The 72,089-nt window shown below is 36.7% G+C and overlaps 1 protein-coding gene and 1 non-coding gene across 2 annotated transcripts; both read left to right on the plus strand.

The window, feature by feature from the left end:
• Positions 1-35,194: 35,194 nt before the first annotated feature.
• LOC141675614 (small nucleolar RNA R71) lies at positions 35,195-35,301 on the plus strand. The gene has a single exon (XR_012556257.1). It is a non-coding gene; the product is annotated as a small nucleolar RNA R71 (small nucleolar RNA).
• An 8,955-nt stretch (positions 35,302-44,256) lies between these two features.
• Positions 44,257-47,351, plus strand: LOC141671491 (SUN domain-containing protein 2-like). The gene is made up of 2 exons (XM_074477767.1): positions 44,257-45,414; positions 46,689-47,351. Exons 1-2 carry the CDS (start codon positions 44,386-44,388, stop codon positions 46,995-46,997), a joined length of 1,338 nt encoding a protein of 445 aa, XP_074333868.1. The 5' UTR covers positions 44,257-44,385; the 3' UTR covers positions 46,998-47,351.
• Positions 47,352-72,089: the final 24,738 nt, after the last annotated feature.

Here is a 72,089-nt window from a genome sequence, read left to right on the forward strand (position 1 = left end):
CCTCCTGAGCTCTCGAAGAACCAACCTCATCACGCCTAGGCCTAGCCATAGTAGCACCTCTTGCTGGACGCCCTCCTGGAAGACGATAACCCAGCCCATGCTCCTTGGGCTCACCACCGGTCCACTCCTGCATCCCATTCAGAGTCCCAGAATCAATCGGAGCGGCCGACAACTGCAACTGCTCATGAGCCGGCCAGTTCACTCCCACTGCTCGGCAAAGCTTCGTAACCGTGGATGCATAAGGAATGTTCATATGCTTAGCTCCCCTCAAAAACTTCAGAATTCCTTGGTAGATAAACTCACCAAGGTCCACATAGTACTCCTCATTAAGAATTCCCCACAACAACTGTGCTCTCTCATCTGTGACCTCGTGTGCATGCGAAGAAGGCAAAATATTAGCACAAATAAATGCATTCCATGCACGGGCATACCTGTTCATAGTGATCGCCGGGAAGTGACGATACCCATTAGTGCCGGTCTTGAAGGTCCAAACTGTGCCCGGCCTACAGAGAGTAGCACAAATCAAATCCAAGTCCAAATTCTCAGCAGTCTTCTCATTCCAGTTCTCCTCCTCGGGCTTCCTCTCTCGCTGTCCAATCACACGGCGAATCGCCGCTGGGTGATAATCAACCGTCAGCCCTCGGACCACAGAAAACCCATTATTTTCGGCCTTTGCGTTCGCATAAAACTCGCGAACCACGCTCATCGGCACTGCTTCGGGCGACTCACAAAAAGCTATCCACCCCTTCTCTGCAATCATGGGTAGCAACTCACCATCCCTCCCCAATGGTAAAAACCCTCTCTCCTTCAGAATCGGCTTCCCCAAAAGCCTAGTGTACTCCTCCTCCGCAGCTCTGTCATTCAACCGAGGCCTTGCAGCAGTACCCCTCGATGAATCAGCAGTAGGGACTGTGCTGCTGCTATCAATAGTTCGTGCTCTCTTGGGTGCCATTGAATCTTGAATAAAAGTGTTTAAGAACTGAGTTTTTGTGTTTGGGAGAGAGTTTGAGTGTAGAAAGTTTGTGGGAGATATGTAGGATAGGTGTATGTATATATAGGGTGTGGATTAGGTTAAATTAGATTAGGAGTAGGGTTGAGGGATAAAATCATGGGGTAATAGGAAAAGAATTCGTGGGTTTATGGGCTGTGTTGGGTTTTGTAATTTTCTGATTTTATTTTTTTTTGTATTTTTATGAACTGTAAAAAAAATTCTGGCAGCCGACCCCTGAGCGGTCGCTCAGCTTGCTGAGCGGGCGCTCAGGGGGTCACTGGAAAAAAAAAATTCAGTCCCGTTTTTCTGATTTTTTTTGTGTTTTTGGATAGGTTATTAACTTCTAAGGGTTCCTGTAACGACAAATCATGGGTTGCCTCCCACGCAGCGCTTCTTTTTCGTCATTAGCTTGACGTTGCGTACCTTTCTCAAGTAGTCAATAAAATGGCACTAACCACTTCTCGATTTGCCATGTCCCTATAGTAGTGCTTCAAACCCTGACCATTAACCTTGAATGCTTGGTCCGGATCATTCTCAAAAAATTCCACCGCTCCATGTGGAAACACAGTTTTGACAATAAAAGGTCCAGACCACCTTGATTTCAACTTCCCAGGAAAAAGTCGGAGACGAGAGTTGAATAAGAGAACTTGTTGCCCCGGCACGAATAACTTAAGATGTAGCTTCCTATCGTGCCACCTCTTCACCTTTTTCTTGTACATTTTGTTATTCTCGTATGCTTGAAGTCGGAATTCATCAAGTTCATTAAGCTGAAGCATTCTTTTCTTACCAGCTGCATCTAAATCCAAGTTCAACTTTTTCAACGCCCAGTAGGCCTTATGCTCAAGCTCCGCAGGTAAATGACATCCCTTACCGTACACCAACTGAAACGGGGACATACCAAGTGGAGTTTTGTATGCTGTTCTGTAAGCCCAAACAGCTTCATCGAGCTTTAAAGACCAATCCTTCCTTGACGGACAAACAACCTTCTCTAGAATGCGCTTGATCTCTCTGTTAGACACTTTCGCTTGACCATTTGTTTGCGGATGATAGGCAGTAGCAACTAGATGATTCACATTATAATGCTGCATCATAGAAGTGAACTTATGGTTGCAGAAATGCGACCCTTCATCACTTATGATTACCCGAGGTGTTCCAAACCTTGTGAAAATCTGCTTATGAAGAAAATTCAGCACTGCCTTTGCATCATTTGTCGGTAGAGCTTTGACTTCTACCCATTTTGAGACATAATCGACTGCTAGCAAGATGTACTGATTATTGCAGGATGAGACAAAAGGCCCCATGAAATCGATTCCCCAAACATCAAAGACCTCGACTTCAAGCATCACATTTAACGGCATCTCATCCTTTCTCGTCAAATTTCCCACTCTTTGGCAACGATCACACCTTAAAACAAACTGATGAGCATCCTTAAACAAAGTAGGCCAGAAAAAACCTGCTTGCAGAATACGAGCTGCCGTCTTCTCACCACCATAATGTCCACCATAAACTGTGGAGTGGCAGTCTCGTAATATCCCCTCCGTCTCACAGAATGGGATACATCTCCTGATGATCTGGTCAGCTTCCTGTCTAAACAAATATGGTTCATCCCACATATACCACTTCACCTCATGCAGAAACTTTTTATTTTGAGCGGAGGTCAAATTAGGAGGCATTATATTGCTGACAAGATAGTTTACAATATCTGCAAACCATGGCTCTTCCTCCTGAACTGCGAACAACTGCTCATCCGGAAAAGATTCATTGATTAATGTCCTATCTTGTGAAGTAGACTCGGGATTCTCCAACCTAGAGAGATGGTCAGCTACTTGATTCTCAGTACCTTTTCGATCCTTGATCTCTAACTCAAATTCCTGAAGTAAGAGCACCCAACGAATGAGTCTCGGCTTCGAATCCTTCTTGGAAACCAAATAGCGAATGGCCGCATGATCAGTGAATACTGTCACTTTAGTACCAAGCAGATAAGATCGAAATTTCTCGAAACCAAAGACTATAGCCAAGAGCTCCTTCTCCGTAGTGGTGTAGTTCATTTGGGCCCCATTTAAGGTCTTACTCGCATAGTAGACCACATGAAAGAGATTATTCTTGCGCTGCCCCAGAACTGCACCTACCGCATAATCACTCGCATCACACATCATCTCAAACGGCTCTGTCCAATCTGGTGCTGTAATAACTGGTGCAGTGATCAAACTTTTCTTGAGAGTCTCGAATGCCGCCAAACATTCATCATCAAAATTGAAAGGCACATCTTTCTCAAACAAATTGCACAACGGCTTAGATATCTTTGAAAAGTCCTTGATGAATCGCCGATAAAAACCCGCATGACCAAGAAAACTACGGATTCCTTTCACAGAAATAGGTGGTGGAAGATTTTCAATGACTCCCACCTTGGCCTTGTCCACCTCCAGACCCTTGCTAGAGACCTTATGCCCAAGAATAATGCCTTCACGCACCATAAAATGACATTTCTCCCAATTGAGCACCAAATTAATTTCCACACACCTTTTGAGTACGGCACGAAGATTATTCAAACATTCATCATACGAATGTCCAAAGACGGAGAAGTCGTCCATGAACACCTCGACATTATTTCCAATCATGTCAGAGAATATAGCCATCATACATCTCTGAAAAGTGGCCGGGGCGCCACATAACCCAAACGAAACTCTGCGAAAAGCAAACGTGCCAAATGGACAAGTGAAGGTAGTCTTTTCTTGATCCTCTGGTGCAATACAAATCTGATTATATCCTGAATAGCCATCCAGAAGACAATAATACTCATGACCAGCCAACCTGTCAAGCATCTGATCAATGAATAGAAGAGGGAAGTGATCCTTCCTCGTGGCTTTGTTCAACTTTCGATAATCCATGCATACTCTCCATCTTGTAACTGTTCGAGTGGGGATGAGCTCATTCTTCTCATTTGCTACCACAGTGATACCTCCTTTCTTAGGTACACAGTGTACGGGGTTCACCCAAGAACTGTCAGAAATAGGATAAATGATGCCTGCATCTAGCCATTTCAGAATTTCTTTCTTCACCACCTCCTTCATGATAGGATTAAGTCTGCGCTGCTGTTCAACAGTCGGCTTACTACCTTCCTCTAGCAGAATTTTATGCATACAATATGAAGGGTTGATCCCCTTGATGTCTTCTATGGTCCATCCAATAGCCGATTTGAATTCTCTCAAAATCCTTAAGAGCTTGTCTTCCTCACTACCTGAAAGGTCAGATGCAATAATAACAGGTAAAGTAGATGCATCACCTAAAAAAGCATACCTCAAGTGTTCGGGTAATGGCTTGAGCTCTAAGGTAGGTGATTCCTCTATTGATGGTTTGAGCTTTCCTTCAGCATTCTTGAGGTTAGAAGTACCAAGAGATTCAAACGGCATGTCCAGCTTTCGCTTCCAGGGAGAAGCATTCAGATATTGTAATTGCTCATTGCCATCTTCATCATCACTGTCAAAATCCCCCACTAAGGCCTTTTCCAATGCATCAGACATTAGCATGCGATCGAGTTCCGAAGTAATCGCAGAATCAATCACATCCACTTTTAAGCACTACTCATCTTCTGTAGGGAATTTCATTGCCTTGAATACGTTGAAGGTCACATCCTGATCTTGTACCCGCATAGTAAGTTCACCTTTCTGCACATCTATCAAGGTACGGCCAGTAGCCAAGAAAGGTCTTCCCAAGATTATGGGAATCTTCTTATCTTCCTCAAAATCCAGAATAACAAAATCTGCAGGAAAGAAGAGCTTATCCACCTTGACTAGCACATCCTCCACTATGCCCCTTGGGTAAGTAATAGAACGATCAGCCAATTGTAGAGACATGTATGTGGGTTTTGGATCAGGCAAATCCAACTTTTTAAAGATCGACAACGGCATCAGATTGATGCTTGCTCCCAAATCACAAAGGCACTTGTCAAAAGTCAACTTGCCAATGGTGCAAGGAATGGTGAAGCTACCTGGATCTTTCAGTTTTGGAGGTAACTTTTGCTGCAGAACAGCGCTGCATTCTTCAGTGAGAGCAACGGTCTCAAGGTCATCCAGTTTCACCTTCCTTGAAAGAATATTCTTCATAAACTTCGCATAACTAGGCATTTGCTCCAGAGCCTCAGCGAAAGGTATATTGATGTGAAGTTTCTTGAACACCTCCAGAAACTTACCGAACTGTCTATCCAGCTTTTGTTGCTGCAATCTCTTAGGAAAAGGTGGTGGAGGATAGAGTTGTTTCTCCCCTGTATTACCCTCAGGCAGAGTGTGTTCAACAGTAGTCTTCCTTGGTTCCACCGCTTTCTCCTTTTGCTTAGCTTCTTCATCTCTAACTTCAGCTTCTCCTTCTTTTGCCTTTTCAACATCAGCAACTTTCCCAGACCTTAAGGTAATAGCCTTGACTTGCTCTTTAGCTTCCTTCCTGCCTGGTACTTCCGTATCACTGGGAAGTGTGCCAGGTTGACGATTGAGCACTGCATTGGCTATTTGACCGATTTGATTTTCCAAGGTCTTGATAGAAACCGCCTGACTCTTGCATAACAGCTTAAGTTCCTCAAAATCAGCACTAGTAGGTGCAGCTGCACTTCCCTGTTGAGGATATGATTGCCTTTGAGCATACTGCTGTGGTTGCTAGAATCCAGGTGGATTAAACTGTTTACTCACACCTTGCTGATATGGTGGTTGAATAACATTCTGATTATTACCCCAGCTGAAATTTGGATGATTTCTGTTATTAGGATGATAAGTAGCTGGCACAGGCTGCTGTTGTTGCTGATAATTATTCACATACTGAACAGATTCGTTGACAAGAGAACACTGATCCGTAGCATGAGAACCTGCACAAAGCTCACAAACCATAGCTATTTGATTAACTCCATATGTAGCCAGAGAATCAACCTTCATTGACAGCGCTTGAAGCTGCGCTGCAATAGCGGTGACTGTATCGACTTCCAGAATACCTGCTACCTTCCCAGGCATCATCCTCTGAGTTGGGTTGTGATACTCATTTGCAGCCATAGTCTCGATAAGATTATAAGCCTCAGTATAGAAACCAGTGATCACCATCCAATCGGGCATTCCATGATGTGGACACTTCCTCAACATTTCCTTGTAGCGTTCCCAAGCTTCGCACATAGATTTTGTAGGTTGCTGCGCAAACTGAGTAAGAGTACTCCTCATAGCAGCAGTCTTTTCCATCGGATAAAACTTCACCAGAAACTTTTGCGCAAGATCTTGCCAAGTAGTGATGGACCCAGCTGGTTCAGAATGTAACCAGTCCTTAGCTTTGTCCCTCAGTGAGAATGGGAAAAGCCTCAGCTTGATAGCCTCATCAGTCACGCCATTATACTTGAAAGTGCTGCAGATCTCGACAAAATTCCTTATGTGTATGTTGGGGTCTTCAGTCGCAGCTCCTCCAAAAGAAACAGAATTCTGCACCATCTGAATAGTGCCCGGCTTGATTTCAAAGGTGTTAGCTTGAATATCCGGATGAAGAATGATTGACTGAATGTCATCAATTTTTGGCCGAGAAAAGTCCATAAGAGCTGGATCAGCCTGAACAATACGATCACCCATGATTACTGGTTCTTTCTCCTCAGTTCCTGAATCCGAATCTTCAAAATCTATCTTCTCCGGAATATCAAGAACTTCGTCTGTCTCCTCAGCTATATCTAAAGTCCTCTTGCGAGTACGAGAACGAGTTTGCATAAACGTTCGCTAAAGTACCTGAAACACAACCGGAAACAATAAGTAACAACTATGTCCTAATCACTGAGTCCTAATGATCAATGATGGTAAGTACATAAACTAAACAAATACGCTGAGTCCCCGGCAGCGGCGCCAAAAACTTGTTAGGGCGAAAACACGTGCTAATATTCACGCAAGTATACGCGTTCGCAAGTAATATAGAATACTTTCTAGTTCATTCCCACAGAGACTCAGACTAATTATTGTTTAATTAAACTCATGCACCAATGTATGATTACTTCTCAATGTTAAGACACTAACACTTAGAATTGTTGACTAAATATTAACTACAATTAATTACTTAATTAATCACTTAATTAACACTTCAAATTAACAATATTAAAACACTCATGAGATCACAACTTCATTACTACTTACTCCAATAGTTATTGTTATTACCTTTAGCATGTGACAGTGAGGATATTAATCGAATAACACGAAACTGATAAAAGCCAACTTTCATTGTACTAATACCATTCTACCAAGCATCCACAATTAAGATAGAAGTTGAATAGGCATCAATTATGTTGAGTTCCTATATGTCTACAGAAATTGACAACACAACGATTTAAGCACAAGTTATTCCTTTTGATTACACAGGGCGAATAAAACTGTTAGAGTTACCCACTAATCATGCACATCATACATGAACCTATGCTAGCATGGCAAGTTCTAAATCTCAAGATCCACCGTCGCTTCACAAGAGATTAACACCCTATCTTATATGTTCGCGACGCACATAAGACGAATACGCACAACCAATACTAGATATCATACAATCGTCACACACTAAAGTATTAAACAATTAACTAAAGAATTCCATAGTAAATCCGTTGCGACCCCATAATCACGATTAGCCCATAATAGCACTTATCGTCATCATGGGTTCATATGAAATCATGATAAACAAACATAAGAAAATAATAACTAAACTAATTATATTAAATCAGAGTACGTCACAAGAGTAAATAGGTTCGAAGTAAGAAAACTAGCATCCAACATTACAACGAAACAAGAATCACAAGAAAATATGCTTCCTCTTCGTTGCTGTGTGCTAAAACGGTCTTCTTCCTTATCTCCTTCGCTCCTTGCTTAATACCACAATCATCTCCCGTGAAAACGTCTCCAAATCTACTTATATAATAGTCCCATAAAACTCAAATTACATAGAAGTTGAAAGCCAAACAGAAGTAGAAGTCTAAAAATAATTATTTAATTTCCCGACCCTGCGCGGCCGCTCAGCATAGCTGAGCAGGCGCTCAGGACCCTACTGGAAAATTCCTGAGTTTGCTCCGTTTCTTCGCCGTAATCTGCCCCTTTCTTTCCTCTCTCAATGGTGAACACATGCCAAGGCTTATTCTTGATGATTACTCCTCCAAAATGCAACTAATACCCTGAAATGCATAAACACTGGAAAAACGCATCAAATACACAAAATACTTGATTTCATGGCACCAATTTAAGCCATTTTAAGATGTTCTAAGTGATATAAAATGCCACTTATCATGCACACACTGTGCAAACTGTAGTCAAAGATTCAGTTATAGCACCCTCTCAAATTCAGTTTGTTGTGGCTCCTGTAAATATGGAGTCACAACCAAAATCTCTCACAATAGAAGCACTCACACACAAAACTCACCCATAAATTCTTTGGATGTAGATATGATTCACACATCAATTCCTGATTCTCCATCTATAACTCTCATGGAGAAGCCAAAATCTCAAGCAAGTGAGCATCATCTTTTGGATGATTTGTTGGCTCACTTACCATTTCTTTCTTATTTTTATTTAGAAATCCGTGCAAAATCTCATATCAATCAGCACAGATTCTACAGTAGTTTCCACTCCAAACTCTGTCATTTCTACTATCTCGAAGGATATTCTTCATCCGTTGACTAGTAATTGTATCTCGACGGATGTGCTTAACAGCAGTCATCCGTTGAAACTCTCAACTACTACCTCGACGGATGTTTCTCATCCATTGACTGTCACTGCACCACTTGAAATCTCAACTATTGTTACAAGTGCAGATGATTTAGTAGTTGTACAATCACTCCTATGATTGAGGGAAGGGAGTGAACAGAGTGAGAGGTTGAGTTGCTCTCAGACAAAAGGAGAGGAAATGAGTGAACAACTACAAGCTAATTAATCTAGCTTGGCAAAAGTAAGTGAGAGGAGTCTCATCTTAGAAGGTGAAGGTGAAGGTGTAAGGGTGGGAAGCCAAGGGAAGCCCTTGATGCAAGAAAAGAGAGAAAATGAGAGAAAGGCAAGTACTGAAGAATGGGAAAAGCCCATTGTTAGTGAGTTAAGGGATGTCAATGAGGCTGAAAAGAAGCAGCTATTTCAGCGAGAATATCAAGCTGTCTTAGATTCTGTTTCTTATGAAACTGAGGCATTTACTCACCCTGTTCCAGCTTATCAAACTTTGGCTGAACAGGACAATGAGGCTGTAACACCCCCAAATCCGGGGTCGGGGATCCGGGTTGTCACGAGTTCCATTTCCCTTAATAATACTTAATCTTAATAATCAACCAACTACTGCGTACTGTGACCCCACAATATATACACATACACCACAAGTTATAGTCTTAGAGATGAATACCAAAAATAACACAAGTCATTTTATTCCACAATTATAAACCATTACACATTAAAAGGGTTTCTGAATAATTTACATATTCCTTGCCATTATTACAATTCATAATATACATAAGTCTGGTACATCAAAAGTTGAAAGCCTGGCCTATTGGTAGTTTCTACCTCAGCTACAGCGTCATCATCGCCTACAGGAAACTGCGGAACGTTTCCTATCCGCTTGCGAATTGGGAGCTTAGTCCTGTTCATTTTGTCTATTTGTTGTGGTGTGATGAAAGAAGAAAGCAAGGGTGAGCAACAAGCCCACCAAAATAATATGTATAATGATTAACAATATATGAGCATTCTCATCATAATACTCATGAAAGTCTTGGTCAAGTAAAAATGAACCAAGTTTGATATCTTAACACGACCAAGTCGCAAAATATTAAGTATATATGTATATATATACTTTTCAAAATCTTGGAAGTCCTCTTCCATGCATAATATACACAGAGTTCCAGTTTATAGCTGTATAAAAATATCGTTGCAAGGTGATCTCATATATCTAACCTCGTCTCAACGTTTTTGTGAAAATCTTTGTCATGCATAAGATAATCATTAACCAGATATAAGTTGAAAAGATGAAGTTACAAGATACTTCAATATACTTATATCTTTTCCGAATACTACTTGAACTACCACCGTTCAAGGTATAATCAGTTTCAAAAGTTCATCACATAGCTGAGACTACAAGATAAGATTTGAATAGATTCAATCTTTGAAATATCATTTAAAAGAAATGAAGTTACGAGATACTTCATTAAGTCCCGATATATATATACACCTATATATATCTCATACTTTCCTTGGAAACCTCTGTTATGAAAAGTATAAACAGAGTTATAATATCCAATGAATTTGGAAAGAAAAGAATTTTGGCATAAACCCGATATCTTGCTGATCAGGCAAAGATACCAATAAGTAACCTTTTCTACTAGTAGATGGATGAATCCCCCACCGGTCATCACCCTGGCCTCATTAGGACCTTGTGCTGGACCGCCACCCGGCCTCTTACGCATTGATGGGCTGCCACCCAGCCACTTACACTTTGATAGACCGTACCCCGGTCTGTCGCTTATGCCGACTCAATTAGATGGACTTACTTCTCGAATGTTGGGTAAGTAATCAATTCATTTATCAAAATAGCAACCTTGTTGCGAATATAAAATACACCACAGAGCCGGATCCCTCAGGTTTTGAGCGAGTATTTAAATCCCCTTCGAAAGGAGGATCTTAAATATAAAAATGAGTTTTGGGATCCGCCCTAACTTTTAAAAATCATTTTCGAAGACTCGAAAACATTTTTAAGAATGTTTGGAGTAATGCTGATTTAATAAAATAAATCACTCCCAATATATTAGAAAATATCTGAATATTATTATTTAAATAATATTCCCATAAAGAATAATCTTTATAAAAATAATTGAAGTAGAAGTTTTAAAACTCATACTTGAAATGAATATTAAATAACCAAAGATATACTTATTTAATAAAATAAGCGGAGTCATAAGTCCTCGAATGAATATTCAAAATAATATTCATTAAGTAAAATAAGCGGAGTCATAAGTCCTCGAATGAATATTCAAAATAATATTCATTAAGTAAAATAAAGTTATCGAATAAACCTTATTTGATTAATAGTTTTGAAAACTATATCTATATAAATATAAATATATATATATAATACACTCGGGAACATCGACTCCCGGTTTAGAAAATGTTCATCTTTGGGTCCCCTATACTAAGGGTATACGCAACTACTGCTTATCTCTAGCATAGGTATTATGCAACTTATAAGCATTTGAATTAACAATTAGATATCAAAATTACGAATCAGGCATGCATATAAACCATATCAGCATGCTCCAATATATCGCAAGATTTGCTAATAACCATCATGCATCTATCACAAGATAATGCATATACATATATACATCACAACAACAGTATAACGGGTAGAAAACTTGCCTGAGCGTTCCCGGATAGACTTAAGCTTAGAGTGGGTCCGATAACCTATGAACAACAACATAAGTCGGAATTAAACCCCGGTCGCTTAAGAAACTAGACTTTAACCAATTGAACCCTAATGTTTGCTTATGGTCACTTCTACGCTTAAGGAATCACATAAGTCGTTCGAGTACCCTCGGCTCCACCATTTTTAATAAATTAACCATTAAGAATTTTCAGCCGATTCTTTCGCGAGTACTCTACCAACTGCCTAATCCACTTTACATAATTGTTTCATACTCCAATTAGTCATTTAAGGGCCTTAACCAAGGTTTCAAAGTAAGGCAAGGGGTAATGGTTCGTCCGCGAAACGCCGTTACTTAATATGGTCGTTTCTCCTAAACCGTACATCGGATTCAAGTGAACCACATATCAAAACGAAGCTCGTAACATGAAATATCTAATCATGGCAATGGTCAAAACCTAACAGTGAGTTCACGGGTCCTGAAGTTAAGAACAAAAACAGCTAAGGTAAATCGGGCATTTTGACGGCTATGTTTACGCGATTACCAAATTTGTACCACTCCAAATCAATCCACAATCAACCCACAATCACTACTACAACCAAACTCCATCCATACTTTACTACAACAGCCCCAACATCTCAAGATTTCCAATTTATACTACTCTCAATCATGAACTAAAAGCTATACTTAAGTTCATTAACCAATAATCAAGATTTACAACTTCAAACTTATTACAAATCCAACCATACTCTAAGTATACAAGAATCATGCTTCTCATGAACCATATCAATCATAAAAACTCTAAATATACATAAGTAGGGCTAGGGTATGAGATTATTCCTTGGTGAGTAAAAGTAACTAAGGAGCTTGGAATCACCCTTGAAAATCCTTACCAAAGCTATATCTAAACAAAAACACAAGATCAAAATTTTTAAGATCTTGAAAACACTATTCACCCTCTTTTTCCATGAATTATTGGAAGAGATTGTGAAGGAAATGGAAGCTTAGATTCATAGGATAGCTATATCTATGCTTAAGGAACCTTGGATAATTACCTCACAAATTATCAAAGCTTGGAACTTGAATTTGGATTTTTTTCTTCTTGGAAAAAAGAAGAAGCCGAGAGCTTCTTGTTTGGAAAATAAAAAGTCAACTAGTGTTTTTGTGTTATGAATTGTTTTTGGCTTGGTTGCTTCCTTTTGTTGTTAATTAAATTGTTACCATGGTAAAAATTGTATGGCTTACAATCAACCAACAAATCCTTCCCATTTTGTCATGCTTATGTCATCTTCCCACACTTGTCTTCTTCTTGTTGGTGTGATGACATCATCATCCACTAACCTCTTTGATTAATTCCTAATTACTTGGCTAATGATCGTTGATCTGTTATACGGTTAGCTTAACTTTCGTTCTCGTTTATCGTTTGAGGGATCATACCCGGGATCTCATTACTTAGGTTCCCTTAAACCTTTCTCAATATTTTATATTCCTTTTATGATCCTCTCTTATAGTCCTTGAATTAAAATCCTTTTAATCATGTTACCTTATACTTAATTCTTTCTATATCTAGTGGATTTTCGAGAAAAATCAAAGTGTTCGAATTTGGATTCTGACGATCTTTACATACATTTATATACCATATATAGTACTAATAAGATCTCAGAATATCAATAAAAGAACCCCTACATAGTGTGGCATGAAAGGTTTTTCTTATTCAGCATAATCAGCAAAATCACTATTCATAAGGGTTACAAAAAGTCTAAAATTTTGGGGTTATTACAGTCTCCCCTCCTTAAAAGGATTCCGTCCCAGAATCAGATAGAAAACAACTGGGGGTACTTTCTTAGCATTGCACTTTCTAACTCTCAAGTCAATTTTCCCACATTGTGGTTCTACCACCAACTCTTACTAGTTTGATAACCCTTCTACTAAGCACTTGTCCCTTTTCGATCTATAACCCTTCCTGGTTGCTCCATATAGGTTACGTCTGGTTGCATGTCTATACGCTTATATGCCCCTATTTGTCTGGCATCCGAATTACACTTCCTTAGCATTGATACGTGGAACATGTTATGAACTTGCTACATGTTCGGGAGGGGGGGTAGGCTAGCTCATATGCTAACTTCCCAATACATCTTAATATATCCAAGGGTCCAACAAATTATGGACTTAGCTTTCCTTTCTTTCCGAACCTCATCAATCCTTTCCAAGGGATACCTTTAACATTACTAGGTCCCCTATTTCATACTCTTTGTCCTTTCGAGTCAAATCAGCATACCTCTTTTATCCATCCTGGGGTTGCTGTCATCCGTCTTCTGATTAGATCCACTATGTCTTTGGTCCATTGGACCATTTCGGGTCCGAGCATCTTGTGCTCTACAACTTCATCCTAATATAAGGGAGATCGACATTGTCTTCCCTCAAGGATCTCATAAGGTGATATCTTGATGCTGACATACCATCTATTGTCGTAAGAAAACTCAATCCGTGCTAAGTGACCATTCCAAATTCTTTCAAGTCAATTGCACAGACTCTCATCATAGCTTCTAGCATTATAGCTTTGGCTTCTTAATACTCCTTCTTTTCTTGTTCGTAAGCATTACTATCTTCCGTACATAATACTATTCTGTCTATACTTTTACTCGCTAGCGTTCTATAACCTTTTAATAACTGTGTCAACCTTAGTATCACGAACGCGTTAGAATCAGAATACCACCGCACTGATACTACTTCATTTCTAGCTGCTTCTATCTTTGAAAGCTTGATCCATTGTATAGAAGTAAAAGAATTTATTGAGAGATCACTATGATCATGAACAATTGTTATATCGCATAGTTAGTACAGAAGGTGGCCAGCCTTTAGTACTTGACAAGCAATTAAATAACATGTGGTATCCTACTAGGCTTCTATCACACAGATAGATAGTCATTCGGCAATACCTCCCCTTCTGGAAGGGTTGTTCTTCTCAGCTTATACAAAATGTAAAGGAGAGAAAAGAATGAATTGAAGAGAATTGTATATGAAAAAAAAACGTCCACAAATATCTGGCTTGGAATCTACCTCTGAACTATAGAGGTTTGTCATAGGAGAACAAAACATATGTATCTATATCAATATCCAGTATTATGGCATCGCATTTCACATGCTTAAATATTTTTGCTATTACGTCCATCATTCTATGGACCCATGCTCTTCCTCGAGCTTATACATAATCACCTTTGAAACTCCCTCGACATCGAAAATCGAATCTGGGACCTCATTCTAGACATCATCATTACTAGAATTCTATGCTTGCACCGCAACCTTCCTCGTATAGTAATACGACTCTCTATTGATAAGAAGGAATAAGTATTCAATAGGTAGATAATCTATTTAATTAGTCTATCAATGATAACTTTTACATCACCACGAGCCGATTAGGGGTACTCAATCTCAACATCCATTCCAATACAACTCTCACGGCTCATTACTCGCAGAATCATTGTTGCATTACTATGGTCCACCACTGACCTACTGTAGTCATTCATTTTCTATGAAATCTTAATAGCTAACCATACGGAGTCCATACATGTCGTATCGAATTCTTCTAAGGAGGAAACATAATCACCTTTCCATGATTCATGAAGAGCACTCCTGAACTTGGCGTACATATGTCATGAAGTAGATAAAATTGCAGAAGAGCTTCAATCAAAGCAACGATAGCAAGTTAATACCATTATTAACCATATATCTTTATTAGGAGACATGAATCTAAAAGGTTCATTTAGTCCTTTTTGAAACATGGTCCTGGCTTATCTCAAGATAGTACCTTCTAAGATAGATAGCCCGCCTATGGCGATTGCATAAATTAAATCTTTACCAAACTACTATTACGGTTGAGTATCGCACAATCATCAGAAGGAATGTCAATCCTTCATACCATAATACAACCTTCACGGCTTTAACCATCATCACTGTATTCCTCTGGCACGAGTGCCTATAATTGCTCTCTTGCACTTAGAGTGTCGGCCACCTCATTGGCCTTCCCTGATAGGAATAGTTCTTTATAACCAATGTCTTTTGAACGATCTCCAACTAAATTTTCTACCTCATTTCCAATCACTGCTTGTGTGAAAATGATCTTCCTTAAGCTCTGGTGAGAAAAAAATCACCATTTTTTTTCTCATAAGTCATTGCCTTAATCTTTAGAAGTAAACATTGTCACGACTAACTCTCGATCATACTTAGGACGTCTCTTACCTTGGGTCCTTCTCGTTTTCGCCAATCTCGACCTTCATTGGGTCGATCTATAGCTTCTTATGGTTTAACACGTGCCCCGCCTGGCATTATTATAATTACGTCATATTTCCTTTATCAAAGTTTCTATTCATGAGAATTTTGAATATTACCTTTCTCCTTGTAAAACCTTTAAGGTTATCCTTAATTCCTTCATCATGTACACCCTAGGTACAGGACATATCCAGATACCATTTACTAATACTAGAATCATTGTCTATAGAGTTCTGAAAACTTTCTCCACTGATCTTTAAAGATTGTTGTTGCCTTAATCATTCATTCCGTATTACCCAAACTCATAATATCCCTATTAAGGGTGAAATGCCAACCTTTATGCATTCCTCTATGGTTCATCTCAAGTTATCGAGGTTCCATCCTTAATTCCACCTTTTTAAAAAGGTACTTGCATCCTTCCATAGATAAATCAAGTCATGTATCCCTGATAAGGGTGTCTTATTCAATCATTCCCATCTTGATAGTATATGCCAAATTTCACAATAACATATGTATTCAAAATGAGGTCAATCAATATGGCCTCCAAAAGATAACAATGGTTATCTACTTTTCTTTCCTGATTCAGTAATGATAACAGGGATGTTCTAGAAGATATTGGTCGTGTTCAATGTGAACCTCTTCTTAATAATTCCTCATTTACTTTTGTTGTTTATCTCAACAGTCATCTCAATGTTGGGATATCTTTAATACCCGGCGTCTCCCTTTCTGGGTATCATGCCACTGGTCTTACACTACACATTCTTGAAGGTCACTTCCTTCATCCAATTTTCCTAATTTCTTACTTTCTTGTCTCCTCAGTCTATCCGCGTCTCATTATTTATCCTTCAAACTATCTCAAGGTTTCCTCGAATCCTCCCAACTTACAGGGGATAAAATATATGTATCTCTTATGCCTTCAACCATCAACTTTAACTTATGGTGAATCACCCTCATCCTGACGAATACATACTTTTCTATTTCTATTGCTACGAGTCTTTAGGGTTTCCTCATACCCAACTCCCTTATCATTCCTCAAACTCTATTGTCTTTATTTTCCTTTCCACTTCAGTTTCTTTTTATTTTCTTTTCTATTACAATCATTTCATGAACCCACTACTCATTGACTTCAAACATCACATCGTTCTGGGATTCTTGTCATCAGAACGAATCTTGACAACTTTTACAACTTAGCTTTATAATTCATCATACTCGTCTACCTTTGTTCTGGCTCTAAAGCTTTTACACTATCTCCATAACCTTGGGAATTACTTTCCCGAAAACAAGTGACTGAACTTTAATCAGTTTATTCTAACCTCTGGCTCCGTGCCTTTCTTGGTCTTTCACCAGCGGGTGGCCTCTCTCTTAGGAGGGTAAGTGACAAAAACAGTCTTTTGTGATTCGTCCATCATTTAGAATCTCAAATGATTCCTATATTTCCTTTATCCAGGCTCTCACCTCTACTGGGTTCGCTTGTTCCTTGGAACTCTGAGAGCTTAGCGACTTAAAGATCCTGAAAGAATTTCCCACCGCACTGTCTCCTCACGGTGGTGGTTGGGGATAATAGTCCAAGTTCTTTTTAGACAGGTCCATGAATTGACGTATAGGAGTACCGTCTCGGGTCTCCTTTCCTTACTCGACTTTCTGTTCCTTAGTATGAAATGTTTCATACTTCTCCCATACTTGGGGTTATCTTATACGTTAAAATCCTTGTTTTCCACTTCATTATGTTATGGGCTCCTTCTTTCCTAATGGCAACCTCCCTGACTATCACATTCGGGGTTTGCCCTAAATCTTATTCCTCGAGCTATGGATTTCATCTAAGATCCAGTCCTTAAGTTCTTAAACGTTTGGAACCCAAATTCTGTAGGAATACCTCGTTATTCCCTTATCATCTTTCTTGGTATTAATCTCTTCTCCAGTCATTGACTCTCTGCCTTCATTCATCACTTTTTCTTGGCACAACATGATCTTTTTCGATAATTCGGGCTGTATTGCAATCTCAAACAGCGTTTCGGTACCGGCTCCGGTTACCTTCACATCTATTTCCATTTTCTCAAAATCTCTTATCAACTCTCCCAAAGACATTTTCATCTTGAGTCTCTCCTTTATACTAAGGGCATTAGCCACCATTTTGGCTCTGATACCATTTCTTTAACACCCCCAAATCCGGGGTCGGGGATCCGGGTTGTCACGAGTTCCATTTCCCTTAATAATACTTAATCTTAATAATCAACCAACTACTGCGTACTGTGACCCCACAATATACACACACACCACAAGTTATAGTCTCAGAGATGAATACCAAAAATAACACAAGTCATTTTATTCCACAATTATAAACCATTACACCTTAAAAGGGTTTCTGAATAATTTACATATTCCTTGCCATTATTACAATTCATAATATACATAAGTCTGGTACATCAAAAGTTGAAAGCCTGGCATATTGGTAGTTCCCACCTCAGCTACAGCATCATCATCGCCTACAGGAAACTGCGGAATGTTTCCTATCCGCTTGCGAATTGGGAGCTTAGTCCTGTTCATTTTGTCTATTTGTTGTTGTGTGATGAAAGAAGAAAGCAAGGGTGAGCAACAAGCCCACCAAAATAATATGTATAATGATTAACAATATATGAGCATTCTCATCATAATACTCATGAAAGTCTTGGTCAAGTAAAAATGAACCAAGTTTGATATCTTAACGCGACCAAGTCGCAAAATACTCAGTATATATGTAAATATATACTTTTCAAAACCTTGGAAGTCATCTTCCATGCATAATATACACAGAGTTCCAGTTTATAGCTGTATAAAAATATCGTTTCAAGGTGATCTCATATATCTAACCTCGTCTCAACGTTTTTGTGAAAATCTTTGTCATGCATAAGATAATCAATAACCAGATATAAGTTGAAAAGATGAAGTTACAAGATACTCCAATATACGTATATCTTTTCCGAATACTACTTGAACTACCACCGTTCAAGGTATAATCAGTTTCAAAAGTTCATCACATAGATGAGACTACAAGATAAAATTTGAATAGATACAATCTTTGAATTATCATTCAAAAGAAATGAAGTTACGAGATACTTCATTAAGTCCCGATATATATATACACCTATATATATATCTCATACTTTCCTTGGAAACCTCTGTTATGAAAAGTATAAACAGAGTTATAATATCCAATGAATTTGGAAAGAAAAGAATTTTGGCATAAACCCGATATCTTGCTGATCAGGCAAAGATACCAATAAGTAACCTTTTCTACTAGTAGATGGATGAATCCCCCACCGGTCATCACCCTGGCCTCATTAGGACCTTATGCTGGACCGCCACCCGGCCTCTTACGCGTTGATGGGCTGCCACCCAGCCACTTACACTTTGATAGACCGTACCCCGGCCTGTCGCTTATGCCGACTCAATTAGATGGACTTACTTCCCAAATGTTGGGTAAGTAATCAATTCATTTATCAAAACAGCAACCTTGTTGCGAATAAAAAATACACCACAGAGCCGGATCCCTCAGGTTTTGAGCGAGTATTTAAATCCCCTTCGAAAGAAGGATCTTAAATATAAAAATGAGTTTTGGGATCCGCCCTAACTTTTAAAAATCATTTTTGAAGACTCGAAAACATTTTTAAGAATGTTTGGAGTAATGCTGATTTAATAAAATAAATCAGTCCCAATATATTAGAAAATATCTGAATATTATTATTTAAATAATTTTCCCATAAAGAATAATCTTTATAAAAATAATTGAAGTAGAAGTTTAAAAACTCATACTTGAAATGAATATTAAATAACCAAAGATATACTTATACGAAAGTACGATCTTTATTTGAATAATCGAAAATAAGTTTGATTATCGAAACATTATTCTTTAATAAAATAAAGAATATTATTTAATAAAATATGCGGAGTCATAAGTCCTCGAATGAATATTCAAAATAATATTCATTAAGTAAAATAAGCGGAGTCATAAGTCCTCGAATAAATATTCAAAATAATATTCATTAAGTAAAATAAAGTTATCGAATAAACCTTATTCGATTAATAGTTTTGAAAACTATATCTATATATATATAAATATATATATATATAATATACTCGGTAATATCGACTCCCGGTTTAGAAAATGTTCATCTTTGGGTCCCCTATACTAAGGGTATACGCAACTACTGCTTATCTCTAGCATAGGTATTATGCAACTTATAAGCATTTGAATTAACAATTAGATATCAAAATTACGAAACAGGCATGCATATAAACCATATCAGCATGCTCCAATATATCACAAGATTTGCTAATAACCATCATGCATCTATCACAAGATAATGCATATACATATATACATCACAACAACAGTATAACGGGTAGAAAACTTGCCTGAGCGTTCCCGGATAGACTTAAGCTTAGAGTGGGTCCGATAACCTATGAACAACAACATAAGTCGGAATTAAACATCGGTCGCTTAAGAAACTAGACTTTAACCAATTGAACCCTAATGTTCGCTTATGGTCACTTCTACGCTTAATGAATCACATAAGTCGTTCGAGTACCCTCGGCTCCACCATTTTTAATAAATTAACCATTAAGAATTTTAAGGCGATTCTTTCGCGAGTACTCTACCTACTGTCTATTCCACTTTACATAATTGTTTCATACTCCAATTAGTCATTTAAGGGCCTTAACCAAGGTTTCAAAGTAAGGAGAGGGGTAATGGTTCGTCCGCGAAACACCGTTACTTAAAACGGTCGTTTCTCCTAAACCGTACATCGGATTCAAGCGAACCACATATCAAAATGAATCTCATAACATGAACTATCTAATCATGGCAATGGTTAAAACCTAACAGTGAGTTCACGGGTCCTGAAGTTAAGAACAAAAACAGTCTAAGGTAAATCGGGCATTACGACGACTATGTTTACGCGATTACCAAATTTGTACCACTCCAAATCAATCCACAATCAACCCACAATCACTACTACAACCAAACTCCATCCATACTTTACTACAACAGCCCCAACATCTCAAGATTTCGAATTTATACTACTCTCAATCATGAACTAAAAGCTATACTTAAGTTCATTAACAATTAATCAAGATTTACAACTTCAAACTTATTACAAATCCAACCACACTCTAAGTATACAAGAATCATGCTTCTCATGAACCATATCAATCATAAAAACTCTAAATATACATAAGTAGGGCTAGGGTATGAGATTATACCTTCCTTGGTGAGTAAAAGTAACTAAGGAGCTTGGAATCACCCTTGCAAATCCTTACCAAAGCTATATCTAAACAAAAACACAAGATCAAAATTTTTAAGATCTTGAAAACACTATTCACCCTCTTCTTCCATGAATTATTGGAAGAGATTGTGAAGGAAATGGAAGCTTAGATTCATAGGATAGCTATATCTATGCTTAAGGAACCTTGGATAATTACCTCACAAATTATCAAAGCTTGGAACTTGAATTTGGATTTTTTTCTTTTTGGAAAAGAGAAGAAGCCGAGAGCTTCTTATTTGGAAAATAAAAAGTCAACTTGTGTTTTTGTGTTATAAATTGTTTTTGGCTTGGTTGCTTCCTTTTGTTAATTAAATTGTTACCATGGTAAAAATTGTATGGCTTACAATCAACCAACAAATCCTTCCCATTTTGTCATGCTTATGTCATCCACTTATGTCATCTTCCCACACTTGTCTTCTTCTTGTTGGTGTGATGACATCATCATAATGATCGCTGATCTGTTATACGGTTCGCGTAACTTTCGTTCTCGTTTATCGTTTGAGGGATCATACCCGGGATCTCATTAATTAGGTTCCCTTAAACCTTTCTCAATATTTTATAGTCCTTTTATGATCCTCTCTTATAGTCCTTGAATTAAAATCATTTTAATCCTGTTACCTTATACTTAATTCTTTCTGTATCTGGTGGATTTTCGAGAAAAATCAAAGTGTTCGAATTTGGATTCTGACGATCTTTACATACACTTATATACCATATAGAGTACTAATAAGATCTCAAAATATCAATAAAAGAACCCCTACATAGTGTGGCATGAAAGGTTTTTCTTATTCAGCATAATCAGCAAAATCACTATTCATAAGGGTTACAAAAAGTCCAAAATTTTGGGGTTAGTACAGAGGCTGCTGAGAGAATTCTCAACTTGGTGCACACAACAGCTTCAATGATAAGGGCCAAGGATGCTATCAACTCACTTCCACCTACAACTAGTGATGATTTTGAGTTAGACTCTAATGGCACATTTGGGGATGCTTCTAATGATGAAGAGGATTTGTTGGACATAGGGGAGATGCAGGTCCTAGCTCAAGCACAAACACTCCAGCATTGATGTTTAGCAAAGACTACAGTGTGCATCACTTCAAATCAACTATATTCCATATAATCCAATAGACTCAGACAACTCTTCAAGCTACTACAGATGCCAACACCAAGAGTGTTCTCCAAGCATACCTTGAGTCTCTTCACTTGCACAAAATTCAATCTCTCAAGAAAAATCAAGATGTGTCTGAGATCAAGACAGAGATTGTCCAATTCAAGAAGGACCCCAATGAAAGATTGGAATCTATTCTTCCTGACACTACAATGAGAGATATAAACATGCAACCGTTTTGAACTTGTGACCGCGTTTGAACTCCCTTCCTTAAGTCTCCAAGTGCGTTATCTAATGGATGACTTTTTATAGTGGGAATTGCTTGAGGAAGTTCATCTTCCTTTTCGTCCAATTCTAATGGATTTTTATGTACGGGAGTCCCGAGATCCATATTTTCGAATTATCGAATAACCTTTTCAATATCATCCTGTTCAACATTTTCTTGGTCAACAAGATCTTTATATTTCACCGGTGGTTTACTTTCATCAAAAGCGACATTCATAGATTCTTCCACCACAAGCGATTTGAGGTTAAACACTCGATAAGCTTTACTATTGTTCGAGTATCCAAGAAATATACCTTCATTTGATTTAGGATCAAACTTCGTAAGGTACTCTTTTGAATTTAATATGAAGCACTTACTTCCAAATACTCGAAAGTAGCTTAGTTTCGGAGTTTTGCCAAAATATAACTCGTAAGGAGTCTTTTGTTTTATAGGTCATAGAAAAACCCGATTAAGAATATGGCAAGCGGTTGACATAGCCTCGGCCCAAAAATATTTAGGTCGACGATATTCATTTAGCATTGTGCTAGCCATTTCTTGGAGTGTTCTATTTTTTCGTTCAACTACTCCATTGGATTGAGGAGTGTATGGAGCGGAAAAATTATGTGTGATGCCATGTTCATCACAAAAGTTGGTGAAACTTGAATTCTCAAATTCTTTACCATGATCAGTCCATATATACACTATGGTTTTATTTTGTTGATTTTGAATCCTTTTACATAAAGATGAGAAGGACTCAAAAGCATCACTTTTGGCTTTGAGAAATTCAGTCCATGTGAATCGTGAATAATCATCCACAACTACCAACGTATATGAGCAACCTCCGAGACTTTGTATAGGAACCAGACCAATAAGATCCATATATAGTAACTCGAGAGGTCTTGAGGTAGATACCATAAACTTTGCTTTGTGAGAAGCTCGAATTTGTTTACCAACTTCGCAAGCTTCACAAGTATGATCTTTATGATAGTTTAGTTTTGGTATACCTCGGACATGGTCTTTAGTTGATATATTCTTAATCAACTTCATGTTGGCATGTCCTAATCTTCGATGCCATTGCCATGGATCATCATTTATAGTGATTAGGCATATGTTTACTTGCTTTCTCATGTCACATGTATAAACATTTTTATTTCTAGGGCAAGTGAGAACCAACTTTCCAAGTTTATCTAATATAGAACAATGAGTAGTGTAGAAAATTACCTTGTAGTCATTGTCGCATAGTTGACTTATGGAGAGAAGATTGTACCTTAACCCGTTGACCAATTGAACTTCGGAAATTTTAACTTTCCCATTTCCGATATCTCCGATGCCGACAATGTTTCCTTTACTACTATCACCAAATGTTACGCTCCCCGCGGTAACCTTTTTAATGTTGTTCAAGAGTGACTTATTACCGGTCATATGTCTTGAACATCCACTATCAAGGTACCATATGTCTTGTTTTGCGGCAAGACACACCTACATACATGATTAGTTAAATTTATAGGTACCCCTTTGTCTTGAGGGTCCTAGGGTTAGTACATCATACATAACATTTGATTTATGAAAGAAGCTAGGCATGGTATAGTTATCATTAGGCATGTAAATATTTCTAGATGCATAAGGCCTAGTTTGAGGTAGATAATACCTAGAGCTATCATTAAATCTTGATGGAGCATGATAAATATTATATCTATTATTAGCATGGTAATTAGCATAAGCATTTCTACTAAGAAGTTGTTGCCTTCTAAATGCATTACTATTTACATGATATTGTGTGTTTCTATTTTGAAACATAGTTGGTTGATGAGACCATTGTTGCCTTGGATTCTTCTATTCCATATTTTTGTTAGGCACACGTTTATCATCTTTCTTGTATGATTCCTTGTGAATCCATACATGCTTCCCCTTAATTTCACCACTCTTGAATTTGCAATATTGAATGGTATGTCTCATTTTATTGCAATAAGAACATTTATAAGATGGTGATTCAGATGAAGTCTTTATTGGTGATACAAATCTCCGAGTATTTCCTTTAGTAGGAGAATTCTTATTATATCCCAAACCTTCATGATTATATGAGGTTTTTGTATGCACCATTTGATCCAACATCTTATTGCCTTTTGTAAATCTTTGAATGACATTTTCAAGATTTTCATTTTCTTTCTTTAAGGCATCAATCTTGTTATTAAGGATTCTTTCTTGATCCTTAACTTGAGCTATGAGTTTATAATTTTCTTCTTTTAACCTTAGAGCTTCACTTTTAAGCTCATTGGTTTCTAATAGCTCTTTTTCTTTATCAAGATTGTTTTTATAGGATGTTTCTATATCTTGAACATTTGATTCATTTAGAATCTTTAAGTTCAATAGATCAACGTGAAGTTTACAAATATTGTCATTCAATTGTATTTTTTCACGTTCCATCTCTTCGTCTTTGAGAATTAATGATATATTCTCCGTTTCAAGATTGAGTATGTTTTCTTGAAGTTTATTTACCTCAATCTTGATGAGATGGTTTTGATCTTTTAGAGATGTAATCTCATTCTCATCTTGGACTTTTGAGTCCAACATCCGAGTATATTCTTTATTTTGAGTATGATGAATTTCCTCAATTTTCTTCTTCTCGGACCATAACAAATGAAACCTTTGTTCAACATCTTTATATTTATTTTTATAACTTACTACAAGTTCAATTAAATCATGCTTATTCATATCTACGAGAGATAAACTAGATTCATCTAATAAAGATTTATTTAAGACATAGTTAGATGTTACCTCTTGATTTGAAGAGGAGATTTCTGTTGAGGTGGTTTCATCTCCGAGATCCATTAAGCATAGATTGACCACTTCTTCACTATCTTCCGGAGCTTCTTCATCTTCACTTAGATCCCAACCATTTTCGGCCACGAGACTTCGTCCCTTTGAAAGTTTAAGACATTCTCTTTTATAATGACTGGGTTGTTTACACTCGAAACACACATCTTGTGTTTCCTCCGGAGATAAATCTTTGGGTTTTGGAGGAGTGTAAACCGGATGATCTGTAGAGGCATTGACATTAATATAGGTATTTATATTTTGATTGTATTTGCCTTTATTGTAGCTCGTTGCCGGATAATTACTCTTATAATTGGAAGAATAATTTTGAGAATAATTTAGCCTTCCGTTAGAGTTAAAAACTCTTTGTTGATTATTTGATTTAAGGAAGCCTTTTCCATATCTTTGAGCTTTGCTTTGAAGCACACGACGAAGTTGTCTCGTGAGTAGAGCAATTTCACTCTCATCGAGATTTTGGAGTTCCTCGTTTAACTCCTCGTCGTTTTCATCTTCATCAATTAGTATGGCCTTTAGAGCCATATTTTTCTTTTTATCCTCCACCTTTGGAGCAACCTTTTCCGGAACATTATCTTCTTCGTAAGCACGAAGATTTCCGAATAGGTTATCAATCTTATACTCATTTAAGTTGTGCATCTCCTTTATAGTAGTGACTTTAACCTTCCAACTAGGAGGTAGAGATTTGAGCACTCTTCTATTCTTTTCATTTTAAGTATAATTCTTTCCAAGTTGAGATAACTCATCGATTATAGGAGTAAATCCTATTTCCATATCGATGATATGTTCTCCTTCTTGGAGTTTAAGGTTCTCATATTCTTGGATCAATGTATCCATCCGAGAATCTTTTATAGCAGTGGTTCCTTCATAGGTTACCACTAATTTGTTCCACATTTCTTGTGCCGACTTGCAATTATTTACTCTTTTATATTCTTTTTCTGCAAGTGCACTTGTGAGAACCATTTCCGCCTTTGCGGCTATATTCATTGTGGCTTCTTCCTCTAAGTTGTATTCACTAACCTTCTTTTCGACGATGGTGTCATCGATAGTTTTGGTAGGAATGCGAACACCGTCTTCGATAGCTGTTAGGGCGAAATCACGCACTAATATTCACGCAAGTATACGCGTTCGCAAGTAATATAGAATACTTTCTAGTTCATTCCCTCAGAGACTCAGACTAATTTATTGTCTAATTTAACTCACTCACCAATGTATGATTACTTCTCAATGTTAAGATAATAACACTTAAAATTGTTGATTAAATATTAACTATAATTAACTACTTAATTAACCACTTAACTAACACTTCAATTTATCAATAATAAAACACTCATGAGATCACAACTTCATTATTACTTCCTTCTATAGCCATAGTTATTACCTTTAGCATGTGACAGTGATGATATTAATCGAATAACACAAAACTGATAAAAGCCAACTTTCATTGTACTAATACCATTCTACCAAACATCCACAATTAAGATAGAAATTGAATAGTCATCAATTATGTTGAGTTCCTATATGTCTACAGAAATTGACAACACAACGATTTAAGCACAAGTTATTCCTTTTGATTACATAGGGCAAATAAAACTGTTAGAGTTACCCACTAATCATGCACAACGTACATGAACCTATGCTAGCATGGCAAGTTCTAAATCTCAAGATCCACCGTCGCTTCACAAGAGATTAACACCCTATCTTATATGTTCGCGACGCATATAAGACGAATACGCACAACCAATACTAGATATCATGCAATCATCACACACTAAAGTATTAAACAATTAACTAAAGAATTCCATAGTAAATCCGTTGCAACCCCATGATCACGATTAGCCCATAATAGAACTTATCGCCATCATGGGTTCATATGAAATCATGATAAACGAACACAAGAAAATAACAACTAAACTAATTATATTAAAACAGAGTACGTCACAAGAGTAAATAAGTCAAAGCAAGAAAACTAGCATCCAACGTTACAACGAAACAAGAATCACAAGAATATATGCTTCCTCTTCGTTGCTGTGTGCTAAATCGGTCTTCTTCCTTATCTCCTTCGCTTCTTGCAAAACACAATCTAAAACATAATCCCCTCTTAATACTCTGTGAAAAACGTCTCAAATCTACTTATATAATAGTCCCATAAAACTCAGATTACATAGAAGTTGGAAGCCAAACAGAAGTAGAAGTCTAAAACAATATATTATTTTCCCCGACCCTACGCGGCCGCTCAGCATTTCTGCGCGGGCGCGCAAGGCTGCTGTGCGGCCGCTCAGCATTGCTGCGCGGGCGCGCAGGACCCTACTGGAAAATTTCCAGGTTTGCTCCGTTTCTTCGCCGTAATCTGCCCATTCTTTTCCTCTCGCAATGGTGAACACATGCCAAGGCTTATTCTTGATGATTCCTCCTCCGAAATGCAACTAATACCCTGAAATGCATAAACACTACAAAAACGCATCAAATACACAAAATACTTGATTTCAAGACACCAATTTAAGCCATCTTAAGACGTTCTAAGTGGTATAAAATGCCACTTATCACACCCCCAAACTTAAATTGATGCTTGTCCTCAAGCGTTACAGACTCAAAAACAAATAAAAATATGCATGAATGCAATCTATATGAAAATGCAACGATCCCCCTTACTACAATTAACCAACCAAATTGTCACGTCTCAACGAATGCAGTTAGACACTAAAGATTAAGAAACTCATGCAAACGGACATACCGCCAGAAACGTGGTGTGTGCAAATGCTTAACAGATATGCTTCGGAACTAGACCAATTACTATGACTAGACTATCCTCAAGGCAATCCTACGATTATACAAAGAATAAAAATTCTAGGCACAAAGTGATATACAACACTACAAGAACTTTGGAGCTTACTACGGAATCGTGCTTTTTATTTACAACGCAAATGCTTATTTGACCGTGCAATGAGTGAGGTCCACAAAAGACTTATACAATGGTATCCATGTAACGAGCGTTAGGTTAGCGGATCCCAGACTCTAAAAGCCTTAGGTCACTAGGCACAAAGTCCCCTAAGAACTTAATAACTCGAATACCAAAGAGCTCACTCTTGATCAATTACGCAATTTTTTTTTTTTTTTAACTCTGAGCAAGTGCGTTTCGCTCCATCTTGCTCAACCCTAGACTACTCGCATAACATGCGAGCCGGCTACTAGCCATTTGACGCCTAGCCACAACTAGCAACAAATTCCATTTTTACTCCATTTTTTTTTCTTTTTCATGCCTTTACCACTAAGAACCTATTATCAAATTCTAAGCATAATAAATAGATTATCCTCGAAAATAATCAGATCATAACAACAATCTAGTCCTTCAGCATTCTCTAAGACTTAGTGACAATATAAGTGCTTCTAGCATGCATATCAACCTACACAACTTAATATCACTTTAATGCTATCACTACACTCGCATCAATATCACAATTCAGTTGATAAATCATTGCAAAAGGGATCATGGTATATGCATGAGCTATATGATATGACAACAAATAAAGCTATATATAAAAAAACTATATGGCAAAAATTATGCAACTATATGAACTAACTATCATGAATATGCAACTATATGACACACACAAAATATTCCTTAACTACCACCCCCAAACTTAAAATCTTCACTGTCCCCAGTGAAGGTAGTAGAAAGGAACACAGGGTATACCTACTCGGAGTCATCATCATCATCACCCTCAGTGGGTGGAGTATCAGGCGGCGGGTATGCAGAGTCCTCACCAAAAACTGGCCACTGGATATCAGCTCCAAGGCCTCGAAAAGCAGTCCCTAACGCAAGGGTGAGCTCCTGAGCAAACCTGCTCTGCGTCTCATACATGGCATCCATCCGCCGTGAAAGCCTCCTATACTGGGCATCACCCATCCCAGCACCCTCCTGAGCTCTCGAAGAACTAGCCTCACCACGCCCTGGCCTGGCCATAGTAGCACCTCGTGCTGGACGCCCTCCTGGAAGACGATAACCCAGCCCATGCTCCTCAGGCTCACCACTGGTCCACTCCTGCATCCCATTCAGAGTGCCAGAATCTATCGGAGCTGCTGGCAACTGCAACTGCTCATGAGCCGGCCAGTTCACTCCTACTGTTCGGCATAGCTTTGTAACCGTGGATGCATAAGGGATGTTCATATACTTTGCTCCCCTCAAAAACTTCAGAATTCCTTGATAGATAAACTCACCAAGGTCCACATAGTATTCCTCATTCAGAATTCCCCACAACAACTGTGCTCTCTCAACTGTGACCTCGTGTGCATGTGAAGAAGGCAAAATATTAGCACATATAAATGCATTCCATGCACGGGCATACCTGTTCATGGCGATCGCCGGAAAGTGACGATACTCATTATTGGCTGGACTGCGGTTCCAAACTGTGCCCGGTCGACAGAGAGTCGCACAAATCAAATCCAAGTCAAAATCCTCAGCAGTCTTTTCATTCCAGTTCTCCTCCTCGGGCTTCCTCTCTCGCTGTCCAATCACTCGGCGAATCGCCGCAGGATGATAATCAACCGTCAGCCCCCGAACTACAGAAAACCCATTCTTTTCAGCCTTCGCGTTCGCATAGAACTCGCGAATAACACTCATCGGTACTGCTTCGGGTGACTCACAAAAAGCTATCCACCCCTTCTCTGCAATCATGAGCAACAACTCACCATCCCTCCCTGATGGTAAAAACCCCCTCTCCTTCAGAATTGGCTTCCCCAACAGCCTAGTGTACTCCTCCTCCGCGGCTCTGTCAGTTAACCGAGGCCTCGCAGCAGTACCCCTTGATGAATCAGCAGTAGGAACTGTGCTGCTGCTGTCAATAGTGCGTGCTCTCTTGGGTGCCATTGATTTGTGAATAAAAGTGTGTAAGAACTGATTTTTGATGTTTATGAGAGGGTTTAAGTGTAGGAAGTTGTGGGAGATATGTAGGATAGGTGTATGTATATATAGGGTGTGGAGTAGGTTAAATTAGATTAGGAGTGGGGTTGAGGGATAAAATCATGGGGTAATGGGAAAAGAATTCGTGGGTTTATGGGCTGTAATGGGTTTTTGTGTTTTTTGTTTTTTTTTTTTCTGAACTGTAAAAAAAAAATTTCTGGAACTCGACCCCTGCGCGGCCGCTCAGCATAGCTGCGCGGGCGCGCAGAGGGTCTCTGGAAAAAAAAAATTCAGCCCCTGTTTTCTGATTTTTTTGTGTTTTTGGATAGGTTATTAACTTCTAAGGGTTCCTGTAACAACAATTCATGGGTTGCCTCCCACGCAGCGCTTCTTTTTCGTCATTAGCTTGACGTTCCGTTCCTTTCTCACGTAGTCAACAAAATGGCACTAACCACCTCTCGGTTTGCCATGTCCCCATAGTAGTGCTTCAACCGTTGACCGTTAACCTTGAATGCTTGGTCCGAATCATTCTCAAAAATTTCCACCGCTCCATGTGGAAACACAGTTTTGACAATAAAAGATCCAGACCACCTTGATTTCAACTTCCCAGGAAAAAGTCGGAGCCGAGAGTTGAATAACAGAACTTGTTGCCCTGGCACAAACAACTTAGGATGTAGCTTCCTATCGTGCCACCTTTTCACCTTTTCCTTATACATTTTGTTATTCTCGTACGCTTGAAGTCGAAATTCATCAAGTTCATTAAGCTGAAGCATTCTTTTCTTACCAGCTGCATCTAAATCCAGGTTCAATTTCTTCAATGCCCAGTAGGCCTTATGCTCAAGCTCCGCCGGTAGATGACATCCCTTACCGTACACCAACTGAAACGGTGACATCCCAAGTGGAGTTTTGTATGCTGTTCTGTAAGCCCAAACAGCTTCATCGAGCTTTAAAGACCAATCCTTCCTTGATGGACAAACAACCTTCTCTAGAATGCGCTTTATCTCTCTGTTAGACACTTCCGCTTGACCATTTGTTTGAGGATGATAGGCAGTAGCTACTCGATGATTCACATTATAACGCTGCATCATAGAAGTGAACTTACGGTTGCAAAAATGCGATCCTTCATCACTTATGATTACCCGAGGTGTTCCAAACCTTGTGAAAATTTGCTTATGAAGAAAATTTAGCACTGCCTTTGCATCATTTGTCGGTAAAGCTTTAACTTCGACCCATTTTGAGACATAATCGACTGCCAGCAAAATGTACTGATTATTGCAAGACGAGATAAAAGGCCCCATGAAATCGATTCCCCATACATCAAAGACCTCGACTTTAAGCATCACATTTAATGGCATCTCATCCTTCCTTGACAAATTTCCCACTCTTTGGCAACGATCACACCTTAAAACAAACTGATGAGCATCCTTGAACAAGGTGGGCCAGAAAAAACCTGCTTACAGAATACGAGCTGCCGTTTTCTCACCTCCATAGTGTCCACCATAAACCGTGGAATGGCAGTCTCATAATATCCCCTCCGTCTCACAGAACGGAATACATCTCCTGATGATCTGGTCAGCTCCCTGTCTAAATAAATATGGTTCATCCCACATATACCACTTCACCTCATGCAGAAACTTCTTCTTTTGCGCGGATGTCAAATTGGGAGGCATTATATTGCTGACAAGATAGTTTACAATATCTGCAAACCATGGTTCTTCCTCCTGAATTGCAAACAACTGCTCATCCGGAAAAGATTCATTGATTAACGTCCTATCTTGTGAAGTAGAATCGGGATTCTCCAACCTAGAGAGATGGTCAGCTACTTGATTCTCGGTACCTTTTCTATCTTTGATCTCTAACTCAAATTCCTGAAGTAAAAGCACCCAACGAATGAGTCTCGGCTTCGAATCCTTCTTAGAAACCAGATAGCGAATAGCTGCATGATCAGTGAATACTGTCACTTTCGTACCAAGCAGATAAGATCGAAATTTCTCAAAGCCAAAGACTATAGCCAAAAGCTCCTTCTCAGTAGTGGTGTAGTTCAATTGGGCCCCATTTAAAGTCTTACTCGCATAGTAGACCACATGGAAGAGATTTTTCTTGCGCTGTCCCAGAACTGTACCTACCGCATAGTCACTCGCATCACACATCATCTCAAACGGTTCTGTCCAATCTGGTGCTGTAATAACTGGTGCCGTGATCAAACTCTCCTTGAGAGTCTCGAATGCTGCCAAACATTCATCATCAAATTTGAAAGGCACATCTTTCTCAAGTAAATTGCACAACGGCTTAGATATCTTTGAAAAGTCCTTGATGAATCGCCGATAAAAACCCGCATGACCGAGAAAACTACGGATTCCTTTCACTGAATTAGGTGGGGGAAGATTTTCAATGACTCCCACCTTGGCCTTGTCCACCTCCATACCTTTGCTAGAGACCTTATGCCCAAGGATAATGCCTTCACGCACCATAAAATGACATTTCTCCCAATTAAGCACCAAATTAGTTTCCACGCATCTTTTGAGTACGGCGCGCAGATTATTCAAGCATTCATCATATGAGTGTCCAAAGACGGAGAAGTCATCCATGAACACTTCGACGTTATTTCCAATCATGTCAGAGAATATAGCCATCATACATCTCTCAAAGGTGGCCGGGGCGCCACATAACCCAAACGAAACTCTACGAAAAGCAAATGTGCCAAATGGACAAGTGAAGGTAGTCTTTTCCTGATCCTCTGGTGCAATACAAATCTGATTATACCCGGAATACCCATCCAGAAGACAAAAATACTCATGTCCCGCCAATCTGTCAAGCATTTGATCAATGAATGGGAGAGGGAAGTGATCATTTCTTGTGGCTTTGTTCAATTTTCTATAATCCATGCATACTCTCCATCCTGTAACTGTTCGAGTAGGGATGAGCTCATTCTTTTCATTTGCGACCACAGTGATACCTCCCTTCTTAGGAACACATTGTACAGGGCTCACCCACGAGCTGTCAGAAATAGGATAAATGATGCCTGCATCTAGCCATTTCAGAATTTCTTTCTTCACCACCTCCTTCATGATTGGGTTCAGTCTTCGCTGCTGTTCCACAGTTGGCTTACTACCTTCCTCTAACAGAATTTTATGCATACAATATGAGGGACTTATCCCCTTGATGTCTGCTATAGTCCATCCTATAGCCGATTTGAATTCTCTCAAAATCCTTAAGAGCTTGTCTTCCTCACTACCTGAAAGGTCAGCTGAAATAATAACAGGTAACGTAGATGAATCACCTAAAAAGGCATACCTCAAGTGTTCAGGTAATGGTTTGAGCTCTAAGGTAGGCGCTTCCTCTATTGATGGTTTGAGCTTCCCTTCAGCGTTCTTGAGGTCAGAAGTACCAAGAGATTCAAATGGTATATCTAGCTTTCGCTTCCAGGGAGAAGCGTTCAGATATTGTAATTGCTCGTTGCTATCTTCATCATCACTGTCAAATTCCCCCACTAAGGCCTTTTCCAATGCATCAGACATTAGCATGTGATCAAGTTCCGAAGTAACCGCAGAATCAATCACATCCACTTTTAAGCACTCCTCATCTTCTGTAGGGAATTTCATTGCCTTGAATACGTTGAAGGTCACATCCTGATCTTGAACCCGCATAGTAAGTTCTCCTTTTTGCACATCTATCAAGGTACGGCCAGTCGCCAAGAAAGGCCTCCCCAAGATTATGGGAATCTTTTTATCTTCCTCAAAATCCAGAATAACAAAATCAGCAGGAAAGAAGAGCTTATCCACCTTGACGAGCACATCCTCAACTATGCCCCTTGGGTAAGTAATAGAACGGTCCGCCAATTGTAGCGACATGTATGTGGGTTTTGGATCAGGTAGGTCCAGCTTTTTAAAGATCGACAACGGCATCAGATTAATGCTTGCTCCCAAATCACAAAGGCACTTGTCAAAAGTTAGATTGCCAATGGTGCAAGGAATGGTGAAGCTTCCTGGATCTTTCAGTTTTTGTGGTAACTTTTGTTACAGAACCGCGCTGCATTCTTCCGTGAGAGCAACGGTTTCAAGGTCATCCAGTTTCACCTTCCTTGAAAGAATAGTCTTCATAAACTTCGCATAACTAGGCATTTGTTCCAGAGCCTCAGCGAAAGGTATATTGATGTGAAGTTTCTTGAACACCTCCAGAAACTTCCCGAATTGTCTATCCAGCTTTTGTTGCTGTAATCTCTTAGGAAAAGGTGGTGGAGGATAGAGCTGTTTCTCCCCTGTATTAGCCTCAGGCAGAGTGTGTTCAACAGTAGTCTTCCTTGGTTCCGCCGCTTTCTCCCTTTGCTTAGATTCTTCATCTCGAACTTCAGCTTCGACTTCTTTTGCCTTTTCAGCATCAGCTACTTTTCCAGACCTTAAGGTAATAGCCTTGACTTGCTCTTTAGCTTCCTTCCTGCCTGGTACTTCCGTGTCACTGGGAAGAGTGCCAGGTTGACGATTGAGCACTGCATTGGCTAATTGACCGATTTGATTTTCCAAGGTCTTGATAGAAACCGCCTGACTCTTGCACAACAGCTTAAGTTCCTCAAAATCAGCACTAGTAGGTGCAGCTGCACTTCCCTGTTGAGGATATGATTGTCTTGTAGCATACTGCTGTGGTTGCTGGAATCCAGGTGGGTTAAACTGTTTACTCACTCCTTGCTGATATGGTGGCTGAATAACATTCTGATTATTTCCCCAGCTGAAATTTGGATGATTTCTGTTGTTAGGATGATAGGTCGCTGGCACAGGCTGCTGTTGTCGCTGATAATTATTCACATACTGAACAGATTCGTTGACAAGAGAACACTGATCCGTAGCATGAGAACCTGCACAAAGCTCACAAACCATAGCTATTTGACTAACTCCATACGTAGCCAAAGAATCAACCTTCATTGATAGCGCTTGGAGCTGGGCTGCAATAGCGGTGGCTGCATCAACTTCCAGAATACCTGCTACCTTGCCTGATGTCATCCTCTGAGTTGGGTTTTGATGCTCATTTGCAGCCATCGTCTCAATAAGATTGTACGCCTCAGTATAGCTTTTAGCCCATAAGGCGCCTCCAGCTGCTGCATCGAGCATGGGCCGAGATTGAGCCCCCAAACCATTATAAAAACCAGTGATTACCATCCAATCCGGCATTCCATGATGTGGACATTTTCTCAACATTTCCTTGTAGCGTTCCCAAGCCTCGCACATAGATTCTGTAGGTTGCTGCGCAAACTGAGTAAGAGCACTCCTCATAGCAGCAGTCTTTGCCATTGGATAAAACTTCACCAGAAACTTTTGCGCAAGATCTTGCCACGTAGTGATTGACCCAGCTAGTTCAGAATGTAACCAGTCTTTAGCCTTATCCCTCAGTGAGAATGGGAAAAGCCTCAACTTGATAGCCTCATCAGTCACGCCATTATACTTAAAAGTGCTGCAGATCTCGACAAAATTCCTTATGTGCATGTTGGGGTCTTCAGTTGCCGCTCCTCCAAAAGAAACAGAATTCTGCACCATCTGAATAGTGCCCGGCTTGATTTCAAAGGTGTTAGCTTGAATAGCCGGATGAAGGATGCTTGACTGAATGTCATCAATTTTAGGCCGAGAAAAATCCATAAGAGCTGGATCAGCTTGAACAATATGATCTCCCATGTTTACTGGTTCTTTCTGCTCAGTTCCTGAATCCAAATCCTCAAAATCTAACTTCTCCGGTGTATCAAGAACTTCGTCTTTCTCCTCAGCTGTATCTAAGGTCCTCTTGCGAGCACGAGAACGAGTTTGCATAAACGTTTGCTAAAGTACCTGAAACACAACCGAAAAGAGTAATTAACTACTACGTCCTAATCACTGAGTCCTAATGACCAATGATGGTAAGTACATAAACTAAACAAATACGCCGAGTCCCCGGCAGCGGAGCCAAAAACTTGTTTGGGCGAAATCACGCACTAATATTCACGCAAGTATACGCGTTCGCAAGTAATATAGAATACTTTCTAGTTCGTTCCCTCAGAGACTCAGACTAATTTATTGTCTAATTTAACTCACTCACCAATGTATGATTACTTCTCAATGTTAAGATAATAACACTTAAAATTGTTGATTAAATATTAACTATAATTAACTACTTAATTAACCACTTAACTAACACTTCAATTTATCAATAATAAAACACTCATGAGATCACAACTTCATTATTACTTCCTTCTATAGCCATAGTTATTACCTTCAGCATGTGACAGTGATGATATTAATCGAATAACACAAAACTGATAAAAGCCAACTTTCATTGTACTAATACCATTCTACCAAACATCCTCAATTAAGATAGAAATTGAATAGTCATCAATTATGTTGAGTTCCTATATGTCTACAGAAATTGACAACACAACGATTTAAGCACAAGTTATTCCTTTTGATTACATAGGGCAAATAAAACTGTTAGAGTTACCCACTAATCATGCACAACGTACATGAACCTATGCTAGCATGGCAAATTCTAAATCTCAAGATCCACCGTCGCTTCACAAGAGATTAACACCCTATCTTATATGTTCACGACGCACATAAGACGAATACGCACAACCAATACTAGATATCATGCAATCATCACACACTAAAGTATTAAACAATTAACTAAAGAATTTCATAGTAAATCCGTTGCAACCCCATGATCACGATTAGCCCATAATAGAACTTATCGCCATCATGGGTTCATATGAAATCATGATAAACGAACACAAGAAAATAACAACTAAACTAATTATATTAAAACAGAGTACGTCACAAGAGTAAATAAGTCAAAGCAAGAAAACTAGCATCCAACGTTACAACGAAACAAGAATCACAAGAATATATGCTTCCTCTTCGTTGCTGTGTGCTAAATCGGTCTTCTTCCTTATCTCCTTCGCTTCTTGCAAAACAAAATCTAAAACATAATCCCCTCTTAATACTCTGTGAAAAACGTCTCAAATCTACTTATATAATAGTCCCATAAAACTCAGATTACATAGAAGTTGGAAGCCAAACAGAAGTAGAAGTCTAAAACAATATATTATTTTCCCCGACCCTGCGCGGCCGCTCAGCATTTCTGCGCGGGCGCGCAAGGCTGCTGCGCGGCCGCTCAGCATTGCTGCGCGGGCGCGCAGGACCCTACTGGAAAATTTCCAGGTTTGCTCCGTTTCTTCGCCGTAATCTGCCCGTTCTTTTCCTCTCGCAATGGTGAACACATGCCAAGGCTTATTCTTGATGATTCCTCCTCCGAAATGCAACTAATACCCTGAAATGCATAAACACTACAAAAACGCATCAAATACACAAAATACTTGATTTCAAGACACCAATTTAAGCCATTTTAAGACGTTCTAAGTGGTATAAAATGCCACTTATCAATAGCCATCCAAACTTTGACACCTTGAGATCTAGCATAAATGTGAAACCTCGTTTTCCATGTTGCAAAGTTGGTGCCGTCAAATAGAGGAGGTCGTGAGCTAGATAGACCTTCACTACATCCAATGAGATTAATATACGCCATTGCGGATCACTTTTTGTTGTGCCTGTAAATCTGCAAATCACTTAACAAACACGTTAAAAAGCACTGCTCTAATACCAATTGTAAGGTCCCTTATGAGGGCTATTTTAAGCTAGAAGGGGGGTTGAATAGCTTAATTACCGATTTAAAAATTGTTAAGGCGTTTTAAAAATATTTTATCCCTTTTTAAAATTTTACTGAGTTGTTATGCAGTTTATATGTGCGGAAGATAAAGTGCAAGGAAAGAAAATACCACACGGTGATTTTATCCTGGTTCGTGATGGCGCAACCTCTAATAGATTCGCTCACCCCTACTCCAGTCCCCGAGCTCCTCTCTCGGACTCGGGATTTTCCCTTATAATAAACTCGCTCCTTTAGTAGGCGGAGAATCCTTTACATCCTTTACAAGTATTTATCTTGGTGCGTAACAAAAGGGTCACCACCTCAAAATAAATGTATTACCTACACAACTTATCTTAGACAATAACTCCCCGCTATTTCTTCAAAGTTGTTGTAGAGCCTTCGTGTGGACTTGGCTTCCTTAGCTTTTGTCGGTCTTGGATTTTAGTGATCCGGTCTTGGGTCTTTCCTCTTCTTCACGGTGCGAAGACTACTAACTCCCCGTTAGTACGTCTAGGACTTAGGTCTTAGAACGAGAATCACCTCACGTCACTTCACCTCACTACAAAACTAACAAGACAATCCACGAAACAAAACAAGTAGGATAATATTTGTTTTGAACTAGTATGTTACTGTACTAGCCCACAAGTAGTATAATATCCAAATAAGAACATTAAAACTAATTAGTTATACTTGACTTAGAATAAAACAAGATAGTCAAGTATATTTATGATTACTCCTTTATAGATTAAATAAAGTTGTGGAGTAATATGAGAAGTCCCTTTTATATTAAGCACTTAAGACTTATGACTTCTTAAGTATTCTTCTTCTTTCGATTAAGTATTTATAGGTCGAAGAATATTTTAATTACAACCTCGAAGTTGTAATTTTACCTTTAAGTATATCAACTTAAGGTTTTAAGGTATACTTGTATATTGACGATTATAAGGTCAAAGTATACTCTTTTAACTTCAAGCACGTTTATAAGATTTATGAGTCTTATCCAAGATCCAATTAAATAAGTGCAAGTAATTGGCTTAAGATTGTGCTTTCGAAGTTTGGACGAATAATTACGAGTATTTTATAGATATCGTAGTATAGCCCCATTGAACACTGAAAGATGTTAGAAGGGGCTTATACGATATGACTCGTAATTATTTATATAGACGATATGTGTTAGCCAAGTCCAATTAAATAGCGTAAATTAATTGGCTAACTCGTGGATTTGATTCGTCCTTAATTTTAACGGATGATTACGAAGTAGTTTATATGGAACAAGCTATAATCCCCCGGAACACTAAAGATGTTAGAAGGGATTACACTTTTACTTCATAATATTTTATATGTACATTATTAGTTAGACAAGATCCAATTAAAGAGCGTTAAGTAATTATCTAACTCGTACGATCCGTTTTAAGATTTGACAAATTACGAAGTGTTTATATGAGACAAGTAATAATCCCCCGGAACACTAAAGATGATAGAAGGGATTACACTTTTACTTCGTAATTATTTTATGAGCACGAATGAATGTTAGCCAAGATCCAATTAAAGTGCAAGAAATAATTGGCTAACTCGTACTTGTATCAAATATAATCTCCCCCTTGGAGATAAAGTACTTTTCTTTTTAGATCTTCTCGTTGGAATGATTTTTTATGAGATCAAGTACTTATTCGAATTCCGAGTTCGAATCTAAATTCTCCCCGAGAACTTCCTTTATAAGAGAGCTTGTATTAGAGCTTAAGATGAAGTAGAGAAGTTAAGTACAAAGCTTAAATACAAAGAACTCAAATAAGAAGCTAAAACTAACCATTTTTGAAAAACGGTCGGAAAAGTTCGCCGGAAAAATTCGCCGGAGGTTCGGCCGGATTTTGGCACTTTGGTCGAACTTGGGCAGCCCTTCGGGAGGCCGGGAAGTGGTAGTGGATGAGCTCACTTGGTGGGATAAAGCTTGGTTTGGTGAAGCTAAGCTTGGGTTTCAAAAACCTTGTATATATGTAAGTATATAGAAGAGAGAGAAGGTTTTTGAGAAGAAGTGTGTGTATAGAATTTGAAAGAGATGAAGAGAAGCACTTCTTGAAAAAATCCCAGCAACTTTGTGGCTCTTTAGCTTGAAGAAAATGGGTTGGGGTGGGGGTTTATTTATAGGAGGAGTTGGGTTGATTGAATGGTTGAGATTTGAGAAGGAATGAATGGTGGATGGAGTGTATCACATGGATTGATGACATGGCAAGTAGGTTGTGTTTCTTTGCAAGTGGGAAGGAAGCACAAGCTAGTATCCATTCAAATCTTAGCTGATATATATATATATATATATATATTAAATATATTTTCCTTTTCTTTTAATCATTCTTTAATTATTTTAATTAAGGATTAAGCACCATTAATTATGACCACCCCAAAAACTCTTAAATAAATATCATAAAAAATATGATAATTACCTAAATATTATAAAATGATGTTCTGAAAGTTTTGGTCAACTTTAGTCAATGGTAGCTAGGTCAAACTTGGTCAACTGTGGGACCAACTGCCTCGAATTTTGTTCCCGGACAAAAATTCTCTGAAAGCTACGGAATTTTTACCATAATTAGAAAATACCATTTAAATGATCCATACCAAATTTCAAGTCATTCTAGCATGTGGAAATATTTTATCTAAAATTGGAACTGTTCTGTCAGTCTTTCTTCAGAGTAAAAATACCATTGGTCTTGAAATAAAGGAGATGGATCTTTTGACCAAAGTTTTGAATTGTATAAATATTTAAAATATATTTCCTAATATATGAGATATATTTGGGTGATAGGAAATGTGTTTGAGTATTTTTTGAATAATTTTCTCCGAGAATTGCTGATTTTACGAAACGGGAGAAAATTACTGTGAGTATATAGAAATGAGTTGCAGAACTGGATATTAATATTCCAATCATGAATATTAATAATCTTTGAATAAAAACTCTTTTGAATATATGTAGAGATATATTTTGGAGCGAAGAGTTAAATGTTTTTGATATAGCACGAGACTTCTAAAGAATATCTCTGATATATTCTTTATTCGAGCTTGTTGCCATATTCCTGTTACAACACAAATCTAAGAAATATCATATCTTGATGTTTCTTCTTCAATCATATTTCCTTAGAGATATATTCCATAAAGATATAATTTTAATATTTTGCAAGAATGGAATATCTCTTTTATCTGTTTAAAAGACATGATTTTGCTAGTTTGACTTTGATTTGGATCAATTAAATTCATGTCCTAATGGAGAGGATCTACGTGTTCTTTAATTTTATATTTAATCGTACAAATACCAAAATAAATAATATATCGAAGATATCCTTTCAATCTTCCCCTTTTTGGTAATTGCCAAACAAACATAAAATTATCAGTGTGTACTTCCCCTTGGTGTATGCATGAATTTTTGAAAAATATTTTGTACATAAAGCATTTATTTACTTAGATATTAAATCTCTTTCTTGAGATCCTGCAAAATACTTTGTTAGATGTATCATGCAATAATAGAATACAGATAGATCATTATATATCAAAAAGATAGCAAGTATATTTGTTGAAATGGATCACAAATTCTCTTCCCCTTTTGTTTGGTATATGCCAAAAAGAGTGTATATATATTTATGAGGAAGAGTTTTATTTAACAGAATTGACTAGGTAAGCATGGCAATGTAATCACAGATCTAGTCAAGTGCATGCAGTTTGAGCATATAAGGATGAATTTTACATTGTATGCATGGTATTTGTAATCTTTGCATGTATTGAGGAAACCGGTTAATATAGTTTTTGTAAATCAAAAATAGAAGAACTGTTTTTAAGCATGCATGATTTGAATTTAAAAGATATGAAGTAAATGTTAATACCCCTTTCCAAATTGATTACCAAAGATGTAGTTTAGAACAGTTTTTATAAAAGGTGTGAATTTAGCCACTTATATTTAAAGGTCAGTTAAGATTGTAGCAAGTTCATCATTTTTAGACAACTTGTACTAAGCCATTTTTATTCTTTTGCAATCTGGAGTATATCTTGATTAGTACAAACAACAGTCTAAATGTTTTACATTCCAGAGAACATAATTCAGCAACCACAAGGTATAATAATTGTACTAATACAAACCGTGTTCTTGGTACAAAGTCTAACACTAATACACATTATTTTGTCCTTTAGACAATTCTGGATAAATTGTAAGTTTACAAATTCTAACACTAATACAAGCTACCTAATCTAGATATGAGTAACAGATTACATAGTTTGGAGATCTAATACATCCTAGGGAAGAATCACATTTCTAAAATGACCGAAAAATAATACATATAAATCCATATTACTAACAATTTTACACATCCAATTATCACAAAGGATGCAGTTGGATTGGTTTGAGACTGGAACATAATACAACACCCTAGTGTGTGTATGTGAAGTAAAATGAGGAGCTGTGGAAAGTATATACCTGTTTTTACCTTATGGATTCTGACTGTTTGCTAGGAAATTCAAGTGGTGCCTTGCAACCTTGGTGAGACTTTTGCTGGATGCACAAAGCTCAATGTAGCCATTCTTTTCTTCTTGAGTCCATTCTGGGTCATGTGACAATTTCTGCATGTCAATTAGATACAAAACAACGACTATCCTGAGGTAATCTGTTAGTCATAACAGTGCACAGTAGGATGTCCAAGACAGAGTACCTATACATTGTATAAAGTGTCTGTTTATAGTACATGCATCAAATCAGTTTAAGTTTATTAACGATGAACATCCTGCAGAATGGTTAAAACCATATAATTTGATTTCTTATGTTATAAATATAATTTTTTTTAAATATAACTCAGAAGTTACCAATTGTCACAAGAGACTGGACTAGGTAGAGGACAACTAGACTGAATCTGATAAGCATTATTGACCCTTATTCTAACAATATAGTCCAAATTTAGAATAGAGACACATGACAATACTTACAATTTCCTGCATAAGATAGATAAAGACAGATTTGCAACAAACAAGCCATGATATATTATCAAAAGTGTTCTCAATAATCAGTGTGGTTCACTGATTATTTAGAACAAAATCCTGAACCTGTTTTAAGTCATTACAAACCAAAGAAGTGCATACACTTCTGAAATTCAAAGATCACAAGGTTTAAATATTACATACCCCAACACAGAATCCTTACAAATTACAACTACATCAGAAAGTAGCAAAATAGGTACATAACAGCAAATACCAGTACAACATCACATAGCAGACTTCACCAAACAACAGACTCAAGCAAACTTAACCAATCACATTTCCATCAGCATCACAGATATGAACCAAATCAGGCAAATTATCAATCAGTTGACCCTTAGCACCCACATTAACTTCTTCTAACTCATGAATCATAGCAGTGTTTTCATGCATAGGGACTTGAAAAGAAGAGACAATATCATGATCATTCATGCAAGGAGTTCCTAGAGTAGATGCAACCAAATGCTCTAAATATGCAATTCTATGTTTGCAAGAGGCAGTGAGACTCTCTAGTGCTCCTACTTTCTCTTTAATCTCATTATTCTCTTCCTTAACCCTCTTAAGTTCAAGTTTTAGTTCATGAAACATGGTTTTAACAGACTCAAACTTAGACAGAAACACATCTTCCTCTCTAATGAATTGAGGAATAACTGTGGGAGCCTCTTGAGGCTCACAGTGCATCAGGGGCACTTGTGGCCTTATGTGTTCATTCGTGATTTGAGAATCAGCAAGATTAGAAAATGCTTCAGGCATGTTAATGTTGCAAAGTGCAAAGAAAGATGAGATTAGCATACCATAAGGCATATAATCTACAAGATGTGCATTGATCATGTTTAGAAGAATAACATAAGATATGCTGAAGTGGATTTTGTTTGTGCATAAAAGGTACATGAGTTTCATATCAAAGAAATCAAAGTACTTACTTTGATTTGGTTTTGGCATAACATTTGCCCTAATGATTAGAGCAATATGCTGAAAAGTGCCAGTGAATTGTTTGAAATGAATACCACAGTTAATATCACATAAACAAAAATTAAACAAAAATTAAATTAAATTAAATACGCTTAATTGGATTTGGTCAGTATAATGAGTTTCAGATTAAAAAAAATTAAAATTAAATTAAATATGATTTGTTTACTATTAATCCGGAATAAAATTTATGTTTAAATTAAAAAATAATTATATATCGAAACATACTCACAAATAATAATTATTATATATATTTCAGTTAATAATATTATTTTCTCGTATTTAAATACCTTTCAAAAAAACATAAATTTATTTTTACAATATTGTGCACGTTATATATATCTAATTTAATTTATATTTATAAATTATATAATATTTAAAAAAAACCGTACATCGGGGAGATTTCAAACTAATATAATAACATAATATGAAGAAGTTATAAAGTTTACTATACTTTTTCAAGCAAAATTCGAATCTTCGAATTTTAACCCGAGATATCGGGTAACCCGAGATATCGGGTAACCCGAGATATCGGGTAACCCGAGATATCGGGTCGGGTCAACCTCGATACAAGACTCCACTTTACATTTCCTCATTCAAATTCACAAAATCTCTATCAAATTCAAACCCTTTCATTTCCCCCAAATCACTCTCTCCTTCCTTCTCTTGTATATACACACACATATCTATATCTATACACACACACTATAAATCCAATGTCTGCTTCTACAGTTTCAATCACCGCAAACCCTACCACCTCACGCCGCCGTCCCGTTATCACCACCGACATGAAATCCGGCTTAGATTTGCTCGGAACCGACGCTTCTCCGATCTCCGGCGGCGTTGAAATGGGCCCCACTAGAGACTCAAGCCAATCAATTGAGAGATCAAGAAGAGAAGCAGTGGTTCAAGTGAAGAAATCAATTGCCCCTAATTCGGGAACAAGTTCAAAACCCTATCGGAGTCATCGAAAAGCCGTGTCGAAACCGAAGTGGCAGACTGTGGTCAGTGTTCTTACTAAGAATTTGGTTCTGTTACTTTTATTAGCTGGAGTAGTTCAAATTATTAGGAGGGTTTATTTTAATAGTGTTGTTGATGAGGTGTTTGGGAGTGTCGGGTTTTCGGATAATGTCGATGGGAAAATTGCGGAAGTTGAGGGGTTTGTTAAACGAAGTGTTAAGATGATGCAGGTGCAAGTTGAGGTTTTGGATAGGAAGGTTAAGGAAGTGGAGGATAAGAGTGTTGAAATTAGAGGTGAGTTAGGGAAGTTGGGAGGAAAGGTCGATGTGGTGAGCGATAGGATGGGGAGTTTGGAGAGGTATTTGAATGGGAATGAGTGGTTATCGAAAGGGGAGTTTGATAGGTTTTTTGAGGAGTTTAAGGGGAGAGGTGGAGGTGATGGGAGTGAGGGTTTGGATGAGGTTATGGCAGTTGCGAGGGAAATGGTTGGGAAGGAGATTGAGAAACATGCGGCGGATGGACTTGGGAGGGTGGATTATGCGTTGGGGTCTGGTGGGGGATTTGTTGTCAAGCATTCGGAGGCTTATGTTACTGGGGGTAAAGGTGGGTTTTTGGGTTCTGGGATTGGTAAAAGTGGGGTTCATGCTAATTCGGGGAAGATGCTCAGACCTAGTTTTGGGGAGCCAGGTGATTGTTTTGCTTTAAAAGGGAGTAGTGGGTTTGTTCAGATTAAGCTTAGAACAGAAATTGTTCCTGAAGCTGTTACTTTAGAACATGTTGCCAAGGTAAGCGTTATTATGTTTCTCTTCTTCTAATACTTGTGACTGGTACGTGCACTAATTTTTCTTATTTTGTTAAAATACTTGCTAATGGTATGTGCACTATGTTTGGTTAATAGTGTTGTTTGCAAGCTTGTGAAAATCAAAAGTCGGACGTGTTGTTGAAATTTGAGAACTCGTCCGATTTTCCAAGTACTCGTTTTCTACATCTTGGGTACTTGGTTAAACTTGGTTTGTTTAGTCTCCCACTTCCAAATACTCGTCTAAGTTGGCCGATTTTTGCAACAGTGGGTTTTTGAGGTCTAGCTTACTTGGACATGTGGAGTTTTACTAGGTTGCTCACATTGTTGTAGGCTGCATGTAGCAAACTAAGAAATTGCGATATCGAAACTATATTCATATCAATGGCTGATTTGCATAAATGTTTGAGTTTGATATCTGGTATCATGACGAATCATGTTGCAATCTGTTTATGTGATCACTCGATTTTCATTTGCTGCTAAGGGATGCCCTAATGCCAGTCAAGTAGAGAGGGGCTGCTCTTAATACTAAGTATAGTCTAAAAAGAGTTTGGTTCTTCAACCTATCCTTCACCCTTTAGTTTTTAGTTCCTCCATGTAATTTATACATTATCATTAGGTCTTAAGGTGCCATTTCTTTCATTCTACACATAATGCTGAAAGTAATTTAAATGAAGCATCAAAATCTTATGACTGCCCTATTCATTTAAGTTAGACCATCTTATGGTCAATTGTTACATTCTCACTTAATTTGTAGGGAGAATTAATATTTGATTATGTGAAAAAATGGACGTTATGGTGCAGTCAATACCACTGTCTAACTACTGTCTACACATGCATGGGAGTAAATAACTTGTGGGTCGAGTATTATTGTCATGTGATATTTGTTATCTTTGACAGGCTCCAATTTGTAGATATCAAATTTCTTATTCTTTTTTCTTTACAGAAATATAGTGAGGTCCACTCTGCATTGTTAATTTTTCCGTCCTACTTTTTTTTTCCTTACATTGCACTGAGAGTGGTTTCTATCCTGTTTATTGATGTTTAAGTTTATTCATTCGTAGTAGTATTTATAGATTTAATGAGGTTTAGAGTCAAACGCTTGCTTCTGCATTTCGAGATTAGTCTTGTACGTATAATATTACCACTTGTTTCATCTGCAGTACCAGCAACCTGTACGGGGTTATTTTTGCCTTTTGTTAGTTTTTAATTGCTATAGATCTCTTTTAACTAATATACATCTGACTGTGTATTGAACAGAGTGTCGCTTACGATAGATCCAGTGCTCCCAAGGACTGTAGAGTCTCTGGATGGTTCAGAGGACATGAAACTACTGATTTAACACGTAATGCTGAGAAAATGCTTTCCCTGGCCGAATTCACTTATGACCTCGAGAAGAGCAATGCTCAGACTTTTGATGTATCAGACTCATCAGACATTGGTGTTATTGACATGATAAGGCTTGACTTCACATCAAACCATGGAAGTGCTTCTCATACATGTATATATCGCTTCAGGGTGCATGGTCATGAACCTGATACCGTTGTCCCTTTGGCAATTCAGTCTTGAGGTTAATTGCTTGAGTTTAGATCCTTGTCAGTGCTCCTCTCTTTTATTTTTGATCTTCTAGTTCAACTTGGGATGTTTTAACTGTTGAGACACAGCTTAAAGTTCGGTTTGTATTTTTTTGTTGTTTTTCCCTGCAATCTTTAGCATCTTCTATCAGTTTTTTTTCAGTACCTGACAATTTACAACTGTAAAGTACATTTACCACGAAGTTGCTGTAATTTTTGTAAACTTGTGGCTTTGTCTGTGGTGTTTGTACTGCTCTCAGTCGTTTCAATTTACAGCTAGAATTTGGAAACCTGCATTGGTTTCTTCCTCGGTGGTTTGCAAAATAGAGAAGGCATCACTTTTGAACAATTTCTTTTCGCACTGGTTTTATAGGATTTCAGAAAACTACTGCAGAATAGAGAGAAAGTTTTTGCTACAAGACAGTTTGTCCAGAAATGGCGTTAATTGTTAAAACAATTCCAGGCCTGTCATTCATTATTGAGAAAAATCACAAAATCCTTTGCGCTTCTTTTTCAAACTATGCAATTGCAAAGTCTAAAGCAACATCATTGGTTCGTAAAATTACAAGCCTGGAAAGTTTAATAGTGCAGCAGATGCCACCAGAAATACAGCCTGTAGATATGAAATTCACTTTTCGGGTATAGCTTCTGTCATAACTCAAAGCTAATGTCGAACGTGCCCAATTGCGCATGAAGAATGAAGCTGATATACATCGTACTGACAAAGATTTTCAGGTTGGAGATTGAATTTATGTCAAGTTACATGCACTTACGGCCTTACCGCCAACATTTTGTGATTAACCGACCTTCTCAGAAGCTAACCAAGCATTATTGTGGTCCTTTGGTTATTGAACAACGCCAACCCAATAACCTACAAGCTCACTTTGCCTGCAATTAGAGGCATTCATCCTTTACATATTTCTGTCCTCAAAGGCTGCCCGACTCCATCTCCTACGACTTGCGCTGCTTCTCTCCTTCAAGTGCAGATGATTTCTTTGCTCAACTATCGTTCTGTAAAAGTTTATCATCGCCTACAATGCCAAGCACTAGTTAGTTGGAAACTTGTAACATGTTATAGGTTGACATGATATTGAACCATGCTCATATTCTATTAATAAAATGAGTCATTTCCTTTTAGCTGACTTTGACTTGCGTTTGTTACAACAGTTTTTTTGTTCGTTTCTGTTTTGTATAAATACTCAAAACTTGTAAACATTCTCTCTTGCTTCTTTTGTGTTATCTTCTTCATTCAATTTCCTCTCTGTAAAACTCTATTGTGTAGTTCAATATTATGGGAATTTGTTGTTGATTCATATCTTGTTAAACAGTTTAGTTCATATTTTTATGTATATCCAAATGTGTTCTTTTATTCTTCTCATGGTATCAGAGCAATTTTCCGCATTTACGATCTTAAGTCATCAATCTAGGTTGTTTTTTTTTCAATATGATGTTTTGCGATCTTCATCTCGATACTTCATAATTCTCGCACTCACAACGATCGTCTTGTTCGTCAATCGTATGCTAACGTGGTGTCAGGTACTCAAATCTCCATGACTAATCAATCTTCTCCTTCACATGTTAATGCTGATTTAGATCCAGAAACTTATACTATGTTAATAGCATACGTAACAATAGGCATCTGTTGTATCTTCGGAATAATGATCCACCTGGAATGGTTTTAATTTCTAAAAAGCTTACTGGATTTGAGAATTATGCTAGCAGAAAACGATCTATACAAATAGCTTTATCAGCTAAAAATAAGCTTGTTATCTTGAATGGTGAATACAAGGCTCCTGATGAGAAATCTCCATTGTTTTCACATTGGAGGCGTGTTAATGACATAATAATAACTTGGATGTTGAATACAGTTTCTGATGAGATTAGTAGTCGTATGCATTATCTTGATTGTGCTTTTGATGTTTGGAGTGAATTAAGTGAAAGATTTTCTATTGTGAGGGGACATAAAATTTATGAAATTCAGAAAATGTGTTCAAGTTAGAACAGAGTAATGAATTTATGGAGATTTATTTTTACAAGCTGAAAGGTTTTTGGGATGAATTAAGAGTTTTAGTTGCCAAGTGTACTTTTGGAGCTAACTAGGGATTTTTTTCCCACGCTACACGCGCTCCAAATTTCTTAAATTTTGAATTTTTTCACAAAATTTGTAAGTTTTATAACATAAACGGTTATCTTCTAGTTTTATTTAATTTATTTATTACAGTTATTTAGGTTCCGTTTATTTTGAAATATAAACTTGATATTATAGTTTAACGTTAATACCCAATATTTTATTTTAGTTTTCTTTCTCTCACATTTTAACCAATTAAAAGTCTCTCAACTCATATTTTAATATTTCTCTTTTACGTTTTTAGTAAATATTTTAATAATTCGTACAACAAAACTGAGTAAATATTTTTTTTAATTAAATACTTTTTTAAAAAAATCCAGTAAATATTAAATAACATACAATTTATTGCAATATTTTATTTTAATATCAAAATAATACAAAAACCCACTTATATTAAAACATAATATATAACACTATTTTATAAAAATCATTTTTTTAAAAATTATAAAAAAGGAGAAAATATCAAAAGAATTAAAAAACCCAAACAACTCAAATAAGTTAACTTTGGGATATGTTAAACTCCTGTCTTAAAAGAAGCCCACATAAAATCAAAATCATGTCTTAAAAGAAGCCCACATCGGAAAACTACCGTGATTTTGGGATTCTCAACTTCTTCAAGCAAAAAGTAACTTCTTTTCACCAAGGAGACAGCACTCTCGGTAGAATCAAACTCTTTCTCTACAATGGTGGTATGAATCGATTCTTTGTCTATAGTTTATCTTGCTTTCATACAGTATATATATGCAATTGAACCATAAATCAGTGTTAGAACTTGAAATTATATTATTTGATTGATAGAGTTTTAAAGTACACACACCTTAACTTAATCGATTAATGTTATATAGAATTTAAGAACATTACTTGCTCAAATTCATGTAATTCTCAAGTTTTGTATCCTAAACATGTAGTGTTTTTGTAAAATCTTTGATTTGTATCTCATGCATGTAATATCTAAGTAAAATAACGTGCTTTATATTGATTGAAACAAATTTATTATGTAATTACAGATGAAGAAAGGATCCAGTTCTAGAGCGAAAAATGTCAAATTCAATTTAGGTAAAAATTTAACCTAGAATGTATATACTGCATTTATTTAGGTACATTAACATAATACCAACTGTACAGATAATGAAGAGAGTATATGTAGCTTTCTGGCAGCAAATGTAGAAGTCTCTGATTTTAGGCACTTTGTAAGTGTATATTTTACAGCATTAATTTATATAGTGTCAAACTGTAGTTTATTTTTTAATGTATTTTGATTTAATGGTACTTGATCAGAGAGTGCCAGAGGATTTTAAAAGTGTTTGTGGTGGAAGAATTCCAACTGGCTTGAAGATATATTGTAAAACACGTAAATGGCGTGCTCGATATGATTCAGAAATCGGGAAAATATGTGGTCTTGCTCGCTTTATGGAGTTTTATGGAATTACTATATATAATCTTATTTTATTTGATTATCATGGAGATGGGGTCTTTAATGTCAAGATATATAAGGAAGCGGCAATTGAGATAAACTATCCGACGATAGAACCAAATGAGTGGATGTTAAATAAACCGGAATGGAAAGACGAAGAATTCATGGTTGTCTATGGAAACATTCAGTTTCAGAAATATGTTGTTATGTTAGTTTATGATGGTTTCCTGAACAAAACTGAAGCTTACCATATTAGCGTAAATAGTGCAGACTTGCAAGGTGATGGGATTGATCTGGTAAGATTTATTTGCAATTGTTTTTCATATCAGGTCGCATTCATACTTTAATACCAGTGTGTATATGCTGGATACCTGAACAAATTTTTGCATATATGACGGACAATGAAGTTAGGAACAAAGAATTTCTACAAAAAGTTCAAACATGGAAACTCTGTCAGTCTGAGGTTCACCACTAAGGAATGGAAATGTGAGGTGGAGAGGGTTGGAGGCCATTGCAGATTTGGGAAAGCCGGTCTAATTTTGTATCAGACACAGGACTTGGAATTGATGATTCTATAGTGATGTACATGATGCATAATGATATAGAAAATGTGAACAATGTGAATGTTTGCATCTATAAACATGATGTTTATGAGAAAGATCTTGATAGAGGTAATGTGATAAATTAACTACTTTAAATTCTATATTTAAATTGATTCAATTACGGATATTCTACAATATTATAAACTTATAAATTATTTTATTTTTTGTGGCAGGAAACTTGTTTGCGCCAAAATCCTTTCTGAAAATCATCTCTAAAGATACTCTGACATGTGGAGGTTTTGTAAGTAGTTTTTTATGTGATTTAATCGAAAAGGCTGTATATATAATAGAGTATATATGTTTGTATGTTTGTTTTATGTTTTTATGTGTAATCTGTAAACATTGCATTGTTTATTGTTTTTTCCAAGATTGTACCAAGTTTGGTGCGGTACAAATACAGTGAAAAGCTTATAAAAATAATGAAAATCTCGCTTGAAGGGCATGAATCTTTCGTTTCATACAACTCGGTAAATGGATATTTTAACTGCCTTGGATATGTGTTAAGGATATTTCATTTGCGCGAAAGAGATACACTTTTATTTACAATGGATGATAGTTATATCATTTCAGCAAGGATATTTCAGGAAGATAGATTAGCGATTGATTATTTGAAAAGGCGTATTAGAGGAAAAGAGATGATTGAAAAAGATTGGTTTCTACAGGTTCATTTGAATTCAGGTGAAGGTATGTCACTCATCAATGTCTTAAAATCTTTATGATTTTAAATTTATATTTATTGGACATAATTTATATTTATTGGACATATGTTTCTTAATTACATATTTTATAGATATGGAGATTGAACATAAATTTGATGACGGATAAAAAGGAAAAGGTCTTTTAATGGAAGAAGAATATGAGATCAATCCATTGCAGGAATTTTGTAGTTGGTTACCACTAATAAAGGATGCAAATATTCCTAAAACAAATTTGAAATTGAAGCAGAAGCAGAAGGAGAAGATGGTATGTAATCATATCAATTCATATTAATAGAATCAAGTTAGATGGTTTTTTAAATTTAAAAATAATTATCTTCTGTTCCTGTAATTATTAGGTGGATATTTATGTATCCAAGCTTCCAGAGTTTATTGTGATTCTTAAATCCGGTAACTATGTACAAAATGTAGTGGTAAGTTTTTTATTTAATATTGTACAAATTTAACATATTAATTTGCTATAATATATAGTTTGCTGCAAGTATGGTTTACTGATGAATTTTTTAAAATTTAACTAATTTATACAGAAATTACCAGAGAGGTTGGCTACAACATTTGCAAGTGTGATGCCAAAAAAAGTTTGGTTTCGGTTACCAAATGGTCGTCAATTTGATGTCAAGTATTCACAGGAAGACTACAGTTTTGTAAAGCTTACATGGTTCTTGAAAGAAGTTAGCAGGTATTCAGCTACAATTTTGATTTTCAAGCATGAGGACCTGGGACAATTTATGGTCTGTGCACTAAATCCTGATGCAATTGAAGTAGTTTATACTTCTGCAAGACTCGCTTACCGGTCGCATTTATCTTCTAGAGGTAAATGCACATTTATACAAAAAATTTATTTATTTGTTTTGAGAGAGAATTTTAATTTTCATTATTCATTATAACTAAAATTGGATATTGATATTTAATTTATAGATACAATAACTGGAATTGATTGCAAGTTCATGGTATTTGATATTGCTGATGCAGTAGACTCTGTAGTAATAATAAGCTTTAAATTGCCTAATCATTATTTTCCCGCACTATGATCAGTATCTCTTTTTTGTAGCAATACTAACTTTTAAACCTAGCGATACTTATGATGCTTGTGACAGACCATACCAGAAAAGTTTCACACCTCTTTTGGACAGTTAATACCTGTCAACGTACAGTTGATGTTAAAGAATGGAATAATATACAATTGTCAGTACTTTGAATCTACTGGGAAGATTTCTGATCTACTGGAGCTAGTAAATGACAAAATATTCGAGAGGAAGGATTTTATGTTGCTTACCTACAGAGGATCTGGGAAGTTTGACACTGTCATTTTTGATAGTTCAAAAATTGAAAAATTACCTGTCATATGTTTATTAAGAAATGATAATACTTTAAGTACTGCATATCATTTAATTTGTGTGGTAATTAGGATACCAAATATTAGTCATATAATATTCTTGTTAAAATGTTAAGACTTATTGAAACAATGCACTCATTCTCTAATAATGGAGAAACTATTTATGAAAATATTCATCTTAATACATTTTCTTAATCGTCTGCAAATGTTAATGAAGAGCTTGAAGGTGGAATTGCGGAAATAGGACAAATTATTGACATGAATATTAAAGAAGAGGCTGATGATGCTGCAGAAATTCCTGAAGCAGGAATGCAGGAAGAAGAAGAAATCTTTGATATGGATATTGAAGGAGAAATCAGTACATATGCCCAATGGCGTGTGTACCCAATAGTCTCGTAAGTGGATTTGGGCTACTTTCTTTTGTTGCCATTTTGTCCTTGTAATTTTAATCACTAACATTAATGTTTATTGGTGTTTCGGTCATACTAATAACCAGGTTGCCATTTCTGCAATTAAAGTAGTTGGAAATATTGCGAGATGGGGAAGGGATGAACAGATTCAGGTTTGACTAATCCTATTTATAACTTTCTTACTCTCTATCTTTCTTGCTAAATTATATAGCTTTTGTAGTTGCACATATCTCGCCTTTTATTTATAACTTTCAGAGTGATCTTGCCTTCTTCTTATGATGTTTCCCTGCAATTTTGTTGGGGAGATGCCAACATCTTTTTTTTGCCCTCTCTCCTATGTGGTACCGTATGATACATTTATGTTGTATCGGTTATGCCAGCAAATATATAATTACAATTTCATCAAAGAGAATAATATAATCAATAACCAACTTTGTTGAACTGTCGAAGGGTGTAGTCAATCTAAACATATGGAGCTTTGATGGTCATGTCCCTATAATTCATAAAACTTAGCGCGAAAGATTGTGTTAATTCTTAGTTACTGTTGTATTTGAGATTAATAACAAAAATCATTAAAACTTTAAGAATGGTTGAGAAAAAATCTGGTTTCAACTAATAAATATAAAAAGAATGTATAATTTTAAAAACTATCATCGTAACGTAGAAAAAGTAGAAGAATTAACATTTATATTGTTTAGATTTAAAAAGAAAAATTACTAATAATTAAATGTATAATTTCTGACAAATTTGTTTAAATTAGGAAAAAATACTAATAATTAAATACGTAAACCTCTAGATTCAGACCAAAAAGTAAAAAGGGACATAACTCAACAGTAATTGTATCATATATGCAATTATAGGAATAGTTATATCGCGCCCAAATAAGCAATTGCATGACCATACTGTTGAAGCAGGAAGCCAAAAAGAAACTAATATGTGCTTCACCCCGTCTACAAACATAAGAACAACCCACCCCGTATACAAACATAAGAACAACCGATTCCCATCCATGAAGAATGGAGGTAACTATCTCTTCCATCTAAAAATTTGTGTTTTCTACTGTTGAATATAGTTATATTGTAAACAGGGGTTTGTTATTGTGTCGTTACTTCCGATCAATTGAATTTCTTTGATATTGATTTTCATCTTGATGATCACATGAATGTTATGAAGTTTGTTGATATCCCGTGTTAACCATAGTTCGTGCATGTCAATTTCTGATTATGTAACTAAATTTTATGTTCCAAAATTCGAAAACTGAAAATAGGTGATTAGTTTTGTATGCACAAACAGAATGTGGGACAATCTTAGAAAAATATCATAGTGTTAAAATGATTAAAAATTGGTTTGATTTGTTAAGATGGAAGGGAGTACTAAAAATGTCAATTCAATGACATTAATAATTCATGTAAGACAATATAAGATCACTGTAACTACAATCAATTCTGAATTTGTTAGCAATTAGGATTAGATTCAGTAGTTATTGTGTAAAAATGTTAGAGAATGAAGGTTAAAACGAAAGAAAAAGGTTCAATATATTTTGAGATTACGTTATGACGATGAACAATCAGTACACACCTCTTGTCATATAGTACAATTGAACAAAAATTTGAGATTTTATAAAATCACTATAAACGTAGTCTCTGCATGTAAATTGGTGTTAAGTAAAATTGTAATGAAAATATCCAATATGGCAATAATTTCATTTTTTTTAAAAGGGCCATTTGTCAAAATTTGCAACTAAATTGAATGAAATGAAACCATAACAATATCTCTGTTAAAATCTATTATTTTAGCCACATTCCAGTTTAGTGATTAACTTTAAATGAGTATTGATTGTTATGGAATCTGTGCATGTTGTGTTTGATGATAAAAAGATTGATGGACTAACAGATGAGGGACATAATGAGAGACTCAAATTTGACAACATTGAGATATATTGTGATGATAGTGAAGAGGAGACTGATGGAGATGACACTTCAAAAGGGATTCAAAACATGCCCCTGGATAATGCACAAAATACTGCATCCGTTGATAGAGGCAATGCAGTATCCGTTGAAAGACATAGTGCATCATCCGTTGAAGTACAAAATGAAGCATCCGTTGATCATAGTTCATCAACGGATAATCGATTTACATCATCAGTTGATAGAACTCCAAGTTCCCTGCAAAGGACCAACAACTCAGGGGGAGTTTCAACTAGTCAACACTCTGTCTCACATCATGACAATACTGAGGCCACCTCATCTAGAGCACATCTTCCACCACAAAGGAAATGGACCAAGAATCATCCATTTGAACTGATCATTGGTGATGCATCATCTAAAGTGCAAACAAGAAAAGCCACTCAAGATGAATGTCTGTATAGTAGTTTTCTGTCTCAGGAGGAACCTAAGAAAGTGGAAGAAGCTCTATTGGATCCAGATTGGATATTAGCTATGCAGGAAGAGCTGAACCAATTTGAGAGAAACCAAGTATGGAAGCTGGTACCCAAACCAAAGAACAAGAGTCCTATTGACACAAAGTGGGTATTCAGAAACAAGATGGATGAAAATGGCATTATCATAAGGAATAAAGCCAGACTGGTTGCTAAAGGCTATTCTCAGCAAGAGGGAATAGATTTTGATGAAACATATGCTCCTGTTGCAAGACTTGAAGCCATCAGAATATTTCTAGCCCATGCAGCCCATGCCAATTTCAAAGTCTATCAAATGGATGTCAAGAGTGCATTTCTAAATGGGAAATTAGAGGAAGAAGTCTATGTAAGTCAACCTCCAGGATTTGAAGATCCAAATTTTCCAGACTATGTGTATTATCTGTTGAAAGCACTCTATGGACTGAAGCAAGCACCTAGAGCCTGGTATGAAACCTTATCAAAATTTCTTTTGGAGAATCACTTCACTAGAGGTACTGTTGATAAAACTCTCTTCTTTAGGGATGTTAATGGCTCTAGTATACTTGTTCAAATTTATGTAGATGACATAATATTTGGCTCTACAGATGATAAACTTTGCAAAAAGTTTGCTAAGCTAATGCAAAGTAAATATGAAATGAGCCTAATGGGAGAACTAACCTATTTTCTTGGTTTACAAGTTAAACAAGTTAGTGATGGAATTTTCATTAGTCAAACTAAATATATTTATGATCTTTTAAAGAAGTTTGACTTAATGGAATGTTCATCTGCAAAAACTCCCATGGCCACTGCCACCAAACTTGAATTAAATAAGACTGAAAGGTCTGTGGATATTACAAGTTATAGAGGCATGGTTGGTTCACTTTTATATTTAACTGCTAGTAGACCAGATATAATGTTTGCTACATGTCTTTGTGCTAGATTCCAAGCTGATCCTAGGGAGTCTCACTTAATTGCTATCAAAAGGATTTTCAGATATCTCAAGGGTACACCAAATTTGGGTATTTGGTATCCTAGAGAATCTGGCTTTGATCTAATTGGTTATTCAGATGCAGACTATGCAGGTTGCAAAATAGATAGGAAAAGTACAACAGGCTCCTGCCAATTCCTGGGAAACAAGCTTGTATCATGGTTTAGCAAAAAGCAAAATTCAGTCTCTACTTCTACAGCTGAGGCTGAATACATTGCTGCTGGAAGTTGCTGTTCTCAAGTGTTATGGATGAGGAACCAACTCCTTGACTATGGACTTCATGTTGATAGAATTCCTATCTTTTGTGACAACACAAGTGCCATAGCCATAACAGAGAATCCTGTGCAGCACTCAAGGACCAAGCACATTGATATCAAGTACCACTTCATTAGGGAGCATGTCATGAATGGTACAGTGGAACTACATTTTGTTCCAAGTGAACAACAAATTGCTGACATATTTACCAAGCCACTTGATGAATCAACATTCACAAGATTGGTAAGTGAGCTAGGTATGCTTAATTACTCTTAAAATTCATGTCTTTATTGCAATTTGAATTGAAGCCTGAAATATATTAGTTGCCAAGAACAAATTTGACTTTTAACATAGTTTATTCCATCAACGGATGTTCCCTATCCGTTGAAAGTCAAAATTGCTCTATCAACGGATAGTCATTATCCGTTGAAAGACAAATACATTTCTGGAATTTTTATCCGTCAACGGATAAAACTGAAGTACCTTTCAACGGATGACAATTTGCCTTATCCGTTGAAATGTCACATCAATCGATTCAGGTGTTTAACAGCCGTTGATTCTATTCTCTTAACCGTTGATACTCATACATACATCTGTATGTATTGGTTTTAAAGGTAGTTTTTAGAATACTTACAGTTTATTCTTAAACGGCTGAAATTCACTAACGCATATTTATTGATAAATCTTTCTTTTATATTTTTGTTTATTAAATTGAGAAAGCATATAAGTCCTTCTGATTGTTCATTTTTACTTTACGCTTTCTTGAAATTTCAAGCATTTACCATTTTCTCTCTGCAAAAACTTCAAGTTATTCTCTGCAATTTCTACTCACAAAAATGGCACCAGTCGTGAAGATTATGTCTCAATCTGGGTTCATCTATGAAAAGAACAATTTCATAGCTTTGGTAGAAAAGAATGAAGCCCACTCAGACTATCACAAAATGATGGACTTCATCAAAAACTGTAAACTTAGCTATGCAATGCTGGAAGCCCCAACAATTTTCTGTGAAGTAGTTGAGGAGATTTGGACAACTGCTGAGTTCAACTCCATGGATATGACTATCTCCTTCACTCTCAAAGGTAAAACTCACTGTATTAACTGTGATGATTTACAAGCATGTTTTAAATTGCCTGAGAACAATGCCATGACACCACACACTGATAGTGATGTATCCAGCATGTTAGATTCCATAGGTTATTCTCTTAACTCTGCTAATTTAGGGAGTATTAGAAGAAAAGGCCTTAGGAAAGAATGGAGTTTCCTTGGGGATGCCTTTATAAAGGTTTTCTCTGGGAAAATTAGTAATTTTGATGCCATAACTTCATCTCTGGTTAATATGCTCTATATGCTTGTTTCTGATAGGTATTTTAACTTTAGCAACTATGTGATGCTAGAATTAGGTACTAGATTGGGTAACAAAGCTAATAGACCTAATAACATCTATTATGCTAGATTCTTTATGTTATTGGCTAACCATGTTGCTGAAGGTTTAGTCATAATCAATGAGAATAATAAACTCAAGTGCTGGGCACAAGAGAAAAGAGTTCTTGCAGACTTGAAGAGAATGGATCTTAACAGCAGTGTGCCATTGGTACATTTACCAATCATGAATGCACCTCAGGTAGGTGAGGTAATTGCTTCTACAACTCCTACTTCTTCCAACCTCTCTATTTCTTTATCTTCTAGTGTGGCCATGAAATCTGTGATGCCCCAACAGATTTCTACCAAGGTCACCAAAACTAAACTTTCAAAATCCAAGACAAAGAAATCCACCTCTGTTGTTTCTCAAAAGACAACAGTTGTAACACCAACTATTAACCCTGAGGTGAGTGAACAGGGTGTGAGTGGTGAGGGGAGGGGTGAACATCAAAGAAACCCCCAGGATAAGGAAGGAAAGTTGAGTGCTTCCCAAGCTAGCCAAGCCACAGCTTCTCAAAAAGCTGTGGTGGTTGAAAAGGTATCTAGCACATCCCTAGTAGCATCCTCCCAAAAGGATGTTACTATTGAAAATAGTTCCAAACCAGGAACACAGAACAAAAGAGGGAGGGACACTAAAGCCAAACACTCACCAACAAAAGCCTTTATTAGAAGAAAGAAGGCCAGAACCCAATCTTCTACACAGGGTGCACACACTGCACAGATACATCCATCTGTATCTATGCCTTCTCAAACTCAGTTTGATGTGACTCCAATAAATGTGGAGTCACAGCCCCATTCTCTCACAATAATCACACATCAATCACCAAACACTTCATCACCATCTCTGGATGTGGATATGTTATTCCCATCAATTCCTGATTCTCCCTCTTTACAACTCAGGGAGAAGCCCCACTCAAATACAGGTGATCATCATCTCTTAGATGATTTGTTGGATCACCCGCAAATTCTTTCAGATATAATTGAAGGATCTGTGTCACCACATCTCAAATCAATCTACACAGATTCAACAGTTATATCACTTTCAATTTCAACTTCTTTTCCTTCTTCAACGGATATCACTCATCCGTTGACAAGTGGTTGTTCTTCAACGGATAAGCTTAACAGCAGTTATCCGTTGATAACATCAGTTTCACCTTCAACGGATATTCCACATCCGTTGACAGTCTCTACACAAATAAATGAATTAATTCCAAGTGTAGAAGACATGAATACTGTGCAATCACTCTTAGGATTGAGGGAAGGGAGTGACAATTTGAGTGAGAGGCTGGGTTGCTCCCAGGCAAAAGGAGAGATTGAGAGCTCAAAAATGCATGCTATTTCTTCCAGCATGGCAAAAGTAAGTGAGTGGAGTACCACCTTAGTAGGTGAAGGTGAGGGAGTGAGATGTGTGAGCCAGGGGGAGCCCCTGATGCAAGAACATAGAGAAAAAGAGAGAAAAGCAGGTACAGTAGATACAAGGGTGGAACCAGCCATTGCTAATGAGTCAATGATTGTGGATGATGCTGAAAAGGAAAGACAATTTCAGCAACATTACAAAGCTGTAATTGATAACATCTCCTTGGATGCTGACACTTTTACTCATCCTGTGACAGCCTATCAACTGTTGGCTGCTCAGGGCAATGAGGAGGCAGAAAGGTCACTACATCTAGTGCACACAACACAATCTCTTCAAAGGGATAAAGCTGCCATTCACAAAATGCCTTCTACAGCTGGTGAGCCATCTGAGGAATTTGGAGCAAATTCTGATGATGATGACTCTATTTCTTTTGATGGAAGCATGAACTTAGGGGGATATGAAGGCCCTAGTTCAATTCCAAATCTACCTGAATGGGCCTTGACTAAGGAATATAGATCAGGGGAATTCAATGTCTCTTTAGTCAAACAAATCAACACTATTCAACAGGCTATTCAGAATACTTCACATGCAAGTATCAAGGCTATCCTTCAAGCTCACCTGGACTCACTGCATCTCATGAAGCTGCAGCAAGTGAAGCAGAATCTGAGTATGGATGATCTCAGGAAGGATATTGCTGACTTGAAAACCTATACTTCAGAAAAATTGGATTCAGTCATGCCCTATGGTACATTGCAGGACTTGGTTTTGAGATTGAAGAAAGAATCTGTTACTGAAAAACGGTTGGCCAAGTTAGAAGATAGAGTTCAAGTTATTGAAGATTCTGTGGCCACCATTCTTCACAATCAACAATCTCAAACCAGTCTCCTAATGCAGCTGGCAAAAGCACAAGGCTTGACCCCTCTCCTTGATGATAACAAAAAGGGGGAGAGTAAAAGGGAAGGGGAAGGAGAGCCATCTACAAAAGTTAACATATCTAAAGTGCTAGTTCCTGCCATCACTACTTCTCCAATCATTCAAATCAAGGGCAAGCCTGATGGAATTGATTTGATTCAGCTAGCAGCAGCTGAAATTCAAGTGAAAGAACAAAGGAGGAGAATTGATGAAAGGTTGCAACTGTTGTTTGGTTCTACACAAGACAAATCAACATCTGTGAAATACAGCACAAAAATTGAACCAATCAACATGGAGCTCATGCCAGTAGGGAGTCATAAGGATGGAGAAGCTTCTTCCAAAGAACTACAAGCTATAATTCTCAAGCCCAATGAAAGATCCAATAAGGACTCAACAAAGAATCCTTTAAAAGAAGTGGACTTTCCTCCTCCAAAAGCTGATGAGAACAAGATTTTAGGCAGAAGTATTGCTTATCTCAAAAAGACCATGGATGAGGCTGTAAGGAGAAATAGAGCTATTATCATTAGAGAGGGAAAGAGCATATGTGTGATGCAAGGACATCCCAAATTCTCAATAGCCAAGAAGGAAGAAGACAAGCAATTAAAGGCTGACAAAAGAGCACAAGCAAAGCTTGAACAACAGCTAAAGTCAAGTCTAGTTGAAAAAGAAAAAGGGATTGAAGTCAGGGGTGAAGACAAGACTACAAACCTAGATGAGGTTTTAGGGAGTATATTTGGTGAGAGTATGGAAGAAAGAGAGGAATGGCAGAAGGGAAACAGAAGAAAGGCCAAGGCACATAGAAGGAGTGGAGATAACACTGAAGTAACCAAATCTATATCTAAACCACTACCTTCCATACCTGAACCCCTTGTTGCTGATCCCACAATAAACATCCATGGTGAACCAATCATTCCAAAAGAGGAACCTATTGATTGGGACACTATCAAATTGCCTACCTTTCTAACCACTCTTCCACTACCAAAGAAACAGAAAAGAAAACCAAAATCTACACCTCCCATAACCTCTAAGAAATTCACTCAAAAACAAAAACCTAAGCCTAAGTCACCCATTTCTAAAGATGATTATGTTCACATCAGTGACATAAAAGAAATTTCAGACATTGAACTCTATCTGGATGAGCTGGAGGATGTAAGGGGAATAGCTGCCTACAGACAGCTACCAGAGAGATTAGTGTTCAGATATAAAGGAGCTGGGGAAAGAACATGGCCTCTCCACAGGATTCTGGATGAAGGCTACTCTACCTTGATTAGAGTCTATTCAGCTATACAAAAGGATTCTGGCTTTACCAGAACTGCCAAGACTGAAATTCTCAACAAGATAGCCAATATAAGGAAAACTTGGAGGGAGCCCAATGCTTTACCCAGGACTTTACTCATTCAAGAAAGGGAAATGAAAATTCACAAATCACCTCATTGGTTGATGGAATTTAGAGATGATAAAGGAGTCAGAAGATTTTTCAGACTTGAAGACCAACTCAAGATTGCCAGCAATGAAACTCTCAAAGAAATGCAATCTAAGTTGGATGTCAGTGTTGAAGATGAAGCTGAATTCTTCAGACAACTCCAACTCCAAATTGAGGAAAATGACAAAAGGCTAGGAAAGAAAACCAGGGAACAAAGAAGAAAAAGATGATTTGCTCAGACTAAAGGAGTGTCCTTGGAAACACTGTAAATCTTCAATTACCTCCTAGTACATACACTTTTGCAGCATTTTTAAATTTCTACTTAGTTTCAATTCATATATCTGTTAAGTGTTTTGTTATCATCAAGTTAACCCTGAATTTATGCCTACAATTCTTATAGACATAAATAGGGGGAGATTGTTAGGAATGTATGTGCATTAGTTTGATGATATGTTTAACAAAATACTTAAGTAGAAATTTAGTGTCTGTAGCCTCAACGGATAAGACCACTTTGGCTATCCGTTGATGGTGTAGCTTTACTTAGAAATAAGTCTAGTGTTGTAGCATATTTCAGTCTCTGTATTTAAAATGTAATTCTTGGAAGTTGAGAGAAACTATGAGTCATGTTGACTACTAGATGATATGCAGATAGGAAGTCCAATTGTAAATACTTCATGCCTTGTAATTTTGTATAAGTGAAGTGGTATCAACGGATGACTTAAAGACCTTCAACGGATGAGAAGCTAAGCTTCAACGGATGTCTCTAAAGCTTCAACGGATAAAGTCATCAACGGATAACATCCTTCAACGGATGAGTGCATCAACGGATGAAAGCTTCAACGGATAACATCCTTCAACGGATGAGTGCATCAACGGATGAAAGCTTCAACTGATGTTCTGATGATTAGCCGTTGATAAGGGGTAGTTGTACCTACAAACAGAGGCACATGGGTTGATAGAGACAACTGAGATGTGGTAGCCGAATTTCAGGAACAACAGAAAAAGCAGCCGTTCTTCTTTAGTACAAAGATGCAATAGTCAACAAAGTACTGGAGTGAACAGGAAAAGAAGCAAGTGAAGTTCTTATTTTATTACTGTATTTTATATTGTTCTTCACTTGTACACTTGGTAGTATATAAACCAAGTAGAAGCTAGTAATTAGAAGAGAGATTTTTCCAGAGCTGTTTAGAAAAATATTGAGAGAAAATTCATCTAGTTTGTACTAGGATGCAGCTGTGATCAACATTATTTAATCACAGATTTTCTAAAATACCATCTCTGGTGGAACAACAAATCCACCAGAAAAGTTTTTAAGGTCTGTTGTGTTCTTTACATTTGTGCTTGAATATATATCTGTCTGTATTAGCTTAAAGCAATTCACACACTTGTTCTTCTTGAACACACAACTTTCATAAACTGCTCAAAACTTGAAAAAGTTTTGAGATTTACATTCAACCCCCCTTCTGTAAATCTCATTGTTAGTTCACTAGGAATAACAATTGGTATCAGGGCAAGCTCTTGACATACAAAGAGTTTAAAGATCTTGAAATCTAACAAAGATGAGTAAGAAGGATATTGGAGTAAAAATCCCAGTTCTTGACAAAGACAGTTATCACCATTGGAAGGTGAAAATGCACCTTCATCTCTCTCCCAAGATGAAGGTTATGTAAACTGCATTGAGAATGGTCCCCACATTCCCCACAAAGAAGCAACAGTTGCTACAGCCACGGTTGCTGTTGGTCAATCCATTCCAAAACCTAGAGCAGAATGGACAATGGAAGACACAGAAGAAGTCCACAAGGATAAGAAGGCTATGAACATTTTTTTTAATGGTCTTAACATGGATATGTTTGATAATGTGATAAATTGCACAACTGCCAAAGAGGTTTGGGACACAGTTCAACTACTGTGTGAAGGTACAGAACAAGTGAAAGAAAACAAAATGCAGCTTTTCATTCAACAGTATGAATACTTTCATTTTGAAGAAAATGAATCTTTAAATGAAACATTCAATAGGTTCCAAAAGCTGTTGAATGGACTGAAGCTGTATGGAAGAGTGTACCAGGTGAAGGATTCAAATCTTAAATTTTTAAGATCCTTGCCAAAGGAATGGAAACCCATGACTGTCTCCTTAAGAAACTCTCAAGATTATAAGGACTTCACTCTTGAAAGATTATATGGAATCTTGAAGACTTATGAACTAGAGCTGGAACAAGATGAGGCATTGGAGAAGGGGAGAAAGAAAGGAAGTTCAGTTGCATTGATAGCTGAAGATGAGAGGAAATGCAGACAAGAAACTGCGAGATCTACATCAAACTCCAAAGATGGTATAAGAAATCAGGAATCAAGCAAGGGGAAAGAGCAAGTTGCTGAAAATGAAGACAACTCCAGCCAAGATGACTCAGATGGTATTGATGAGCATCTTGCATTTCTGTCCAGAAGATTTGCAAAGATGAAATTCAAGAAAAACACTAGAGCCACTAAACCTCACAAAAACACTGTGGACAAATCCAAGTTCAAGTGTTTCAATTGTGGTATAAGTGGACACTTTGCAGGTGAGTGCAGAAAGCCAACTTCTGAAAAGAAGAAATTTGAACAAGTAGATTACAAAAAGAAATATTTTGATCTACTCAAGCAAAAGGAGAGGGCTTTCATTACTCAAGAAAGGGACTAGGCAGCTAATGGAGATGAAGAGGATGAAGATGTGGAGTATGTCAACCTTGCTCTCATGGCTGATTCTGAAGAAAATGAAGTTAGTTCATCAAGCAATCAGGTAATCACTACTGACTTAACACAGCTTACTAAAGAAGAGTGCAATGATGCTTTTAATGACATGTCTACTGAATTATATCATTTGCGTGTGTCTCTTAAATCTCTTGCTAAAGAAAATAGTAGGATTAGAGAGAACAATCTGTTTTTAAGTAATAGAAATGCTTTGTTAGAAGATAAGATGATTGACCTAGAGAAAACAAAGTTGCATTGTATATCTGTTGAAAATGAACTAGCTGAATCTGTTAAGAAAGTAGAAATACTTTCCAATCAATTAGAGAAAGAGCAAGAGGTGATTAAAGCCTGGAAGACATCTAGGGATGTAAGTGCTCAAATTGCTAAGGTCCAAGGAATTGAATCATTCTGTGAAACTGCCTGGGATAAAAATAAAAAGAAACTGGAATTAATTGATGGGCTGTCAACGGATGTGGAATCAACGGATGATGAAAGTTATCCGTTGAAGGAAGAAAAGGAGCATCCGTTGAAGGTTCCTCAATCAAAACAGGCAGATGTTTCTAAAAGAGAGAATCTAAAGAAACTCAACAAAAAGTTTGGTTCAACTTCAAAGAACTTTGTCAAAGAAGAAGCAAGCACATCCAAAGATGTCAGTAAGGTGAATGTAGGGCACATGACCTTAGAACAGTTGAATAATAGGCTCAAGATGGTTGAGGATAAAAAGGAATCTAAAAGAAAATCCAACAGAAATGGGAAGGTAGGAGTTAATAAACACAACAATTACACACCTGATAGGTATGCTCCTAGAAAAAGCTGTGTGCATTGTAGTAGTGTTAATCATCTATCTGCTAATTGTAAATCCATTAAGAAGACTCCCATAACTGTACCCTCTTCTATGCCTAATATGTCTGCATCACCTCTGCATGCTATGCCTGTTATGTCTCAACAAAATCCTTATGCACATTTTATAAACATGCCATATTTTAACAATCCTTATCTTGCTGCATTTAGTATGCCTCAAATGCCATACAATATGCCCATGTGGAATAACATGTTTGCACAATCAATGCCTAATAATTTTACAAATGTGCTAAATGATTCTGTGACTAACCCTACATCTCAACCAACTACATCTAAGACCAAGGTTGACTCAAACTTACCTAAGTCTAAAGATGCAGGAGGAATGAAGTCTAGGAGAAAGGCTAACAAGGATGGACCCAAGGAAACTTGGGTACCAAAATCAAATTGATTGATTTTATGGTGTGCAGGGAAATGGAAGAAATCTATGGTACTTGGACAGTGGTTGTTCAAGACACATGACAGGAGATTTCTCCCTGCTCACAGAGTTCAAGGAGAGAGCTGGCCCTAGCATAACCTTTGGAGATGACAGCAAAGGGTTTACTATGGGATATGGCTTGATTTCAACAAGGAATGTCATCATTAATGAAGTTGCATTAGTTGATGGTCTCAAGCACAATTTACTGAGCATCAGTCAACTATGTGATAGAGGGAATACAGTTTCCTTCAATTCTGAAGCCTGTGTTGTCACTAGTAAGAAAGACAACAAAGTGGTTCTAACTGGAGTTAGAAAAGGAAATGTGTACATGCTGACTTCAACTCTACAGATGCAGAATCCATTACTTGTCTCTTCAGCAAAGCAAGCTCAGTTGAAAGTTGGCTATGGCACAAGAAGCTATCTCACTTGAATTTCAAGACAATGAATGATCTAGTCAAAAAGGACTTAGTTAGAGGAATCCCTCTAGTTGAATTCTCAAGGGATGGTTTGTGTGATGCTTGTCAGAAAGGCAAACAAAGGAAAGCATCATTCAAAAAGAAGCTTGAAACAACAATTGATGAACCATTACAGCTGCTACATATGGATTTGTTTGGACCAGTCAATGTATTGTCTATTGCAAGAAAAAGATATTGCTTAGTGATTGTAGATGATTTCTCAAAGTTCTCATGGGTCTATTTTCTTGGATCAAAGGATGAAGCAAGTGAAATCATTATCAATCACATCAGGCAAGTCAACAATCATCCTGACTTGAAGGTAAGAAATATCAGGAGTGACAATGGAACTGAGTTCAAGAATTTGACATTAAGGCTGTTCTGTGAAGAAAATGGAATCATGCATGAGTTCTCAGCTCCAAGAACACCTCAGCAAAATGGGGTTGTTGAAAGAAAGAACAGATCTTTAATTGAAGCTGCCAGAACAATGCTTGAAGAATCAAAGTTACCAACATATTTCTGGGCTGAAGCTGTTAATTGTGCCTGCTTCACTCAGAATATTTCTTTGATCAATCAAGCTAAAGGCATGACTCCTTATCAGTTGTTCAAGAGAAGAAAACCAACTCTAAACTTTCTTCATGTCTTTGGATGTAAATGCTTTATACTGAGGAATCAATCTGACCATAAAGGGAAGTTTGATGCAAAGGCTGATGAAGGGATATTTGTTGGTTACTCAGCTGGAAAATCTTATAGGGTCTACAATCTAAGAACCAACATTGATATTGATATAATTCTGAATGTACAATAGTAAGGACGTATATTTGAAAGAAAAGTGGAAGATATAGAAAAAGGTCGAAGCAGAAAAGTCGGAAGTTTTCTGTCCTGTAACAACGCCTCAAATGTGTTTGGTTCATTTGTAAGTACCAAAATGTGTTTCTTACACAATGAATGGACATAAAATTTCTTATTGTAACAAAATTACTATTTGAATGCAGAAAATTCCAGATCAGTTTCTATCACAATAACTATGGTTCATGTGTGGCAATGTATTCTGGAAAGGCAGAATTAATTCAGAAATGAGAATATTTGATGGATTGGAAAGTTTCATGAGGTACTATACAGTTAAAATGTATAGTATGATTCAATTTGACTATTACGGAGATGATACTTTCAAAGTGATAATCTTCAAAACAAATATGGTTGAATATAATTATCCTACTATTGATGTGAATTTTTTTATAAAAAATAAGAATACTGACAACTGGAAAGCTGAGGAATTCATTCTAGGAAAATCAAATTTGAGAAGCACGCTAGTCTGTGGAGTTTTAATGGTTGCAGTGAATTCAAAGAGATGAAAGTTTATAATTTTGACATCGATCCTAAATCATATTTCCTGGTATGCTACGCAAGTAAAGGATCGTTATATTTGTGATGATTGTGACGCGAATAACTTTCGAGAGGAGAGAATTTTAAATTATTTTTGTTAAAAAGTGAATGAAAATTGAATTAAATTTTTTTATCATATTTTTGTTACTTATAAATATCAAACTGTACAAAAATCTGACATCTTTTTCAATAATCTTCAATATATTTACTAAGTGTTAAAATTTGTGTTCATTTAGTTTACCTAATTACATTCTTAAAAAACTATGATCCAAAAATTATTACAAAAACTTATTTTCAATATATATTATTTTTAACTTGTTATGATTAAATATAACTATAGAGTACAATATTACTTCACGTTGTCTCACAGTGCGTCTTATGTTTTATTATTAGAAATAATTATTAATATTAAAAAAATTATTATGACAAAATTAAATTACGTGAAATAAGGTTAGGAAAATATTACTTGATCGCATTATATTAACATTATTAATATAATGCAAAATATTAAACGGTGCATAAATTTCACGTCTTTTTTCAAAAAAATTAATAAAAACGGTTAAATATAAAAAAGTTGTAATTAATTTAATTATTTAAATTTTCGATGAAATGAGATCAAAGATTTCTTAAAAATTATCATAATTTTATAAATTTTTTTAGTATGACAAAGACACATTATGCCCCTAATATAAAATTTTGAATATATTTAATATGTTTAATTAAATATTAAATGAAATAAAACTTCAAAACTCATACTAAAAGATGATTTTCTCGATTTTATGTCCCACGTGTTACTCCTATGTTACCTCACATCATTGTCTCAGCATTTATATAAAAGAAATATATTTAGTGACCAATAGATAAACGGAGGAGTCTCGTGTTTGTGAGAATTGTGATAAGATGAATTTTCCGGACATGGTAATTTAAATTATTTATATAATTTAATTATTAACAAATAATTTGATTATATTAAAAAAAGTTTGATTCAAAAATTTACTTTAGTATTAGTTTAAATATTAAAAAAATTCAATGTAATTTGTATATCAATGTTATTACAAAAATTAAGAAGAAAGTGTTGAATATTATTTTTTTTAATTTCGTAGTAAATGATTTCGTAATATTCTTTTTACAAAATAAATGATTATTATGTACTAAAAAATTAGTTAACATGTGTATAAAACTAACATATATGTGAACCACTTTAATTAAAATTTAAGGAAATTTAAAATTCTATTTGATGAATTTTTCCTAATATGTAGACTGTGTTAATTAAAATTTATGTGCCATGAAATATAAATACTTGAAATTATATGACAACTTATATTACATGAATTATTATGTATGATTTTCTGATAATATATTAATTTAAAATTGTGTTATGTTTAACTATTAGAATTAATGATGCTAAAAAAAGGATGATGAAAGTAAACTTTTATAAATTTTTAATACCTTATTTTTATAATCCGTTAAATTATATATTATGACACGCGTGTTTCAGTTTTAAATATTTAATATGTTGAAATCATCTATACTATATATAAATAATTTGTTTCTTCATGTGAGAATATTAACGTGATACAAAAGTCTATTTTACTAAATAGTATTATCACATATAAGTACACAAAAAATGTAATATAAAAATTATTATTAATCATTGAATCATCAATCAGTAGTAACTTAAAAGAAATTTAAAATGGCTTAAAAAGTAAACTTGTTAAAATGTTAAACTCAAATAATTCTTTTGAACCAAACCGATCATTCAGTGCCTGACCTAAAAAAGAAACAAATCATTTTGTACAATAACACCGTAGGCGGTATAGTAACTATGGTACTTCTAGGTAACTTCTAATAGTATTTAACATTAGTTCATCAGATGCTGGATTAGTATGTGTTTACAGGATTCAAAAAGTCCAGAGTCCTTGTGCTCCAAAGGTTAATATGAGAGAATCGAGTGTAATAAATAGTTCTCTCCAGACTTTATGTTCTAGCAGCAGTGACAAAATTGAATTCCCAAATCTTTTTGTTTCTGAAATGCCAGATCCCCCACAAAGTTTTAGCTATCATGATCCTTTCACAAATATAGTGTGAGGCAGTACTTCTAATTCTTTGTGAATGGTAACGTGCATTGCTTGATGTACTTGATCTTTCTTCAGATTGTCCAGGAGTTTATCATCAGACATGCTGCTAGTTTCCATAACCTCGGCACCATCTTCAGGTTTACTGACCCTGCTTGATTGCTCCATGTTTATTTGATCATCAGAACTGATGTGAACATCTGCGTCCACAGTGTCTTCATAATTGTGGCTACTTGAAGAAGAATCTGCACTACAAATCTCTCCCAAGACATGATGAACTGAATCAAGCTGGAGTTCTATTCTTTTTCTAGTATCATCAAACTCCACATCAGCCTCATCTACAGCAGATATGATATCACCAAGTCCATTTATTTCTGGATCTATTATAGGATTCTGGGTTTTTATAAGAATTACAGGTACAACGGAGCCGAACCTGAATAATTGTATGTTGATACAATAAAAAATTATATAAAAAACCTGAGGACCTGAGAAACTGAAAAGAAAAAATATGGAGGTTAGAGTTTAAAACCTGATACGTAATTAGTTTATAAAATTTGTTCATATATATTTCACAGTGCAAGTAAACATTCAAAACTGATGGTACAATCCATATCCTTAAGTACCTATTATCAAAATCGTAGCATAGCACATGCATTTTAATTATTTAGCAACTACATGCATGTAGTTAATCAAGCTAACCCCTCCACTGCGGATTAGTATAGAAAAACCTTTAAGTTATTAATTTTTTCAGTGACCGCATAATCTACTAACGAAAGCAGAGAAATGTGTACGAAATTACTATCTGACACATCATAATCTACTTGAAAATTAAATTCATCTTGTATACTTGTAGGTTAACTATTATCCGGTCTCTTATGGTTATAGCGCAAATATATTGATCATGCTAAACTTGCATTCTTACCTCGCTGTCAGTCAATGGGCGATCAGCTGATATAACGAAGAGAAGCAAATGTGCACGGGGCACAAATTCACTTAACCATTGTATTTTGAGAAAATCGCATTGCACGACCGCGAGAGCTCCCTTATAGTACCATTGTAGATTCCCAAGCAACACCTAAAGAGGATTGATTAGCTGATATAATGAAGAGAAACAAATCTGCACGGGGCACACATTCATTTGCCCATTGCATTTTGCGCAAATCACATTGCGGGACAGCGTGAGCTTCTTTGTAGTGTCACTGTATAAATCCTCGAGTGACAACATCCTCTTCTCTGATTTTCCTTCGACCCCTGTTACTACCACCACCACCAATAAATTAACAAAGCAATTATTAACTATGACAATTAAACACAAACAAAGAAACATCACCAGCAATTCGACAGAATCAGACAAAGCAACGTCGTTGTATAACTTACCGGAAGGGCTTTCACCACCAAAGAAAGATTAGAAGATGTATTGTGGGTCAAGGTCACCACCACCATCTCCCATTCCTTCCTTAAGTGCACATATCATAAATTTCACGCTTTTCGGGATCAGTAAAAACCTCATAAGCCCGAGATATCTCTGTAAACTGTAACATATAAAACACAATTATTCATCCATCATTCCCACACAAATTTACATTGACATTCCCTCATCACTGATCGATTTGAATTAATCAGGCTTGATTATTTCTTCGGGATTAGACTTGATAAGTTGCAACATCTTCTATGGAAGAAATTACAGGTGTTTTGCATTGAGTTAAAATTCGGGTCTTTGACACACCTAAACTTAAGTCTTCTGCAACGAAACAGTCTTTCAACTGTAGTTCATTTGTAGACAACTTAGTCTTCTTTCCCACCTTTCTTGGGCATTGC

The sequence above is a fragment of the Apium graveolens genome, chromosome 7 (genome assembly GCF_009905375.1).
Source record: "Apium graveolens cultivar Ventura chromosome 7, ASM990537v1, whole genome shotgun sequence".
In the NCBI taxonomy this organism is placed as follows: Eukaryota; Viridiplantae; Streptophyta; class Magnoliopsida; order Apiales; family Apiaceae; genus Apium; species Apium graveolens.

Coding starts and splice junctions, on each gene's coding strand:
- LOC141671491 (XM_074477767.1), top strand. CDS start 44,386: ATGTCTGCTTCTACAGTTTCAATCACCGCAAACCCTACCACCTCACGC. Junction 45,415..46,688: donor CTTTAGAACATGTTGCCAAG/GTAAGCGTTATT, acceptor TGTATTGAACAG/AGTGTCGCTTACGATAGATC.